The following is a 60948-nucleotide window of genomic DNA, read 5'->3' on the forward strand; positions in this document are numbered from 1 at the left end:
TATTCTCTGGAATCAATGTGTTTTTTTACATTTTTCTTTCTGAGAAACATAAACCTAACATAATCAATATCTTAGAAAATAGATGATACCTTCTATCGATGCTGAAAAAGTATTTATATATAAACCATGTTTAATTATCTAGTCCAGGGGTGTCAAACTCACGTCGTCATGGCGTTATCACGTGACTTATCAGGACTTTCCCTCACTTTGCTAAACTGGGTGTGGGCATGGCCAGCGCATAACGCATCCGGCCTGCAGGCTGGAAGTTTGACAGCTCTGATCTAGTCTAATAAAAAATAAACTTCCAAGTACCGCAGGAAGAGAAAAACACCCATATGATTTTAATCAGCGGGAAGAGGCCATTCCTACTTACTTTCCCACATAAGGAAATCACTAAGTGCCATCTGCTGGTGAGAGATCCAACTGTTTCAAAGTGCATAGAGGCATACAAAAACAAACCAGCTTTATGTGAGCAAACGTTCTAAAATCTAAGATACATTCAAATAGTAATCACAATCAATTTAGTAAAAATTGCTAAATACAATTGATCTGACAGGCTATGAAATAGCATAAAATGCTGTTTACCTTATTATAATAAATCTGCACTCCATCCAACAAAAATGGTGTAAGGCAGTCATGAATATATAGGTAACCAGACTTTTCTTCTCACTTTTTTGTGCAATAAGAAATGATCTTCCAGCGAATGCATTTAAGATTGGCATTTCCATGTTCGTCTAAAGAGAACTTCTTCAACTGAGGAGAATTGCATTCTTGATTCGAAACATTTATACTGGCTGGATTAATAACTATACCAATAATCTCTTTGTAGTGTATCAGAACAGAAGGAAGCTACAAACTATTAAATACAATGGAAATTAATGGAACACTGAGGGACTAGGGTTCATTCTTCTGTTTACTTCTATTTTTCAACGTAGATATACTACTTAATGTATAATAATTGCTCTTAGGACATATAACCAAAAATTCAGCTTCCTAAAATTGCATATTTCTCCTCAAACCAAAATCTCTTACCCAATTCCAGTTTATAATATGCATTGCAAGAATGGGTACTTTTTCTTGGTTATTTTAATACGGAACACTTTACTATTAGAATGGCGAAACATAAAAGTCGTATATCCAACCTCAATGGCCTTTACAACCTCTTCACCCATATGCAATTACTAGAGAGTTTTTCATTCACCTTATAGCTCTGAGCATTTCAGTCGTTCTTAAGACCATTGACAATGGGTCTATACCAGTGGTTACCAATGTGGGGCCCAAGCCCCACAGGGCAGCAATTTTATTTTTAATGGGGGCAATTTCAAAATAGGCTATTAACTGAATTTTTGAAAGCCTGCTAATTGTTTTTATATATTTGTGATGAAACAGCTGTGTTTCATTTACCTTTTGTTGTCTTTATTAAAGTGCATTTCCTAGGATCTGGTCTGGAAAGGATATCCCAGCTGGAGAGGGGGGGGGAATGATGGAGCAACTGCCAGCCAATCAGATGTGTTCTCACTAAGGATCATGGGACTGGCAGAGTCTCTCTCTCTTTCCTATGGGCTTTGCTGATGGGTGCTTGCAGGGAGAGCTGCTCAGTGGGGGGAGAGAGTTGATAATTGCTGGGGGAAGTCCAGCAGTGAAGATACAGAATCAGGACCCAAGTTTAAATAAGAAATTATTAGATTTACAATTATTTTTAGTCTGTGTTTTCCCAGGCCATGTTTTACAAGATGTTTTCTCAGAGAAATCTGGGGCTGAGCCATGCATGCGTAGGCCTTGACGAACCTGTGTGTTTCACCTTTACCTATTGAACTACTAAAGCATTTCCCCACTAAGCTACAGGTTCAAACTGAGTGGGCGAGTAGGGAGGTCCCTTTCGTTCACGACAATCTTATTATTCATAAATTAAACCAGGAATGTTTTTAAAATTTCCTTTGTGATGAGACAGAAACTAAATACCAAATTCAACCTACTTTGCAAGAAAAGTGCTGCTACCATTCCCATCTTTATATTTAGCTGAATGTGGCTTTAGTAAATGATTTGCTACTGAAGAAAAGAAATTGACTGAACGAGGAAACGTGAGAATGAAGCTGACTAAATTGGAGCCTAATATAAAATCTCCCTGCAGCAGGCATCAACCACAAGGATCTCACTACACAAATAGACTAAAGCTGCAATCCTACAACATTTTCCCAGGAGTAAGTCCCATTGAAGACAATAGTACAGTGTTTCCCCGAAAATAAGACAGGGTCTTATTTTCTTTTGACTCCCAAAATAAGTACTTGGCCGTATTTTCGGGGAGGTCTTATTATTTTTGAGGTGCAGGAGGCAGCGAGCATGGCCACCTCATGGCTGCTGCTGGGTTGCAATATTGTCAGGGAGGGCTTATTTTCAGGGGAGGGCTTATTTTAATGCATGCACTCAAAAGCCCAATTGTGCTTATTATTCAAGGTGGTCTTATTTTCAGGGAACCAGGGTACTTACTTCTGAGTAGACATGCATAGGATTGCATTGTAAATACAATCTTGGCGTGAGCTCAAACTGTATTTTGAATTTGTTAGGTATCTTTCTTTTAATATGTATAGTAATTTATATGATCAGAAAAAGTTTTCATTAAAATTATTTCATGTTTATCCCTTTCAGTTCACTGTTGTATGTTTTAAAACTTTATTTGGTGTTTTTTCATGTCCCTTCATGCTATTATTATTTTTTAAGTTCCTCAGTACTACTGCTGTCTTTCATTCTTTTATTTTTCTCTTTCATGGATGCCCTGTTTTTTGGAACCTTGTTTAAACCAAGTTAATGGCCTTTTAGGCTTCATCTGCATGAATAGAAGTTCACTTTTTGAATAGTAAAAATTATATGTCACGGGATTTGAGAGATGCTTAGGTGGGACATGACCCCCCCAAAAATGGGAATCACTGGTCTAACTTATATTTTAAATTTTTCAATGTACTTCTAAATGTTTAACTGTTTGATACTACTGTTTCCCAGAAAATATGACAGGGTCTTATATTTTTTTAACCGACGAAATATGGCCTTGGGCTTATTAAAAGGGAGGGCTTATTGTTTTTGGGTTGCCGGGCGGCTACTCCCTTGTGACCGGGCTCCCAAAGAGCCGGGCACAGCCTCAGGATCAAATGACTGTGTTGCACTGTCGCAGCAGCAACACAGCAGCCATAAGGTGACCACACTCTCAAGCAGTCACCCGGCAACCCCCCTTTCCAGCCGGGCACAGCGCTGCTGACTGATCTAGTGGTACCTGGAAGGCACCAAGCAAGGCGAGCGCCTGTTCACCGCCCTCCGCCTCCCATGGCTCGGCACCTTCGGAATGCCCCTAGGTGAGTAAATGAGGCTCTGAATGGCTGGAGAGGGGGGTTGAGCGAGCGGCTTTTCCGCTCCCTGCTCACGTGACTCACAGGCTCATGATACCCTTGGCTAACTCTACAGTAACTGCAGAGCCAGGGCATCTCCACTGATGGCACCGCCTGCCGCTTGTTTTTTTTTTTTTTTTGCGGCTTTCAAAGCACGGAGGACAGATGCTGCTCTGGAAGTACGCTCTATGGTAGCGTACAACCATAGAGCATACTCCCAGAGCGGCATCCGTCCTCCGTGCTTTGAAACAGCTTTCAAAAACAACTACCAAGCAGCAGGCAGCACCAGCAGCAGAGATGCCCTGGCTCTGCAGGTACTATAGATTAGCCAAGGGCATTGTGAGCCTGCGAGTAGCACGAGCGGGGAGCGGAAAAGCCGCTCATGCAACCCCCCTCTCCTGCCCCATTCACTCACTTAGGGACATTCCAAAGGCGCCGAGCCACAGAAGGTGGAGAACAGGCGCTCATGTTGTTTGGTGCCTTCTGGGTACCGGTGCCCAGCTGGAAAGGGGGGTTGCCAGGCGGTTGCGAGTGTGGTCACCTTATGGCTGCTGTGTTGCTGCTGCGACAGCGCAATACAAACATTTGATCCTGAGGCTGTGCCCGGCAACACCCCTCTTTTCAGCTAGGCACAGCGCCGCTGACCGACCTAGCGGTACCCTGAAAGCACCAAGCAATGCAAGCACCTTTGCCCCCCACCTCATTCCCGCAGCTTGGTGCTTTTGGGATACCACTAGGTTGGCAAGCGGTGCTCTGCCTGGCCGGAGGGGGGGATTGTCCAGGGGGCTTATTTTCAGGGTGGACTTATATTTTTGCCCACATGAAAAATGTGGCAAGGCTTTAGTTTCAGGATAGGTTGTATTTTTGGGGAAACACGGTAGGATATTGTGGACCGAATGATGCTTGGTTGCTTACCTGTTTTATACTATGTGTAACAAACCACACCATGAAGATTCTGGAACTCAATTGGACCCCCGTCACAAGCACAGATGTGTGCACTACTCCTTAAAAAGAGAAATAGGTCACCGTTGTCCAATAAAGAGTGGGCTTAGTTAACTGAGGAACTGAAAAGAGACTCACCAACCGCACAGTGGATTATCTGTAAAATTGAAAGGAGGGGTAGACAAAAGGAATTGGGACGTGAGTATTCAGAATTCATCTATGACTGGAAAATCTCTGCTTAGCTGTATTCTTTTCAGAGATATTTTTCTTACACATGGAAATAACAAATTTAATTTGGACGTGGTTTTTGTATCAAGAATGAGTTTTAATATGGATAATACAAGCTATACAGTAACCATGGAGAAATTACTGGAGAAGCATGCTCACTTGCCAATTTGGGAGTAGAGAAAGAGAGACTGGTGACCTAATTCAATATTAATTTAAAAACAGCAGCAATAATGAAAGGTGATATAATAGCAAGCTGTCCTTTTTTCTTACCTCAGCCAAAATGTATCCAATTTAGATTATACAAATTGCTGGTTATGGCATTTTGACCAGCCTGGCATCTTCCTTATGATTTGAAATTAATTATTCATTATAATTAGGTAATTATAATGCAATACAAATGAATTGAAAGAGGTGAGTTATGATGTCTCCCAGTTACAAGTGAATAAAATGACATAGTCTTACTTGTTGGCACAGTGCTTACTACTGGTGCTACTTAGTGTAAAATGACGTCATTTGTCTATAATTTAGTTCATTGTTTCTCTCTCCTTCTCACTTTTCATAGTTATGACTAACATGCATCCCCAACTCAACCATGACATTTACTATTGTGTATCCATTTTCACTGTTTTTGATAATGACTGGGGGGGGGGAGGGGGAAGACATGATTACAAGTTGAAAAAAATAAGCAAATAATGATATGGCACTAGAGTTCAATATATAATTAACCAATCCTATAACCTGTAAAATTGTGAAGTCTAACATCTTGAAAAAAAACACATTAAATAAATCTTAATTAAAAATAGCAAAATTGGAGAAATAATATAGTCACAAAATAGGGAGTGAATGAATAGAATGAATGATGCTTCCAGCATATCCCACTAATTCTCAGCAATGATCATGCTAGTTGTAACTGATGAGACGAATTCCAAAGAATTTGGATGGCCATGTTTCTTATTCATGTCTTTATATAAAATCCACCCTGGACAACTAGGAAATTGTGGAAAATAAGCTTTAAATGCAGGCTACAGGAGGTTGCTATATATGATTTCTCTGGCACTTATATTCAAAGAGACTTTACAGCAGGGATGTCAAACTCAATTTCATTGAGGGCTGCATCATGGCTATGATTGACCTTAGAGGGCTGAGTTGGCATGTCTGACTGGGTGGGTGTGGACAACTGGATGGCCGTGGCTAGCTTGCCACCACTCCCTAAACTGCTGGCACTGGATAGACCGGGCTGAAGCCACACTGGCCTGATGTTTCCTCTTCGTATTGGGTAGACTGGGCCAAAGCAACGCGAGCCAGCCCCTTACATTTTCCAGGATGGCCCCGCAGGCCGGATCTGACCACATCGCAGGCTGGATCTTGCCCACAGGCCTTGTGTTTGACACCCCTGCTTTAGATGATTACAGTTAGGATTAAGATTCTCTATTGTGGTGAACTCTATTTATTTATAATGTTTTTATTCTGCTTTGTCTCACAAGACAACTCAAGACAACCACTGCAATGGGGATAAAACTCCCCTACGTTTATCCCCATTGCAGCAACCCAATGAAAGAATCTGAGCTGAAAGTAATTGTCCCCAAAGCCACCTAATGAGTTCCAGGGGTGAGTTGGGACATAAGCATGGGTTTCTATATTTCTTGACCACTGCCTTATGAGCATTAATGTGCTTTACTCTCTTCCAATCAGTGCATATCATTTGGCATTTATGATTACAAATACAAATTTTCAGGATATTCAGGAAGATTTTTCCTACATTACTGCAAGTAAGCATGAATGAACTGTAGGGATATTCAATAGATAAGAACATATTTAAGGAACCTTTAAAAGAACGGCAACAGACATCAAACTGCTCAAAGACTGATTGACAGGGAATGACATCATACTGGATAACAGCCAGCACAAAGAGAGAGGGCTGGGTATCTGGAAATACAGAAGCCCACCAATGCAGATCTTCCTGATCCTTCAGGAATTTCTGAACAAGTTTCAGATGCATAACATTCAGATGCAGCATTATAAAATACTGATAGTCTTTGATTAATGACCAGTCGCTTAGCAATTGTTCAAAGTTAAGACAGATCTCGCAGAGTTATTTATGACTTGTTTTCAAATGTCAGCTGACAGCTGCACCCATCGCTCAGTCACTTGACCACATTTTTTTTTTTGCTGGTTTCTAGCATTTGTTTCAGTGTCCAGGAAAAAAAAATACTGGGGAAAACAGACTTATTTAATGACCCTGATGTTCACTTAGAGTTCATGGTGTTTACTTTATGACCACCACAAAAAAGATTGTAAAACTGAACATAGTCACAGCTTACAACCATAATTCCAGTCATTAGTTGAGAACTACCCATATACTAACTGAATTAATTTAGATTACATTGCAGTCACCTGGAGAAGTTCTAAATGAGCACCCAGAGTTGCTATCAAATTTGCAGCATTAAAGTCTGTAAGCTGAAATGTTCTCATAGCACTTTAATATGGGATGTCTATGAATTATAATAATTTGATCTTGACATCTCACAAAATAATTATTATAGTTGCATATATTTTATGAGTGACAGCTAAGTACAGCTCTTATCTGAAGCCACTAATTCATCTAATGCAGCTGCAGTGACTTCTAGCAACTTCTAGGGCTTTTCATTTTAAAAAAGGTCTTGGTTTGGAAACCAGAATCTCAAAGAGACATTCTGGAAAATTAACTATCAATTCTGGCTCCAACTCCTTTTTTTCATAATTGAATACTTAATAAGGTGTCACAGAACAAAGGACATTCTGAAAGCTACAGTTGATACCTCAGAATATATCTGTAACAGTAGTGGGTTTCAATTCCCGTTGCAACCGGTATGCTGCAACAGGAGCCGGGCGTGCACCACAGGCATGCACGTTGCACACATGCTCACCCACCTGTGATCCTCCAGCTGTTTGGCAGTGTCGCGCATGCGCCGTACGTTGCATGCGCAGATGACCCATTTCCTTCAAATATAGGTAAGGAACGAGGGCGGGTGAGCGGGAGGGCCCTCCAAAGCACTGTTCTGGTACAGTGATTGCTGCTTCCGGCAGGCATCGATGCACGCATACCGGGGCATACCACCTGCAACCTATTACTGATCTGTAAGTACCTTCTGATCTCACTAATGGCCCAAGAGTGTCTGACAACAATTAGCTTAGGCTGCTAACTATTTTTTGTCCAGATTCACATTCTCCTTTCAAATAAGATATATTTACTAAAAACTTACCTCAAGCAAAGCAAAAGTCTGAAAAAATTTAAGTGTCTTTTGAATGCTTTTATATAAGCCTTTGTATGTTCCTTTGTCCATATAGAATCGGGCCATGGCAATAGCCAGTACAAGCCACCTAAATAGAAAAAACAATATCCTTAATGGAATAATGAACAGTTAAAAGTATTTTCATGTTGTCCCATATCAGTTATATATAAGTCGTCATCTCTTAGGCACTGTCATTCATCTGTGTTTTGTATTTATAACTAAGTGAAAGTGTTTTTACACAGCTAGAAATTCTAAAGTACTGGAAAGAATGGAGATCAAGTTTGCTCTGCAGCAGGACAACAACATTTCAGATGATTCCTTTCTCTAATCTCATCTATTATTCATGGCCCAACTGAATTTATTTTATTTCTTTTATTTACACATTTTGTACCACTAATTTCTGGTAATTTACAGCTATGCAAAGTTCATAACAAGAGTATATTTTAATAATCCTGGTAACAAGAGTGATTTCTATGTTTTTCAACAGTCAGCAGTTGTATAAAACAGCTGAATTTTAAATGCCCATTACAAAAATGTAATGGAAGCCGCCATGCAAATTTCTGGAGCAAATCATTCTATTAAGAAAAAATGGGCCCTTACTAGATAGGTACATTAATATGCAGCAAATTAGGAAGTTTTTATTTTTTATTTTCTGCATGTTCAATTATGATTCCAAATTCTGGAATGTATCTATTATGCAACAAAATGAAGGAAGATACACAAGCAAAAACTGATAAGCACAAGTCTCTTTAAAGCATTTTTACAAGTCAAAGGGATTATGGTAGGAATAGTTCAAGAGACGGCACGAGGAGGAAAGAAGCTAAATTCTGCTTTTGACAGTGAAATATTCTTTGGGATTATTATTATACAGTATAAGGAAGAAAAGTTTTCAGTTATCTCATTCCAAACTTTTGCAAGTTCTCTCTTTTAAAAAAGCTTTCATAAACCTTGGTAAAAGTTTAATAAATAATAAAGGTTTGGATTGGTTATGATTGATTATGTGCTATCAAGTAACAATTATATAGACTTCACAGCTAGACCTTCTCCAGGATGAATGTAATTGAGTAAATAAATAAAACAAATCTTAAGCTCTTCTCTAGGTAGTGAGGTCTGAATATCTTTTAAAACATATTTTATTAACCAGGAATAAAAGCTCCTCATAAAATGTCCAACCTAGTAAGTTTCTACAAGGCACCAAGTTATGGATTGCTTTAACAACTGTTTGCTGAATAAGAATATCTGACTGCTTATAAATAGTAAATATAAACAATTTATACATAGTAGAAAGATACATCTTCTGTGAATCAGTTTGGTTTAATAACTTCATGTCCTGCTTAGTCATGAAAGCTAATCATAGACCAGATACTTTCTCTCAGTTCAAACCACCTACAGGATTGCTGTTTTGGAGAAAATATGGGGAAGAAGCTGTGTTGTATATGTTTGCTGCCTTGAGTTATTTCTAAAAATGATAAGGCAGATATATATATAAATAAAATAAATGAATCAAGCCAGACTCCTAGTGATCTTTTACATAGATGTAATTTAGGAGTTAAAATATAGAAGTAGCTACATAGGAACAGAATCATAAGTCACAAAGGTTGGGTTTACTAATGTTTGTAATGGACTGTAGTAAGGGATGGATTCCCAGGAAGAAGAGGGTGCATTCCAGAAGAGTGAGAGGCAACTCAGTCCAGATACTACAGAAAGAGAAGACATCCCTCTCTCTAATAAAGGGATATAGAATATCCTGCAGGTGGGTCCTCAGGAGGCCTCAGTCTGGCAAGAATTTTTCTATATATGTGAAACAAAGACCTTGGAAGACTTATGACCATTGCCATTCTTGGTTTTTGGCTTGGCGTGTTTGAAGAACACAAAGCATGCAAAAAGAAAAAAATGGGGGGGGAGGGGGGATGAGGTTCTTTTCCAATCTTTTAATGATTTGAAATAGTGAAAATTGACCCGAGGTGGTGCAGTGGTTAGAGTGCAGTACTGCAGGCTACTTCAGCTGACTGCTAGATGCAGTTTGGCAGTTCAAATCTCACTGGCTCAAGGTTGACTCAGCCTTCCATCCTCCCCAGATGGGTAAAATGAAGACGCAGATTGTTGGCAAGATGCTGACTCTGTAAACCACTTAGAGAAGGCTATAAAAGCACTATGAAGCAGTGTATAAGTCTAAGTGCTATTGCTATGCTCAGGCAAAAGCAGAGTTGATAACCGCAGCATACCTTCTTTTTGGGAAAACCTTCAATTGTCATTTATATCTATTATGGAAGAAGGAGCATCTCTTAATTGAATATTCAGAAGAGTTTCAAAGTACAAATCAGATCTGTAATGTATGTCATTATCTAATTATGGTTTTATTCAATATGCGATGATCAAACAAAGCATGGTGGTTAATAGAACCACTGTGTAAAGACCTATTTCCTTTTAAACCCAGCTAAATCAATACAACAGGCTAAGCTGAAAGCAAACAAAGTTATAACTTTGTACCAAAGTTAGAAAGTCCTTCTTTAAGGAGATTCCCACAGGCCCACTAACCTTCTTGTCACCCTGGAGGTTTGGGGTTAAATGCTCCCTGATCCACCTAAGGCTCGGGTTACCGCGGCCATCTGGCCGGGGCAGGTGCTATCGTAGGAAGCTGGCTCAAGTGAGTGGGAGGGGACCGAGCGCCGACTGAACATGCTCTTGTCTTCGGCGGCCACCGCAATAAATTATGCCGAGGGAAGCAGTCTGCCCCATTCCACACACCCCCGGCCGGCATTCCGGGCTCGGGCTATACTTAACCTCTCCGGCGGGCTCGAGGGATGACGTGCTCGTCTTGCTGGAAGTCTGCACCGTATTAGGCAATGCAAGCAAGCCAGGGCTTATTCCCCAGTCGCCGTGCGCTTCCCCGCCAATGCCGCCCCCTTTCTCCCTTCGCCACAAGTGCCCAGCAGGTACAGCCCCGCCGGTAGTTCAAAGAGGAAGCCTTAGGTCCTGGGACGGGGAGAAGGAAAAGTTCCGTTTTCGACCCACCACTGGCTCCACAGCAACACCCCGCTCACCCGGCCGTCATGGTGATGTTGTAGAAGATCAGCCAGGCTGTGGTCACCGAGCTGCGAGGCCGAAGCATCTTCTTGACATTCTCCTTCTCTTCCACGGACCCGTTACCGGCGCCGCTCTCCTCTTCGTTGGGCGCCATGGTTTCTCTTCCCCCGAGGCCAGGCGCAGACAGATCGAGGCACGCACGGCCGCGAAAGGGATCGAGGGGAGGAGCAGAGCAGGCGGGGCGGCCAGCAGGAGGGAACTTGGGACTCAAGCGACTGCGACTATCTCCGCCTCCCTTTCCTTTCCTGTACAAGGTGCCTCCCACTCACAACTTTGTGTTGGGTTCATGTCGGCAAAGGAGTTAATTAGAGTTGTAAGGGACCTTGGAGGTCATGCAGTCCAACCCCCTGCTCATGCAGGAGACCTGTATTAGGGATTCGATCCGCCAAACTGCCGACCTCTTTCTGATCCACAAGCCCAGTGTCTTAGCCACTGAAGCATCTAGTCAGTTGTCATCTGGGGGATGGGTGGGGTAGGGTTGGGGGGAATGGGCTTTTGCTTGTCCTATGAAAGGCAATTTTCAAGAATAGGCAAATGAACATATTCCATCCCAGATACATTCTGACCTCCTTCATTATTGCTTACACAATAATAATGGGAACTGCAAAATCTTCTAGTAGGAACGAGACTTACCCAAACTGCTGCTCTCTAGGTGGGTTGCATTACATCTACTCTTGGGCTTTTCCACATCCAAAAGAATGCGGGGTTTGCAAGTAGTGATTCAGCACACTTGGAAGGCTTCAGACAGGCTTCTTCTGCAAGGCAGTTTGCACATTTCAAGAAATCACAAATTCTCCTTATTGAGAGAAAGAAAAATGGGTTCAGTAATTATTTGCATACTTTGAGATTTTTGCTAGGTTGAAAAGAAGGGTAGTTTATGTGTGATTCTGGTTCCTTTCTGATTACTCTTAATGACATGACTATAGACAGTTTCATGTTTTTTTTTTGGAGAGCAAAGGGGAAATTCCAAATCAACCATAGCAGACCTCTGTGGGTAAACAATATATTACAGTAAACATACAGGCTATGGAAAAATTCCAGGGAAGATTGCTTCTTCCTTAAGGCATCACGAAACTGATGGGAGGTTTGATAATTTGACATGATTCAGCAGAATTTCTCTTTGTACCACTGTGCTTTCTTTTGAATATGAGAATGAATGCATTGGCATGCATGTCTGAGATAATTACTCTCATTTTTAAAGATATTGTCATAATGCAGACCGCCTCATTCTCAATCCATCGTGGGAACACTTTATGTTCCTTTTAAGATGTCAGTTTTCAGGTAATGTATTTCTTCTTTTAGAAAATGGGTAGCCTGTGTTCAGAGCTAAGGAGTAACAGGTTAATGGTTGAATATCTTCATGTTAGGGAACCTGTCTGTCCAACATTTTGAAAGTTGGCCAAACCCAAAACCCTTGGTATTGGACCTGGGTACTTGAGAGACCGCCTGCTGCCAATTACCTCCACTAGACCGATTAGATCCCACAGATTAGGCCTCCTCCGAATTCCATCCACCGGCCAATGTAGACTGGCGACTACCCGGAGGAGAGCCTTCTCTGTGGCTGCTCCGACCCTCTGGAACGAACTCCCTGTGGAGATTCGAACCCTCACCACTCTCCAGGCCTTCCGCAAAGCCCTTAAAACCTGGCTGTTCCGACAGGCCTGGAGCTAAAGAACTGCTGCCCCCGTCTCGAATTGGTATGACTGTTGTGTTTTAATTTTGCATTGTTTTTATGTCGTTTTAAATTCTGTTTGTATCCCCTTCCCTGTTGAGTTGTGAGCCACCCTGAGTCCCCTTCGGGGGAAAAGGGCGGCATATAAATAAAATCAACATTAACATTAACATTAACAAACCAGGCATTTACCCACAATTCCCCAAGCCTTCCCACCATATATTAAGGAGAACAACTGATAACTACTTTTCCAACTGGGTGAATATGTAAGATGGGAAAGGAAGTGAAGACTGAAAAAAACTACCAATTACGCTTCTTAAATTGTTCCACAGGAAATCTATGCAGACAGGTTCACAGAGGATGGTGAAAATTTGGCTGTGGCAGCAATGCAAATTATGCTGGTATAGGTAGTTTTCACTTTGACTATTTGTTTAATAACTGTTCAGAGTTACACTGGTATTAAAAAAAAGTGACCCAAGATTGTCCCAAAGGGGCTTTTTTCAGGAGGCAATTGGACATTCTTGTTTTTCTTTGAAGAGGTTTTGCATCTAATCCAAGAAGCTTCTTCAGCTCTGACAAGATAGTGGGGAATGGAAGGATTTATATTCCTTACACCAGTGGTGGTTTCAAAATTTTGTAGAACCTCTTCTGTAGGTGTGGCCTGCTTTGCGGGAGTGACTTGCCAGTCATGTGACTGAGTGGGAGTGGCTTGGCAATCATTTGACTGGGTGGGCATGGCCAACTTGTAAAATGTGGTGAAGCTCACTTAACAACGTTCTTGCTTAGCAACCAAAATGTTGGCTCAGAAACTCTGGCATTTGAAGCATGTAAGTCTTAAAGCTGTCAAGTTACAAGACCCTTGCACCCCTAATCCTTTAGAGGAAAAAAGCCCAGAGTTGTTCAAAGCTGATAGCTTTAAGACTTGTGGACTTCAACTCCCAGAACTCCTCCTCCAGTCATGTTGGCTCAAGAACTCTGGCATTGAAATGTGCAAGTTTTAAAGCTGTCAAGTTACAAGACCCTTGCATCGCTAACCCTTAGAACTGGCAAGAACCCAACCCTGCCTTGCAGACAGCTATCATTTGCATCCTGTTAGAGATGAAGAAGCTTCTTAGATGAGAAGCGAAACAACTGCAAAGAAAAAACAAGAAAGTCCAGTTGCCTCCTGAAAAAAGCACACTGGGACAACCATGACCTGGATGACTGAGAACCTCTACAGACTTTTAACCCATGATTGGCTTTTGCACTTATGACCATCACAGCATCTTTATGGTCACATGATCAAAATTCAGGTACTTGGCAATCAGCAAATGGTTACAACAGTTATAGCATCCTGTGTAGGAGCACGTGATTGCCATTTGTGACCTTTTGACAAGCAAAATCAATGGGGTAAGCCAATTTGCTTAACAACTGTATGAGTTCCTTAACAATCAAAAGGAAAAAGGTCATAAAATCAGACACAAGTTACTTAACAACCACATCACTTTGCAAAGGAAGTTCAGGTCCCAAAGACTACCTGTATACTTTTCTGCTAGTTTAAGGATGGGAGGAGGAGTGTACGTTAACATCACCATGAAGAAGAACATTTAAGCAAACAAACAAACTAAAAAAAAAGATTCGGCAGAGAATTCCAAACCACTGTTCTGCTCTGCAAAATAAAGTTCATAAATATGCAGAGAGCCCAATTGAGGTTATGAAATACCTTGGTTGGTTTCAAGTCAGTCACTTCTAGGCTGAATAATCACATGTTACCTAGATGTTAAAGAAATTTCATAGAACCTGATAGCTCTCATATTGATTAATATATGAAAATATTTGGATATAACACTTGTTTTTGGGATGGGATGGAATTTGTAAATAAGCTGGTGTTCATAAAGAACAAAGCATAACCATTTTCATTAGAACTACCATGGGGGGGGGGGGTAAGGAGTGACACATCTTGAAAAACTGGTTTTTAATTAAACCAGTAATTAGGTGTCCTAGAACGGAGTATAGTTTCAGTCTATGATGAATGAAAATAAACTAGGATGCAGAATCCCTATTATATAATTACTTGTCTTTGGGTGAGAAGTTACATGTAGCTTAATGGATGTGGGGTGCTGAGACTGGAGTTAAGGAAATGATCATTTCAAAATGAGATGAAAAATAGAACATCACTTTGGAATTTTAAAAACATTGAAATAATATTTATTCATGTATTTATGTAATGATAAATCTAGTCCTCTAAGCTTTTTCAGAATGCACATTGGTTTCTAAATTTTCTATTTTCATTCTTGATATTTATATTCTGGTATAATGAAAAATATGTCAAGAGAGGAAAATTTGATTTAGGACAATATATCTAACCTGGATTTATTAATCTGGACTTCTTAAGTATACTAACCCAACTCAAATAGTTCTTTAGCCTTTTCTTTAAAAAGACTGAAAGATATGATAGGAAAATGTCTATGGAGATTCTCAATCATCCCAGCTTACTCAAGAGGCACACCTGCAGAATATTCAGCAACAAGCTTGCACTCAATCCGGATAAGACCGAGTGGCTGGTGTGTTTCCCTCCCACTAATTGCCAAGTTTTCCATCTCTCAGGCTGGGGGGTCAAACAGTACGCCCCTCAGACAGGGTTCGCAATTTGGGAGTCCTCCTGGACCCACAACTGACTTTTGAACACCACTTGCCGGCTGTGACCAGGGGGGCATTTGCTCAGGTTCGCCTGGTGCACCAGTTGCGTCCCTACCTGAACCAGGAGGCCCTCACAACAGTCACTCGTGCCCTTGTGACCTCAAGACTGGACTACTGCAACTTGCTCTACATGGGGCAGCCCTTGAAGAGCGTTCGGAGACTTCAGCTTGTCCAGAATGCAGCCGCGCGAGCGATTGTGGGTGTACCTCGGTACACCCACGTTACACCTATCCTCCGCGAGCTGCACTGGCTGCCTATTGGTCTTCGGATACACTTCAAGGCGCTAGTCGTTACTTATAAAGCCCTTCATGGTATTGGACTGGGTACTTGAGAGACCGCCTGCTGCCAATTACCTCCAATAGACTGATTAGATCCCACAGATTAGGCCTCCTCTGAATTCTATCCACTGGCCAATGCCGACTGGCGACCACTCGGAGGGCCTTCTCTGTGGCTGCTCCGGCCCTCTGGAACGAGCTCCCCGTGGAGATTCGAACCCTCAACATCCTCCAGGCCTTTCGCAAAGCCCTTAAAACTTGGCTGTTCTGACAGGCCTGGGGCTAATGAGCTTTTGTCCCACCTCGAATGGTATGGTTGTTGTGTGTTTTTAAATTGTGGTATTGTTTTGTCCGTCTTTTTTTTCTTTTCCTTATTTGTACTCCACCCCCCTTGACTTGGGTTGTGAGCCGCCCTGAGTCCCCTTCGGGGAAAAGGGCGGCATAGAAATATAATAAATTCAATTCAATTCAATTGTTCTATTATTTTTAAATTTAGCAAATTGTAGTGAGTCACCATCACTTGTACCCAGATGAACAAAATCTCCAATGTTATGTAGATCTTATGTAGATTTTATGTACATATTTATGTACAGATTTTATGTTCCTCAGCATCAAGACAAACTGGGCCTTTTAGGCTTCAATATTCCTTTGTGTAACTGGATTCTTGGTTTTCTTATTGAAAGATCCCAGTGTGTGTGAATTGGGACTAATATTTTAACCATTTTCTTGAGCACAGATTCTCCTCCAGGTTGTGCCCTAAGTCTGCTGTTATTCACCCTGTTGACCATGATTGTTGTGCAACGTTTGTCACCAATCATATTGTGAAGTATGTGGATGATATAACAGTAGTGGGCCTTATTCAAGACGACAATGGGGTGCTTATCACAAGGAGGTAAAGGGTTTGGTGAACTGGCGTAATAAAAACAGACTTATTTTAAGTATTGGAAGAACTAAAGTGATCATTGTTGATTTCAGAAAAGTCAGGCACAGCCATACATCTGAGTATTAATAATTCACCTATGGAGGTGGTTAGCAGCATCAAGTTTCTAGGTGCTCAGCTAATAAGTAGGCTGCCTTGGTTGCTCAACCAAGTGAAGTGGACACAGCACCCCTGCATTTTCTGCATCACATAAGAAAAGTATATGTTCTTTCCCCTGTCCTTACCACTTTCTATAGAGAGACGGTTGAGAGCATCATGTCATACTGCATTAGGTCTGGTTTGGAAGCATTATTGCTTCAGACAAGAAGAGTGGTGAGGATGGCAGAGAAGATTGTTGGTAGTTCACTTCCTTCTATCCAGGACACAGCATATAAGCGTTGCTTGAGCAGGGTCTGCAGGAGTGTCTGGGATGCTATACATCCTCTTCATGACCAGTTTTCCTTGTTACCTTTTGGGAGGAAGCTTTGTGGGATCCAAAACAGAACATCTAGATTCAATCACAGTTTTGTTCCATATAGCATCAACCTTGTGAACGCTCAAGTTTTCTCTCCACTATATAATCAAAATGGGCAGTGATTTATTTGTCTGCTTGCCTGTGTATAGCATGTGTATGTGTGTGTTATGTAATGTACACTTTTGAGAGCAGGGAACAGAATTTCATTTTTAATGTGCGCCAGCATGCCCTTGGTAAAAAAAAGACAATAAAGGTTGTCTGTCTGTCTGTCTGTCTGTCTGTCTGTCTGTCTGTCTGTCTGTCTGTCTGTCTGTCTGTCTATCTATCTATCTATCTATCTATCTATCTATCTATCTATCTATCTATCTATTTATCTATCTATCATCTATCTACAATATTGATGAAACAGATTTCCATCTTAGGCATATTTTATAGAGGTGCAAAATGGAATTGTTTAAGGATGCATGACAACCAGAACAGTGTTAACCAAATATCATTTAAAGTGAAAAGGCACTTCAGCAACATTCCCTGAAATTCATAAATGGCCAAGCATTTTAATTGTTATTACAATAAATAAATCATAAAGATAACTATGGAAAGAAGATAAATAAGAACACAAGCCACTATACTTTCTTAAATTTGTTGTATTTCACTAAATATTTGAATTCAATAGATATTTGAAATCATTGGTAAAATACTGGCACACCTATAAAGAATCAAACAAATATATTTTGATAACATATTGCAGAGTTAATAACTAAAAAAAACATTGCTAAGGTTTTATTTTAAGAGTCCTATTCCCATGCGGATCAAATGTAGCATTTGATGTTTCCACATTTTGTTATTTACCTTTAGCTTCATCAGTTACTTTTTATAAAATATAAAAGTTGCAGCAGCAATTGCGAGGACAGAGATGTGGGGTTGTTGTTGTTAATTATATACTCAGATTAGTAGCACTGGTATCAGAAATGAGTATTTTTGCCTATCTGCTGAAGGATAACTATCATGTTGAGTATCTTAATGAACCAGGCCCCACAAGAAAGCTTTGTTAGGGCTAAAAAAGCCAATAAAGAAAATTATTTGCGGCTATCAATTGATTGTGTGGATTTTGCATCCTAAAGTTGATAGATTAGCTCTGTGCTGTTTCAAAGCCAGTTTTTAATCTGTAGCTGGCTTTAAAAGATCAGTTAGAAGAGAACTGATGATGCTGTAGGAAAACAGCAGACAGAGCTGGGGAGGAAGTTAAATGCACCATCAGTTTAGATACCTTGTGTTGCCACAAGAGATCCAAATCCAGGCTCCACCCCATGAATTCCATTGATCCTTATCTAGCACCAATCTAGTACTGTCTATTAGTTAATTACATATTTGTCTATAAGTTTTTGTAATATTTCTGAATTACAACTTAGCCTATGGTCCTGATCCACTGTGCCTGACAGATGCCCTGTTAAAAGTAACAAGCAATGAAATGAAATATTCTATTTATTTATTAAATGTATATGCTGTCCATGTTACAGTAGAATTGGAAAGGCTTTTAGGGTATGTTCCACCCTTGGGCCGTACTACGTTGGATGACACAGGTATCAATGTTTTCTCCTTTTATCTTTAAGATCCACATTTTAAAGATTTCAGCTGAATCCTTGCAAGAATGGATAACTCTGATTGGCCCCACTGATTCCAGGACTATGGTTTGGTGCCCACTGATTCCAGGTCTATGGTTTGGTGCTAGATGATGTTGCAGTGCCCTAGACGGTCCCAATGTATAATTTGGGGGTCTCTTAGATTCAGAATTCCTGCTCAGGGAGCAAGTGATAGCTAGGAGATATTTTGCACAACTTTAATCTGAATAGAGCAGGAAGGGACCTTGGAGGTCTTCTAGTCCATCCCCCACTCGAACAAGAGACCCTATACCATTTCAGACAAATGGCTGTTCAATCTCTTCTTAAAAACCTCTGGTGATGAAGCACCTACAACTTCTGATGGCAAGCTATTCCATTGGTTAATTGTTCTCACTGTTAGGAAGTCATCCTTAGTTCCAGGTTGTTTCCACTCCTTGATTAGTTTCCATCCATTGTTTCTTGTACTGCCTATAGGTGCTTGAGTAAATAGGTTGATTCACTCCTCTTTGTGGCAACCTTTCAAATACTGGAATAATGCTGTCATGTCACTCCTAGTCCTTCTTTTCCCTACATTAGCCAAGCCAATGTCAAGGTTCTGATTGACTAACCCAACACTACGCTATTGTCACCAACCTCAAAGGGGAAGCTGCAGATTGGGTGATGAAGCTTTACAGGGAAGAGGTGCTGGAATTAGGGAATGCTGATGCCTTCCTGGCAGAGCTCAGAGTCAGATTTTAGGATGACATCTAAATCCAGTGGACAGAGTTGGAGATGCGCACCATCAGACTGGGGTTGCACAATCCTGCAGCCATTCTTCTTATGTTTTATTCTCCAGGCCTTTAATCATCAGTTGCTCTTTTTTGCACTTTTTCCAAAGTCTCAACATCTTTTTTGTAATGTGTTGACCAAACTGGAGTCATTTGTGAAGATATTGAAGCGTACTGAGCCTAAGAGGGACTCCTGTGGCACCCCATTGCTTACTTCCCTCCATGTAGATGTAGTACGATTAAAGATGACTTGCTGAGTACCATTTGTCAGCTACTTACAAATCCATCTGGTGGTGATACTGCCTATCCCACATTTTTCTAGCTTACTAAGAAATAGGTTGTGGTCTACTTTGTCAAATGCCTCAGTGTACTATGTTCACAGCATTTTGCTGGTCTACTAATAACTTTGTCAAATAATGTAATAAGATTGGTTTGGCATGATCTGTTTTTAACAAACCCATGCTGGCTTTTAGTTATAACTTTATTTCTAGATGTTCATCTTATGCAATAGTTGCACCCTTTCCTGAATCAGCAGGTCCTATTTACATCATACCCTAATGACCTTCAAACTGGACTCCTGAAAACAGACTCTATATTTCCTTGAAAAAGATGGTTAAATTGGTACAGAATGCAGAAGCATAGGTAGTTTATTCACACTCCTAGAACAGTGTATGTTGCACTCTGCTCCTAAGCAACATTAGTTGCTATTTTGCTTCGGATTCCAAACTGCTAATTTTAACCTGAAAAGCCCTTCATGCCATTGGATTGGTTATGGAACTAAGGAGATCTGAAGGACCAACTCTCCTTGACTATTACAACCAGCCACATTAAATCTGGCAAATAAGTCATGCTGCATCAGCTAAGGACCTACATTTGATGGGTCCTAGAAAAATGTTTTCACTATTGCAGAACCTGTTTATGGAAGTTTCTTGCCCCCAGCCCTGCGATTAAATTAGCTCCATATCTTTTCACATTCCAGAAGTCTCTTAAGACAAGTTTGTGTTATTTGGCTTAAGGCTCCAGAGATATGCCTAGATTGCACTCTTGCTTAGGTGGCCATTTTTATCTTCTTTGCCTAGGGTTTGTATATTTGTTCTTATATAATATTTATCTTTCAATATGGATTTTATATACATTATTTTTATATTTGTTGTTTGCTTCAGTTGTTGTACCTATTCCGAGCTATTTTATCTGAGACGGGAAGCTATTAAATTTGATTAGTAAATAAATAAACATTCCTGTATTTCATGCAAGAATCCAGAGTAAAGCATCCCAGACAGAAGACTGTGTAGTCTTTGTTGAACAATCAAAGTCTTTCCATGGCCATTGAGGGAGAGCCCACCATTTCTCTGTTTATTTGGTGAATAATTGTTCCATTGTTGAATTTGTAAGGCTAATGAGATATGGCAGAACTGAATTGCCATAAGTGAGTATCAAATTTTAAGTCTACAGTCAGCTGCAGAAGCTTATTGTGTGACCAAACCAGTCATTTTTTCAGTCCAGCTGTCAAGATTACTATTGTAGGAAAGAGAGGAGGATGGAGCTGTTTGCTTATTGCCCTGAGTTCATATATGAAAGGCAGGATAAAAATTCTAAAAAATTAACTGTTGTTACTGCTATTGTATATTATTAATTTTAGAATTATTAGTAATTATTAATTTATTATTAAATACTAATTACTAATGTATTAGTAATTACAGGTTCATATATTGTTACTGTAGTGCTCTCTGAGCTAATGGCTGAAAAAAAGGTTTTGATTTCATTCAAAATTTCTCTTAATAGGCAATTGGAATTTGTCTTCTCATAATTGAAATCTATCATAGTACAGTATTCCGTCTAATTTACTTTATAATAATGGCCTTTATAAACTACTCTCCCCCCCCCGTCCCAAGAACTTGAAGGAGTATAGCATGTAGTAAGGCCCTCTTAACACACAGTAAAAAGATTTGATTCAATTTTTTATGTATTTGAACAATTCGTCCCTAGGTCTACCAGGTATTCCATTCTCAGCTTCATCTACAGCTGACGCTTTAAAAACAAAAACCTGGACTCTACTGCCCAAATGGGCCTTCCATCTCTATGGTTTTGTGCCCGGGGGGTCCTCACTGGAAGGCCCACCGGCTCTTGCCCTGACCGAGCCTGAAATTATTACATGTTTTACTTCACCCGCGTGTTCCTATTCACTCAATGCAACTCATTTTGAAATTTGGAGGAACCTACTCAATAGCGTAAAACTTCCCCCACCCTCCCCTCAGCCTCTCGGCCGCTGAAACCCCGGACTTCAGGCAATGCGGAAGACACCTCTTTCTCTCTCCCGACACGCACTGCGTGGCCGGTTCCCACGGAGGCGGCGTCAGGACCGCCAAGGGGCGAAAGAAAGGGGGGGAGCTCCGGGAGGAGAGCGTGGAGCGGGTTCGGGGAGGAGCTTGGTCCGCTTCGGGTGGCCGGTGCCTTCGGTCGAGTCCAGTCGTCTTCTATCCTACTCCAGGAGATCGCGGGGGAAGCGGGCGTTACTCGCCTTGCTGAGCCGCTCGCCCACCCGGGAAAGATGCCTCTCTTCACCAGCAACCCCTTCGATCAGGATGTGGGTGAGTGGGTGAAGGAGGGCCACCTGTCGTCACGGCAGCCTGGGCCCTGTCCAGAGCGCTTTTCTTCCTGGACTCTTCCCTCCCCCCGCCGCCCTTCGGTCCTTACGATGTCGTAATCCGGGTCTTTGTGAGACTTTGCTTCATCCTTCTGCCCCCCCCCCCCGCTTCTTCTCCTCTTCCTCGGAAGAATGCCCTGCCTTGGATTTTGCCCCCGGGACTGGAGCAAAGCGGGGTTGAGTCCCCCTGAATTAGGCCAGCGGTCTTTACATCCAACCTTTCCCTGACGCGGTGCCCTTCAGAATCATGAACTTCAGCCCCCTTCTTCCCTGCTTCGGGGGTCTCGGGAGTGGGGAAAGCTAAAAACGTGAAGGAACATCGAGAAAGTTCCCTTTTATCTTTTATTTTCTACCTTAAACCGTTTATAACGTGAACCCGCTTAATGTGGATAACGTTGTTTGGGGTCTTGCTGTAATCCCACCCCCCGCAAGTTGAGGATGATCCAAAATTAACCACGTTTGCAAAATAAACCATTCTCCCCAAAATAATAGCCCCAGTAATTAATTTTAGTGGCATATACCACATCTGATTTTGATCTGTGTGGTCTTCTGTTTAGAAACATTAAATGGATATGTACTTTGGACAATTTTAAAATAATATTATTTTAGTTATTCCCTTGAGCCTTTTAACTACATTTTCAGGAACATTTAAAGCTGATGCAACCTCAGCATCATGCTTGAGTATTATACAATATTAATGGTTTTCCGTTTTATTGGCTTACTGGTGTTTTCTTTTGTAAACAAATATGAGGAAAGCCTTATAATAATAAAATAGCTGTTGCATTAGGAAGACTTTCATCTCTGATTGGAAGTAGATTTTAACCTGAAATTTATGAGGAGCACTCCTATACTAACATTAAATCATTTCATATTAAAACAAAAGGATATTTATTATTTCATATTTTATTAGTGCTTTTGTTGTAAGAATTTATACAGTGCAATTGTATTGTTATACTGCAAAATTGATTTGCTTTTTTGTAATTAATTATTAAATAACTCTTCTTTTTCCAAGAGAAAGAGGTGAACTGAGAATCCAGAGGTTAAGACAGAGTAGTCTTTTGGGTCAACATATCCTTGGTCAACATTGGCAAAATATCTCAAAAGATTGATTTTGAAAATTATTTTCCATATAAAGCTTAATATTAAGAATCTTGAAATGTAAAGTTATATGATAGGTAGAAAAATGAAAATGCAGACTACTGTAATTTGTTGCCAACAAAACATGAAGGGTATTTAACAAATATGAAATGAAGTTAATTTGGTTTATAACTTCATTAGTTACACACAGTCATCAGTGATTCATATGAACTTGTGACATGTTTGTCACAAGGCTGCATTAGTTAATATGCAGTAAACTGAAACAATATATGAATAGAAAATGCTTCATTTGTATTAAAGTCTTCACTGAGAAATTCAAGGATGACTTCTCGGAGTGACACAATGAATGTTTTGACAAGCCCTGCCTTGTTTTATCAAGCTGTTAGGGAAGCAATTTGTTGATAGATCATAGTTTTCTATCTACATTTTATTTTTCTATCAGGATTTTCCAACAGAATTTAGGAATAGGCTTTTGTTTGTAAACTTTTCAAATCACCCCCCTATACCTTCCTCCTATAATGAGCTGTTTAAATATTTGAAATTTCAAGATTTAAAATTAAGGCATAGAATAAGAAAAAGAGAAGGAGATATAGCTAAATCTATACTTTTTATTAGATCTTTTGACATCTCTATTTCTGCAAAAGATAATTAACATATCTATATACTTACCACATCTATATAGTGCTTCATAAACTATATTTTGTTCTTTAAACATCTCACCTTGAGAAGCTAATTAATTCCATCCAACCACGAGTTTTTTCTGTTTTTCCCCTTCCTCTCAAGCCTTTCACTTTTCCTGAATATATTGTTCGCTATTCAATCCTCATTCATTCTGTCAATGTGAATAGATCACTTAGGTCTTTCTTATTGGTCATTCAGTTTGTGGTTTATTCACATTTATTCAGCATCCATTCATTTTTTAAAATTGTATCTACCACACATCTTTCTCAAGTCACCCATTCCCACCTCATACAACTTTTATGTTTCTTCTGGCATAACCAGTTCTTATTTTCATATAACATAATGTGCAGAAACACACAGCTATATATGAACTTAATTCAATAAACTATTCCTAATAACAAACCACATACTGCTTTTCTTCCGGAATTTCCACATCTTTAAATTTTTCCATCAACTTTCCCATCTTTTATGAAATCAAATAAAAGCCCCAACCACCAGCCCATAAACCAGACCATGACCTCTTTTTGGTTTTGGGTCACACATGGGCCGGACAAACCAGCAAAGTATCCTCTGTGCATGTGCAGGATCGAGGTAGCGTGCAATCCTCCCCTCTCCCCCAATCTGTGAAAGATAGTTTTTCTTCTGAAATTGGTCCTTGGTGCCAGAAAGGTTGGGAGTGCTGAAGTAAGGTACACATAAAAAAAAATTGGCTCAAGACAATCGAATTGTTTGTGCCTAAGACAAGATTAAAACTCACAGTCTCCTGGTTTTCACCCTGATACCTTTAATCACTACACCAAAGTGACGATAACAAATCTATTTTACAAATAAAATCTTAGTTAATATAATGTTTTATTGTGAAAATTTTCTCAATATATATCAGTAATTTGAATTACATTTTGCACATGCAATTTCCTGGTGCAGATAAGTTCTAAATTCTCCCTAGTGATAGAGGCAGCATCCAGACTGGGTTAACCTTCATCCACTCATCGCAAGAACTGGATCTGATAATATTGTTTAACCACGCCCCTGCGTTGCGTCATCGCTTTCTCTGGTCTTAAAAGAGCGTTGGATGTGGATTGAAATTAAGGCGTTTGTGAGTAAATAACAGGGAGTGCCAGAAAGTGACCCCAATATCAAAGCCCCTCGTGGGACATTGATTTTGGAAGGGTCTGAACCTCTAAACCCAGTCAGGGTACGTAGGCTGTCACTAGGGCTAGAGCGACTCAAAAGGCAATAAATGGCTTCCTGCAGTTTGAAACAGCGCACTGCTGTCAGCTTCAGCTTCCCTCTCTAAACTACTATCTTCTCAGTGAGAAAAGACTATTTGGCTCCCTGCTGGGAGCGCCCTGGTGGGGCTCAGGCCTCCTTACAGGAAATATGCAGGGCGGCTACTTGGGCCTCTCCATCGGCCTTTATTAAAAATTACAAAATGAACTCGTTTGCAGCAACAGATGTGGCATTTGGTCGCAGGGTGCTACAGTCAGTAGTTAGGACTGAAACCTCAACGGAACAGTCTTAGACCCTCCCTGGGACAGCTGCAGTTTTGGTACATCCCAGTCTGGATGCTGCCTCCACCACTAGGGAGAAAGGGCGTTGGTCCTTACCTGAGATGCCTCTTCTCCTAGGGTGGAGGCAGCATCCAGCCCCTCCCTGAAATCATAGTGTGTGTGTGTGCGTGCTACCTTGATGTCCAGACAAAATTAATATTCCAATTTTGAGGGATGACGCATTGGGTCTGGAGTTTTTGTCTAAAGCTGGGTCTACCTAGCAGGGGTGTGGTTAAACAACGTTATCAGACCCAGTCCTTGGTATGAGTGGATGAAAGTTAACCCAGTCTGGATGCTGCCTCCACCCTAGGAGAAGAGGCATCTCAGGTAAGGACCAACACCCTTTTTAAGTTTTAATGTAGGACATATATGAATTGCTGATACTAATGACATCACTTTATTAGTTGCAGCACTATCAGAGTAAATGCTGAATAAGATTCATTTTTGAGATTCTAAGTCAAATATGGAACAAAAAATAAAGTTGCTGATCTTTCTATCTTTGATAGAAAGCATCTTTACTTACCGTATTTTCGGAGTATAAGACGCACCAAGGTTTTGAAGAGGCAAATTTAAAAAACAAAGTAGGTAGGTAGGTAGAGGGATAGAGAGGGAGAGAAAGAAAGAGAAATACAGTAGGTAGATAGAGAGAGAAAGTAGTTAGGTAGGTAGATAAAGGGATAGAAAGAGAAATAGAGAGAGATATAGAAATACAGTAGGTAGGTAGAGAGAGGGAGAGAGAGAAATAGAAAGAGAGAGAGCGAAATACAGTAGATAGGTAGGGAGAGAGAGAGTAGATAGGTAGAGAGAGAGAGAGAGAAATACAGTAGATAGAGGGAGAGTAGGTAGGTAGAGAGAGAGAGAGAAATACAGTAGATAGAGGGAGAGTAGGTAGGTAGAGAGAGAGAGAGAAATACAGTAGATAGAGGGAGAGTAGGTAGGTAGAGAGAGAGAGAGAAATACAGTAGATAGAGGGAGAGTAGGTAGGTAGAGAGAGAGAGAGAAATACAGTAAGTAGGTAGGTAAGGAGAGAGAGAGAGGGTAGGTAGGTAGGTAGATGTTTCCAGGTGTATTTATCCATGTGCTGGACAAGGAAATCAGTGACTATCTGCAGCACCTAAGACTTGTTTCTGCTGGCACAGCACTTGATCAATCTAATTCTCATCAATCACTCTAACCAAAGAGTCTTCTGAAAGGAAAAAAAAAGTTTTTGCACTCTGCAAACCTCCCAAAATCGGCCTGTTTTTCACAAAAATGGGCTCGTTTTTTTTTTTTCAAAAAAGAGAGGCATGAATAGCCTCGGGGGTGGCCCTTGTAGAGTGCTCCTGGAGAAGTGGGGGTGGGGTAAAAACAAGTGAAAAACAGCCCATTTTTCATCAAAAAATTGCATGCATAGCCTTATGGAGGCTTATAGAGTGCTGCTGGAGGTTGGGGGGGGGGGCAAAACGGTGTGTTGTATTATGGGGGTGATTGGCAAGTTCAGCATGACATGTAAGCTTAAATTGTCAGGCTTTGGATTTAGACCGTATAATTAAGCATGATTACAACAGATGGCAAAGATAGCAGTGGCAAGAACTACAGAGCACTCATAACTATTGCCACATATTTTCCATTATTTCTGTGAGCTAAAGACTTTAACTGACCCACTTTTTTTGTTATTCCTAGCTTAAGTATAGAAATCATAAATTATGAATAGTTCTAAATTATGTTTAAAAGCAAATATAGAGCATGCACTGAGAAACAAATTATTACTGGCTTGTAAGATATACAGTAATAGCTGTAGCATAAATGTGTTAACTTGATGAAGCAATGTGTTAATGTTTTCAGTAATGAAATTCTGCTATTAAATATGTTCACATTACAAATATATCTTAAAATAGTAAAAAATTGGTATGCTTGCTTAAAAGAAAACTTTATCATCTTTTAACAATATACTGGTTTATATCCACTTAAAACTTATGATACATAATTCAGCACAAATTTTGGTACTAATTTTTTATTCACACTTCACTTCTCTGTTTGTTAAGAGAAAGCAACCAGTGAAATGAATACTGCTGAAGACTGGGGACTCATCTTAGATATCTGTGATAAAGTTGGACAATCACGGACTGGGTAAGTACTATCTTGTTTGAATTAATTTGGCAATATTTGAAATGAAGAGCCTAGACATCTAAAATGTGTAAGACACCCCTTAGGGTAAACATAAAATTATATGTGGTAATGCCCAGGCTTGAAAATTATTTATGGCTTTAGCTTTTTTTGTAGGAGGATAATAAATTTAAGATGCATTTAGCAGAATTGTGTGTGCTAATAATATAATATTCCAAAGTACTGACTGATCTCTTAAGAGTTGAATTCTAAGAGTTGCCATCTAATTATCATAATCAAGGTACAGTTTGGTATTGTTTTTTCTGGTGGGCTGCTAAAATATTTTTACTTGATGTATAAAATTGTATCAAATAAAATAAAATTACTTTTAATTCTGTTTTTATAAAAGTACCCAATCTTCTTAATAACATCTTGCAAATCAGATTAAAAATAAACAGTTTATTTTAATAGAATTGTTTGGTATGTAAGTGTTATAATTTGTTCTTTTAGTTCATTGTCCTGTATAATGTAGGTTTAAAAACTTTTATTGTAATTATTAAATATTGCTTATCTAGTAGCACTATATTTACCTCGGTTTTTTATTTTGATTAATTTCATGAACAAACACTTTGGACACAAACATAAACCAATATCATTTATTTAGTTTGCGTTAATGAATTGTATGTTTGTGTCAAAAATGTAACACATGTTAATTTCCTTGTTCTTGAATTTGTTTGAAACAAGAAGTTAACTATTTGAAAAAAAAATATGAGTAAGGAAACTTTTAGAAGCACTCTGTAATATGAAGTGTCATATTTAAGGCTTAGAAATTTAAAAGTTTTATTTAGCAGGGTAAAGACACAGATCTGAAGTTACTACTTGAATTTTATTTTCTCACTGCAGGCTATCAATCTTTATAATAATAGAATTATTGTTGCAATTATTTTAATTTAGCCTGAAATTATATCTTCTTGATTTCTATGACTTGATATAAACTTTTAAATTATTGAAATGTACATACGGTATTTGTTCCAGTATGATAGCCATAGTTAGTGTTATTTTTGAAATATTAAATACAAAAAAGGAATACAATAGCTTTTAACGTGTGTTGTTTTTAAAATAGGTTAAAGGGCCAGAAGAATATGGAAAGCATTTTAAAATTATGAACAATGAATGAATGAATGAAAATTATGAACAAATAGTTCTAGATGAAAAAAAATGAACTTTCTGGAAGCATTTCATTTATATAAATATAACTTTCTAAGTCTTGTACTAAGTAAACCAACACTTTAAAAACCAAGGTTGCCATATAATTTGATTTATATATCTTGGTACATTTATATTTTATGACTGCTTGATGGATTATTTACAATGCTTTTCTGTAACATTGTAGTTACTATTACTAGGTTGTAATACTGAGGCATTTGTTGAAATGCTGTTTATTACTTCTGCTTAAAGATTCTTTTGTGTTAGATCAGTGTGATTCAATGTTGTTATGATTCAATGTTGCTATGCACTTTCGATACATTCAGACTTACCGAGTCAAGCAAAATTAAATTAAGCAAAATTAAAATTCAGCTTTTCAAATAAGATTTTTAAATTAAGTTCAATTGAATTATTTGTTTACTTAAATAAATAAGTTTCAATTAAGTAGTAGAAAAGCAGAATGAAATGATTGTCAACAAATAACAATATAAATCTGAACTAACATATTGTATTATATGCCTTATTCTCTAATACCATCTTAAAATATACGGTTGTAATGATAAATATTCATTTTATTAAATGCCTTCCTTCATTTTTTCATATAAAATGGAACATAATTTTTACTCAAATTGTTTTTTCTTCTAATTACTTTTGTAGAAAGTATAATGGAGACTACTGCCTGGAATATGACAAGATTGCCATTCCATAGAGTGTGAAATGATCATATTATTTGGCTTACGTTTTATAATTAGGAGTGTCAGAATGATGCAGCAATTTACAAACATAGAGACCACCAAATAAAGATAATTCATATGCAGTATAATTAAACTATAGTTCCCCTAAATATTGATACGATGAAAAATACTGCATTTTTATATCATTATTACATTTTGATTATACCTGTGTGTGTTTATATGTATATGAACATAGCTAATATTTCTGTCTCCTATTTTCTCCACAACAACAGTCCTGTGAAGTGGGTAAGGCTGAGACAGAGTTATTGGTCCAAACTCCTCCAGCCAACTTTCATGCTTAAAGAACGAGAACTCACAAACTAGGTTTCAGCATCTATACCAAAATGATACTACATGTTAACATAATCTCAGTTCTTTATTTGCTTACGCTTAACAGACAGAATCTAAAGTTAATAATTGTCTAACCTAATATACCTGGGACATTCCAGGATGTGGTACCCTGAATCTTTTCCTCTTCCCCCATTTTGTTCAGGATGGAATAGTCTCTTACCTTGCCCCTTCTCTGGAATGTGTTGTTTCTTTTTGGAAAGCTGCAGTTTTATGGCAGACAACCCCTCTCCCTTTTAGCTGTATATTCCATCAGACTACCATGAATATACAGAGTAGAAGTCTGTACAGGGAGTACTTGGCTTATGACTGTTTGATGTTACAGGGCTGCTGAAAAAATCAACGTATAACCCATGCCCAAAGTTATGACTGTTGCAGCATCCTTAAGATCATGTGATCAAAATCCAGGCACTTGCCCTTACAGCTGCAGTGGTGCTTCAATTCTCCCGCCTTCCTATCTCCCACCCCACCTTCCTGCCCTTTTGGCTGCCTTGCACAGAAACACTTGGCAGCAAAGTGGCTGGGACTAAAGAGGAAGCTCAAGACCTTCAGCAGCTTCCTCTGCTCCAGGCCTCTTAATTCATCCTTATTGTTGCCACTGTATCTGAGATCTGCTGCCTCAAGCCTCAGATTACAATTAGCCACCATAATACAATAGTGCAAAGCCCCAGTTGCCCTGACATCTTGCATTCCACAAACCTGCTGTATCCACTGACTTTTGTGGTCTTTCTTCCACTGCTGAGAAAGCATATCCAGTCTTATCCTATAGTATGCAAAGCAGTTGCTGATCACTCCAGGCCTTTTTTCCAAGGCTCTTTCACTATTCATTATGATATATCTGTTAGTGCTCTCCCCCCCCCCCCCCATAGGTTTTCTCATATTCATTCAAGTTAAATACCTCTTGAACAGAATTTTGAGATGTTACTTGGGATTCGTTTGTATTTCAGGTGAAGCAGATTATTTGGATTCCTTCAAATCTGGATTCGGAACCAAAACAACATTGCTTTCTGGTAGATGGGCTGCATTGGGCTTTAGATGGTGGGAATAATAACCCCATTCATCCAGACATCTCTCAGCAGCCTTTGATATCGACAGCACTGCTATCGTATTGGACCACCTCTGGGAGTTGGGAGTTGGAGGAACTTTTCTGCAGTGGTTCACTTCTACCTTAATAATGGCAATTGCAGTCAACAGTGGCAGAAAAGAAGCAGTTCTATTACTGGGTGTTCCTGTTGTGTTGCAACAGGACTCTGTTTCTCCTCACTACAAATCAGCATCCATAAGACATTTGAAAGATGTCATATGCTGTTTTAGGGTGAGGTATTAACTGTGCATTGATGGTATTCAATTGAACAGCTACTACTTCAGGTTATGCTGCAGATGCTGTTGAAGTGCTAATCCGATGATAGATAGATAGATAGATAGATAGATAGATAGATAGATAGATAGATGAGAGAGAGAGAGAGAGAGAGAGAGAGTTATAGATATAGGATTAGCACTTCAACAACATCTGCAGCATAACCTGAAGTAGTAGATATTCAATATTATATATATAGCGACACGCGAATCATATATCTATAAACCAAAAAATAGCAATAATACATTCTGGGTTAGTGCGCTTGAGGCTGTGATTTTATTTTATTTCAAAATGATCGGCTTAGTTCAATGTAAGAGTTGTTTTGCACCTGTCTTTCGCAGTACTCTTTTCAAATTTGGATACTGTCCCCTTTGTAAACAAATTATAGACTACATAGACACATTACTTATCTTGAATCTCTAATATGGTTCTCCAAGCTGAAATTAGGTGCTGAATTTGGCTATTGCACTCTATGGACATGCCACGCTACCAGCAAAGATCCCACAAGAAAAGAGCAGTCTGGACAACTGTGGGATCTGGCAGGGTGAGAGCTGTGAACCATAAACACAAATCTTTTGCTGTGTCCCAGCATAACAGATATAGCGCCCTTGCAGATCTTAATGGGGACACTAAAGTGACAGGTCAAGGTAGTTGTGATAATAATGACTCAATTAAGCAGGGGATTGTGGTCCAAAACGAAGAATTTACTTTGGAAAGGCAAAAGTGTGAATCAGGTATCACACATCAGTTGCACAAGAAGAGCAAAGTATCCAAAAAGAGAAGTCACCTTCTGGATGGTGATTCAATCGTAAGGGATGTAAATTTAGGAAAGGATATGGAGGTTTTGAAAGAGGTCAGGTGTCTGCCAGGTGCTACTGCCAGCAGAGACAAGAGGCATATTCTTAAGCTAGTCAAAAATGCAAGTAAGGACTATGATTTTGATGCTATTATACATCTTGGCACAAATGATCTGTCCCAAAAAGATGTACTTTCTGTGCAGAATGATTTCTAGACCTTGGGGTATGAACTTAGTAGTATAGGTTGTAGGATTATCTTCTCAGAGGTTATACCAGTATATAAGGAACAAAAATGGAAGGGCCAGTGTGTAGCAGAGTTTAATGTGTGGCTAAAGGAGTGGTGCAAAAGGGAAGGCTTTGCTTTTATTAGTCGTGATGCCTGCAGCTGGTCCAATGAAAAACTACAAAAGAGATTGCACTCATCCAAGAAAGGGACTGAGTTACTTGGCATTAAATTCACAGATTTTCTGGATAAACATTTAAACTGAACAGTGGGGACAGAGAATTAATTGATACAGAACATTTCTGCCCCCAGAATCTAAAACTCATAGGGTTATTAGTGCATGTAACATAGATGTTTGTGCGGGTAATATTATTACTCCTGCTGTCAAGCAAAACCAAGCATTTAATAGTGAGTGCCATATCATGTGCACGAATCATACAAGTAGCAAGAAAATAGGGGCAGTCAGGCATAACACAGATTATGTAGACAGTAAACACAGGGTCAATCAAAATTGACTCAAATGTCTATGCACCAATACACAGAGTATGAGGAATAAACAGGGTGAATTAGAAGTTCAAGTAAATGAGGTATGATATTGTTACCATTACAGAAACTTGGTTGGATGAAACCCACAATTGGAACATGTAGCTAGAAGGATTTAAATTATTTAAAAGAAATAGACCCAATAAAAGAGGAGGTGGAGTTGCACTATATATAAGAAATAACTACATCTCTACAGAAATAGAGCACAACAATGATGAGAACTATCTTGAATGCAGTGGTGGGTTCTGGATTCTGTTCCAACCGGTATGGTTGGAACGGCCCTGCCGTCACCCACATAGATGTGCGCATTGCCCTGGCGTCGCCCACATATTGCAGTGCCAATACTTGCCTGTGACGCTTCCGCAAGCCTCCGCAACACTCCAGCTGCTCGGCGAAGTGTTCCGCAGGTGTCATGCATATGTGCGGAAGCGCCCAAGGCTTAAAGCACAGATAAGGAGCTCGGGCAGGCAGGTGGGCCCTCTGGAGCACTATACCAGAACGGTACCTGGTGCTCCGGGTAGGATTCGGTACGCCTGTATCGGGCATACCGCCTGCAACCCACCACTGCTTGAATATATTGGACTTAATTCTCACTAACAGGGAGGAAATGATAGAAGAAATTGAAGCTACAGGAATCTTTGGGGCAAGCGATCATGCAATACTGGAATTCAACATTATGCAAACACAAGTAGTAGAACAAAGTCAATACAATACAATAGCAGAGTTGGAAGGGACCTTGGAGGTCTTCTAGTCCAACCCCCTGCCTAGGCAGGAAACCTATACTGTTTCAGACAAATGGCTATCCAACATCTTCTTAAAGACTTCCAGTGTAGGGGCATTCACAAGGCAAGCTGTTCCACTGATTAATTGTTCTGTCAGGAAATTTTTCCTCAGTTCTAAGTAGTTTCTCTCCTTGATTAGTTTCCACACATTGCTTCTTCTTCTACCCTCAGGTGCCTTGGAAAATAGTTTGACTCCCTCTTCTTTGTGGCAACCTCTGAGATATTGGAACATTGCTATCATGTCTCCCCTAGTCCTTCTTTCTATTAAACTAGACATAACCAGTTCCTGCAACCGTTCTTCATATGTTTTAGTCTCCAGTCCCCTAATCATCTTTGTTGCTCTTCTCTGCACTCTTTCTAGAGTCCCCACATCTTTTCTACATCGTGGTGACCAAAACTGAATGCAGTGTTCCAAGTGTGGCCTCAAACTAGAGTATTGGGCTTTAAGAGAGCTAATTTCAATAAACTTAGAGAAGGATTCCATGGATGAGAATCCTCAAGGGGAAAACAACTCAAGAAGCTTGGGAAATTTTGAAAAATGAGATTATAAAAGCCCAGTCTAACACAATACCAATGAAGAAGAAAAATAATAGCTCCCAAAAGAAACCAGCATGGCTGCATAAAGAACTCTCTGACAAATTGAAAGACAAAAAGGATAAATATAAAAAGTGGAAAGAACGGGACATAACTAAGGCAGAATATCAGCAAATAGCCCGAGCCTGTAAAGATGAAGTGAGGAAAGCTAAGACTCACAATAAAGAAAGACTTGCCATAAAAGTAAAAAATAACAAAAAAAAGCTTCTTCCAACATATTAAAAACAAGAAAAAGATTAAGGAAACAATTGGTCCATTGCTGGGAGAAAATGGCAAGAAAGTGACAAGCAACAGGGAGAAAGCAGAACTATTTAACTCATTTTTTTGCATCTGTCTTTACACAAAGGGAAAAAACAATCCAACATACCAAAAACAGAACCACAAAAATTTAGATTAGGAACACAAGTTGAAATAGGGAAGAAAATTATAAGCGAGCACCTGTCTACCCTAGACGAGTTCAAATCACCAGGACCGGATGGATTGCACCCCAGGGTTCAGAAGGAACTGGCAGATGAGATCTCAGAACCACTGAACTATATCTTTCACAGATCCTGGAGCACCGGAGAACTGCCAGAGGAATGGAAAAGAACTGATGTGGCTCCCATCTTCAAAAAAGGGAAAAAAAATAGATCCAGGAAACTATAGACCTATCAGCCTGACCTCAATACTGTAAAAGATTCTGGAAAAGATAATCGAGCAACGAATTAGCGAATACCTAGAAGTAAACAAAGTAATAGCCAAAAGTCAACATGGGTTTGTCAAAAACAAAATCATTCAAGACTAATCTTATTGCATTCTTCGACAAAGTGACAAAATTAGTGGACCAGTGGAATGCCGTCGATATAATTTACTTGGACTTCAGCAAGACTTCAGCAAAGTAGACCATAACCTACTATTAGATAAAGTAGAAAAATGTGTGTTAGACAGCATCACCACCAGATGGATTCGTAACTGGCTGACCAACCGCACTCAATGTGTAGTCCTCAATGGAACTGCATCTATATGGAGGTAGGTATGCAGTGGAGTACCCCAAGGCTCTGTTTTAGGCCCAGTATTGTTCAACATCTTCATCAATGATTTGGATGAGGGAATAAATGGGGAACTCATCAAATTTGCAGATGACACCAAGCTGGCAGGAATAGCCAACACTCCAGAAGATAGGCTTAAGATACAGAAGGATCTTGACAAACTTGAACATTGGGCACTATCTAACAAAATGAAATTCAATGGTGAAAAAAGTAAGGTTCTACATTTAGGCAAGAAAAAAATGCACAAGTATAGTATAAGTGGTACCTTGCTCAGTAGTAGTAACTGTGAGAGGGATCTTGGAATCCTAGTGGACAACCATTTAAATATGAGCCAACAGTGTGCAGCAGCTGCCAAAAAAGCCAACACAGTTCTAGGCTGAATAAACAGAGGGATAGAATCAAGATCACGTGCAGTGTTAATACTATTTTATAATGCCTTGGTAAGGCCACACTTGGAATACTGCATTCAGTTTTGGTTGCCACTATGTAGAAAAGATGTGGAGACTTTAGAAAGTGCAGAGAAGAGCAACAAAGATGATTAGGGGACTGGAGGCTAAAACATATAAGGAACGGTTGCAGGAACTGGGTATGTCTAGTTTAATGAAAAGAAGGACTAGGGGAGACAGCAGTGTTCCAATATCTCAGAGGTTGCCACAAAGAAGAGGGAGTCAAACTATTCTCCAAAGCATCTAAGGGTAGAACAAGAAGCAGTGGGTGGAAGCTAATCAAGGAGAGAAGCAACTTAGAACTGAGGAGAAATTTCATGACAGTTAGAACAATTAATCAGTGGAACAGCTTGCCTCCAGAACTTGTGAATGCCCCAACACTGGAAGTCTTTAAGAAGATGTTGGATAGCCATTTGTCTGAAATGGTGTAGGGTTTCCTGCTAGGCAGGGGTTTGGACTAGAAAGAAAACCTCCAAGGTTCCTTCCAACTCTGCTATTGTATTGTATTGTATTGTGTGTGTATATGTATGTATATGTGTGTGTGTATGTATATGTGTTTGTGTATGTGTGAATGTATATGTATGTATGTGTGTATGTACGTACGTACATACATACATACATACATACAAATGGTATGTAAAAATGACCTTGGGAGATGGGAGAAAGGTCCATAAACCTGTCAATGTTCAGGGGAATGGCAGCTGAATCAGCAGAACAAATGTGGATATGGAAAATCTCTCAGAAGGGATTCTGCCTAGATTCTTGGATTGTGAGGTGAGGGAAGGGAAGGAGAGATATATTTTCAGACTTGGGAAGATTCTGTTAATGTAACCTTACAATAAAGTTGTAATTAGTACTTCTGGGTGTGCTTTTTGTCTGGATTACCTTGCAAATTTTACAGTGAAAGTTGAGAGATCTGGAAGAATAGAAACAAACTCCCAGCAAGAGATAATTGATGTTTGTCCTAAAATACCAGGCTTCAAGTCTGTTGGCTTTGGATGACATCACTTTTCTCCTCTAGGGGATGGTCCATTCAGGACTTTTGACTCTTGCTGGAATGTCAGGTGGAAACCATGGCTAGGATGTCATTTGATCAGCTAAGACTAGTTGGGCCAAGTGGTTCTTTACTTAGGCTGGGATGTTTTTGGCAACAATAAATTACAAATTGCCATCCATTTAGATGACTGTACATGTGATTAGTTTGAAAATAACACAGTTGATGCAGAATACAGCAGGGATGCTGATGGTTAAGGACTATTATGCAAGCATAACATCTTTTCCCCCTGTTTGTTATGTTGGCTGCCAATTATCTCCTGAGTCCAATCCAGAGAGCTATTTTTAATCTATAAAATCCTCCAATGCCTTTGCTTCAGGGTATCTTAGGAATTGTCTCCTTCAGGCTGTAGCAGCCTTGGTCAATATATTTTAAAAATACTTATTTTATTTTTTCAGGCCTAAGGACTGTCTTCGTTCTATTATGAAGAGGGTGAACCACAAGGATCCTCATGTTGCTATGCAGGCATTGACAGTATGTGGCTTTTTATTTTTTAAAGAAAACTTTAAAATAAATTTATTTTAAATTTATAAATGTTTATCTTGATTTTTCCCTCTTCTCTTTAGCTTCTTGGAGCATGTGTCTCAAATTGTGGTAAAATATTTCATTTGGAAGTTTGTTCAAGAGATTTTGCAAGCGAAGTAAGCAATGTGCTAAATAAGGTAATATAGTTTAAAGCTGGTTATACACTGTCAGTTTAAAAGAATCATAGTATAAAAGATATATATGCTTTAACATAAATAATATACATAAGGATAAATGATTATCAAAGGAATGCTGTCTTTAACGAATATAAAAAAATAGGCACATTCAAAAAAGTTAACCATTCTTAAAATGGTTATATGTTTTTGTTAAATTATCATAATAAAGACCAAGGTTGGGAAGGGAAGATAGAAAAAAGTCCTCCAATGTTTTCGTTGTAGCTATCAGAAGTTTCTGTATATATATAACTATTGATCTGCATACACTTTCAAGGAAGAGATGTTCATGTTGTCTCTACTCTTATTAATTGAATGTAGTACTTAAACAGAATTTTGTGATAATAAAAATAAGTTGTTAAAGTTTATAAAACTCCTAAATGAACTGTTCTTTTTTTTTTTTGCGTCCCCTATGGAAGCCTGAAAAAAACTGGCTGTTTTTAAGAATAGCCAAGAAGTTTCTATGTTTGTATGAGATTCACAGCACATTTTTTAAAAAATGGTTTTGTATCCTCTGAATGTAACTAGAAATTAGTCCATTTGTCCAGTGATATCAATCTGAAAAAGTAATTAAGGCTGAGTTTGATGATCTTACAGAAAATATTTCATCTTTTTCACAGGGACATCCAAAGGTCTGTGAAAAGTTAAAAGCACTCATGGTAGAATGGACAGATGAATTCAAGAATGATCCTCAACTTAGTCTAATATCTGCTATGATAAAAAACCTTAAGGAACAGGGTGTCATGTTTCCAGTTATTGGTTCACAGGTAAAGTGGTAATAAATAACTATTACCTTTGTATCCTTACAAATCTTTCTTCCTTCCTTTATTTTTACTCCTTCTATACTTCTAGTACATTTCTATATACTACTTCATACATAACCTTTTGTTCTTTAAACTACATCTTTCTCTTTTTTTGGCCTTCATTAGTTCCATCAATTTTTATTTATTCTATTTTTATTCCACCTTTATTCTTTTTATAAATAACTCGAAGATACTTTTTCTTCCTCCTATTTTCCCCATATTAACCCTGTGAAGTGGGTTTGGCTGAGAGAGAGCAACTGGTCCAAAACCCAGATGTTTTTTCATACCAAAATCTAATTATGATTTCCTTGGCCTTCCTCTACCTCTTGCACTATTCACTCTTCCTTTATATGGAAGGAATGAAATTTAATTCTCTCTGTAGAACTGGTTCATTTCAACAAACCTCTTTCATATTATTCACTCAATTGGTATTCAGTCCATATTTGTTCAGCATTTATTTATTCTTCACCCTATCTTTTCTCATTTATACACATTTTTCAAGTAAACAATTCATGCTGAATTGATTTTCTGTCTCAGGCAAGCAACTTGGTTTCTAATACATTGATTTTCAGATCTGCCAGTTCATAATACAAATTGCCTGATGTTCAGATGCTAATCATTTGAATTCCCAATCACTGAAGAAGAAATTGACAAGACTTAACTTGACATCTTCTAATCCGCTAAGAAAATTAACCACTGCTTTGGCTTTTGCAAGCAGTAAAACTTGCCATTGTTACTATATTCAGGATCATTGATTTTAAAACTGATGTGTCAGAAGCTGTCAGTTATGTAGCCTGAATGGTGAAAAAGCACATCTAGTGAAGCCTAAATATCAACAGCACTCATGAACTCTCCCCTAACCTTGAAAGATTGCATGCCTGACCTGTTGTAGGAACTCTAAACTACTTTTTTCCTGACCTCAACAAAGAAATCAGTGGAGTGAACATAATGATTTTATTTATTTATTGGTTTGTTTGTTTGTTAGATTTCTAGGCCGCCCAATCCCGGAGGACTCCGGGCGGCTTACAAAGAAAGAAAAAAAGAAAAGCAAAATAAAAGAATAATTTAAAAATTCCCAACACACATACATTTCTAATTGGGGCTGGACCTTTACAATAAGGTCAACAGCCCCAGGCCTGCCGGAACAGCCAGGTTTTAACAGCTTTTCTGAAGGCCATGAGAGTGGGTAAGGTCCAGGTAATGATGAATCATACCATGTTTCCCCGAAAATATGACAGGGTCTTATTTTCTTTTGCCCCACAAAATATGGCCTTGGGCTTATCAGGGAGAGCTTATTGTTTTGGGGTTGCTGGGTGGCTGCTCCCTTGCAAACTGGCTCCCAAAGAGCCGGGCACAGCCTCGGGCGAAAGAGTTATGAGGTTACCACGCTCACAAGCAGCTGCCCGGCAAATCCCCTCTCCAGCTGGGCAGAGCACCATTCACTGACCTAGGGGGTATCACTAAGGTGCCAAGCCAAGTGGCGCTCTGCCTGCCCCCCAGCTCCCGCGTTTTGGCACATTTGGGATACCCCCTAGGTAGGAGAGGGCCGAGTATTCCAGCATCAGCTGCTCTAGGAGTGCTCTCTATGGTGGACCAGCTGCCGGACAGAGAGTCTTCCAGCAGCCACCAAAGAGAGCACTTCTAAAGCGGCCGATGCTGGGAGACTCGGCCCCGAGTTTTGGAGTTTGGAAGTTATGCCTGGAGCATGGCAGCGGCGGGCAGCAGCGGTGCCCTGGTAGAACTGTGCAAGGGCTCGGTGAGGCTGGGGGCAGAACATGTGCTCCCGAAACCCTCTCTCCAGCCCGGCAGAGCTCCATGCACTGACCTAGGGGGTATCCCGAATATGCCAAGCTGCAGGAGCCGGGGGCAGGCAGAGCGCCACGTGGCTTGGTGCCTTAGTGATACCCCCTAAGTCAGTGAATGGCGCTCTGCCTGGCTGGAGAGCAGATTTATCCGGCGGCTGCTCATGAGTGTGGTTACCTCATGGCTGCTTCGCCCCTGAGTCTGTGCCCGGCTCTTTGGGAGCCTACTTGCAAGGGAGCAGCCGCCCGGCAACTCCCCCCTCCGGCCAGGCAGAACGCCACTCCCCAACCTAGCGGTATCCCGAAGGCGGCAAGCAACGTTAGCACCTCCCCTCCGCTCCTGTGGTTTGGCGCCTTCGGAATACCGCTAGGTCGGTGAGCGGTGTTCTCCCTGGCTGGAGGGAGAGTTGTCCAAGGGGTTTATTTTTGGGGGTGGGCTTATATTTTTGCCCATGCAAAAAATGTGGCAAGCCGTTAGTTTCGGGACAGATCGTATTTTCGGGGAAACATGGTATTCATATCCCTAGGTGCTATTTTTATAATGACAAAGGCACTTGCAAAAAGATTTAGCTTTTTAATTAATGAACAAGTTACTGTTACGTAGTTCATATAGATTATATTGTTATATTTTAGGTGTTACTGAGTGGGTACTTGCAGAATTGTGTTTTTTAGAACAGTATGCTCCCTTCATAAACCATTTATCTATTTGACTTTTCAAAGTCAATTTGAAATATGTTAAAGAAAATAATGGTACCAATTTAATGGATGGAATATATTGCAATGATTCTTTTAAATATTGCAGTGATTCTTTTAAATTTATATAAGTGTTGTTCCTCTATGTTTTTATCAGGCTGCAGAACAAGCAAAAGCAAGCCCAGCTCTAGTAGCCAAAGATCCTGGAACAGTAGCAAATAAGAAAGAAGAGGAGGATTTAGCTAAAGGTTGGTTTAATTTAAAGACAATATAAGCATTCAACATTTTCAGTTGGTGTTTTAAAAATCTAAAAAAACCCCAATGATTGTACAGTTAATATGCTATATTGGATTATATATTTATATTCTTTGTATAAAAATGTAGTTTTGAAAATGTAACATATATCCAATTGTTTTTTGTTGTGAAATGAAAAAGTTGAGGTGGGGGACTGACTTAAACAATGATGCCAAAAGACACAGCTATATAACTAATGTGTGAACAAATGTACTTGGACTAAAGTCTAATTATTGCTGAGCACCAATTATGAAAGAAACTATTTTCCAAAGAAGTGGCAACCAGAGTATTTAGTTTAAAAAAAATATATTATAAAAGCAGCATTGTAAATAGGAAGTCAAAAGAAAATATTAAGAGGTTCTATAATCCTTACATGTTATTTTAAACCTTAGTGAACATTGTTCAGAATGTATTTTATAGAGCCTTGAAAGTAATGTAAGATTAAGACAACACCTTAATCTGGGTTGTTTAAATCTTATTTTACTTTCAAGACTCTGTAGAATACATTCTGGCCAAATTCCACTAAGATTTCAAATAATCTGCAAAGAAGAAGGAAATTGTTAGAAAAAGACTTAATGTTAAATTCAATCCAAATAACAGCACCAGAAAGAAATGCAAATGTGAGAAGTCATGAACACTAGGGCCGAAATCTTAATTTCTGCCCTGCATTTAATTACAGGCAGATTGTAATTTATTAGTACTACTGCTACTCCTTTATGTATGTGATAATAAAGATTAAACTGACCAGAAATAGATTAGGGAGATATGATAAACAGAATAATACTTGAATTGGATTTATATCTTACTTTTCCATCAGAGGAAAAAGGTATTCAAGCTGGCTAATAATACCATGCAACATAAATTAAAAACAGAATTAACTCTACACCAAAAAAAGATTAAAAGCTAATAAAATCTGTTGACCATTATTAATTTATTAATCCATTAGTTAATATGTTAAGTTAAATAGAAAATATATATTTTAAAACTGTTTTTGATGACAGAATGGATCTATCACTTCTACAAAGGGGCATTCCATTGCTTAGAAATGACACAGGAAATAGTCTTTTATGTTTTAAACAAACAGGTCTTACTTATATATCTAATATATCTTTTAAATTAGTATCTGGTAAGTCATCTCATTTATATTGATATGTAATTATATGTAATTTATGAAGCATTTCCCCTTTCTTTTATTCTGCATAATCTCCTTATCACCAAATAACAGGCTCCTTAAACTTTAGTAATTTTTAAAAGTTGGAATATGTTATTCAATAATATTAAATGTAGACACGAGGATCAGTTCATGAACTTTATCTGTTTTAGTAGGCATAATCGTGTATCTTCAGTCTAAGTTGTGTTGGGCTATTTAAATGAATATTTCTACTTTTTTATTTTTAAGGATATATTATGCAAATAATCACACAACTGAAATGGCATAAATTTAATGAGAATTTATTTTCTTTTTACTTCACAGCTATTGAATTATCACTGAAAGAACAAAGACAACAGCAAACTCCACTTTCCACTCTTTATCCAAACACTACAACTACAACTCTATCAACAAATCACAAACACGAGGGGCGAAATGTTCGAGCGATTTATGATTTTGAAGCTGCTGAAGATAATGAATTAACATTTAAAGCTGGAGAACTTATCACTGTCCTTGATGACAGGTAAAAGGAGTGTCTCTTGAAAATGCAAAATTGAAATACTTTGATACATACTTGTTATTTTCAGTTATCATGTCATTTTGATGCTGTCCAGTTCACTAGGACTGTGGCCTATGTTTTAAAGTCTTTGTACTTTTTAACATTTTATATTCTTTTGATTGACATGAATTAGATTTTGATTACCTGTTAGGCCTAGTAGCCTAGTATTACTAATTTGTTTTTTTTTAAATCTTTGTGCTTTTTTTAATGAAAGGATCTACTGAAATGAAAAGTCTTTAAATGTAATGGGCTGAATACAGATAATGCCACTTCCAGAAAAGAAAGAAAACCATTAGTATTATATGTAAATACAATTGTTTATTTAATGTTGAATAAGCCTTTCAAAAGGCTGATCATGGTCCTTGCATTTAAGTGAATGCAAGTACAATTTTCTCTTTAGACCTCCTGCCTGAATATATTGAAGTTGGGAAGTGGTGGGGCAGAGCTGCATTTGTGATCTGTTTTTATTACATTTTGAGCTCTCCACACAAGTGTCTGAATGGGGCTAGTCATTCAGAGCTTCAAAAATATGATTTTGTAAGATGTTTATGCCATGGCCTCTGGTTCACACATAGATCTTAGCATATTTGACATGTTAATGATATACAAACACAGTCTTCAATTTACATTCAAATCAGGTAACTGTGGCTTATTCAGTTAGTACCTTCTAGTAGTGCATCTGTTCTGGAGCAGTAGCATTATTGAACAGATTCTTTTACGTGGCCTAATTTTGGAATTAAGAAAATAATTGGGGTGGGGGAGGTGTTTCTAAAAGTATAGACAGAATGAATTCATTTATTGTTATCTGAGAAATCTAAGGCAATAGCATACAACCATTTCCTTTTGCAAAGCACCTTGTAGTTGTTTGTAGGTACTTACTGATGAGCTGCATGCCCATTTTCCAACTGTTTGGTTACTAAGTAAAGCATGGCCTCTCATGATATTCTTGTGCAGCATTCTTTTGCTGTATCAGAAAAACAGTATTTCCATGAAGATTCTTTGGAGAGAAATCAATATGTTGTCTTGGATACAGTAATCATATTCAGCAGGTTTGTATATCCCTAAGCCTTTCAAAAGGTGATGGATATTGTTTAGAGAAGACAGTGAAAATGTCTAAAGTCCAAACTTTTTCTAAACATCAATAAGAATTCATAAAATACTTAGTTCGGGATACTAAAAATAAAACTTGAGTTATAGAAACAGAAAAGAGTAATTTTAATTAATAAAAATAAAGTGGATAGAAAATACAAGTTCTACCTATTAAATGTTATTAAGTAAAAATATAAAAATATAATTTGTAGAGCTATAAATAAATATACACAGAACAGAAATATAGTCCTTCACTTAGAACCATTCATTTAATGATGGGTTTGAATTAACAGTGGTGCTGAAAAAAAATCACTTACAACCCTTCCTTGAAATTATGACCTTCATACCTCTGTGGTCATGTGATCACAATTTGGATATTTGGCAACTGACTCCCATCAATGGCATTGCAATACTCTGTAGTCAATTGATTGTGATTTATGACCCAATTGTCTTCCAAAAAAACAAAATTAATGGGGAAACCCTTCACTTAGAGCTTTTTCACCAATAAGCCACCATGCTGCTCATATATACATACAAAAATAAATAAATAAATAAATAAATAAATAATAAATAAATAAATAAATAAATAAATAAAATGTATATAATAGATAAGATATAATAGGAGCTAAAATCTGAACATAGTATTACGTGATATATAAAGAAAGTACAGTAGTTTCCTATGTAGGATAATAAAATAAAATGAAAATGCTGTCTTTGGTCTCATGGCAAGGCACAAATTAAATTTTCCACAGGCCTACAGAAAAACTGAATTCAGTATTTTTTTAATCCTTTTAAAGTGAAGAATAGAATTTTGTAGCAGTAGTATATTTGAAATGGTAAAATTTATTTATTTATTTATTTATTTATTTATTTATTTATTTATTTATTTATTTATTTATTTATTAGACATATATACTGCTTCATAGGGCTTTCAGCCCTCTCTAAGCGGTTTACAAATTTTTTTAGCAAATTGAGTCAGCAACTTGTCCCCACAGTCCGGGTCCTCATTTCACCCACCTCAGAAGGATAGAAGACTGAGTCAACCTTGAGCCGGTGAGATTTGAACCGCTGAACTGCAGATCACAGTCAGCTAAAGTGGCCTGCAGTACTGCACCCTAACCACTGCGCCACCTCGGCTCTATATATATTTACTAGTGATGTATTTTTACCTATTTATTATTTGTATTTTAGCAAATTCAGATTAATACTTGCATTGCCTGAATAGGAATTCCATTACTAAATAAAACAGTTGTAAAGAATGACGTTATGTGACTGCACTTCTTAGTGCTGGCAATTCTGGTTTGCCATCATTAAGCAAATTACCTACCATTGTTAAGTGCAATGTCCCATGGTCACCATTTGTGATCTCCTGCCTTCTTTCCAGTAATTTTGCTTGTGAGCAGGCAGTGAAAGTTTCAAATGGGAATCATGATCTCAAGATGCTACAGTTTTGTAATTGAGAGGTGGTCACTGAGCATCTTGGTCACAATCATGTAACTGTGGAGACACAGCAGTGGCTGAAACTTTGGGAACCAATCCTAAGTACTAGTTTTTAATGACATCATAAATTTTAACGGTCTCTGAATGAGTGGTTATTAAACAAGGATTACCAATATAGTAATGTCCAAATGCATTATTTTAAGCAAGAGCACAAGCACTAACATTTTAGCTCTAATAATTCTAAATAAAGTTTGCCACTTCATTGATAATTGTGTTGGATTATGAATCTGTCTGAATTATTTGGAAAAAAATATTAGCTCAATATTATCTAATACAAATGTAAACAGAAATGAAGTCTACTCAAGTTCCAATTTATTTAAATATTTAAATCAAGGTATTCCAGTACCCAAGTTCTGGATAATTTATCATTCTTAAAACTGTTTGAAACTCAGTTTGGGTTTTTTAAAAGTCACTTCCTTATATATCAGCATAAAACTGTTTTCATCCTAGTGCTCTCCAATTATATTTTGGGCAGAAACTAAGAAAGCTAATGCAATTTGGTATTATAAAGAGTGCTAATCTAGAACATTAATTTATTTTTTTTAAGTTTGAATCATAATCCAAAGAAGTTTTAATTTTTATGACAGCAATTAATTTGTAATGTAGTAAATTCCCTGTCAACAAAAATATCAGGCAATGACCAAATACTTAAATTTAGATGTTTTACACTGTTATTTACATTATATGTAAATTATGTAAAATTTATACACACCATAAATCACGGTCTTAACTTTAACTTTCTTCCTTTGTAAAATCAAGGTTTTACTGAACTAATGTCTTACTAGGAGAAAGCTGCTTTTTAAAGATTCTTTCATGTTTAATATTCTTAGAATTCTCTGAATAGTTGCTCTTTAACCTACTAGTTTCATATGAATATTCATTTCTTAATAAGCCTACAGATAAGTAGATAAGAGGGTGTATTTAATTTAGTGGCTTCAAGAATTAATCAAGGATGCTGTCCAAAGTATTTTGGTGGGTAGAAAGGGAGTACAACTTGTCACTGCACGACCTTTTGTTTTGCCATCTAAGTAATTATTTTCTTTATCATTCATAGTGATACAAACTGGTGGAAAGGTGAAAATCATCAAGGGATAGGATTATTCCTTCCAATTTTGTAACTGCTGATCTTACTGCTGAACCAGAAATGAGTAAGTAGCACAGTGAGAGAAAAGCCATGGATAAATGGTGGAAGAATAAGAAAAATCATTCCCTTCAAAAAGGATTTTACTATAACAGAAAATATTTTTCTTTATAATAAAACTCTTAGTTTTAGATTTATTTCTTTATTTTACTCTGTGTTACTCTATTCCAGTCTCTGTTTAATTCTAATTCATTGGTCCTATATTTTAATTATATCTTCTAATCTATTTTCCATTTTAACTTAATCTGGGATACTTTTTTTAGCTTTCAACATCCCTAAATCCTTCCCCACCTCTGTCTGAAATTACTTATGTTGCCTAATAGCTCGCTGCTGGGGGGAGGAGAGGAAGGGCTGGCATCCTGCCTGCTTTTTCAATGCTTTGTCAAAGCTGCAGTGCTATCAGAGATTTAGTGTTGGTGTGATTAAAGTCAGGACTCTCTTTTTCTGATTAGTTGCCTAGGTGGAATATACCATAGCTTTCTGGAGTTTCATATTTCTGACTCTTCCTACTTTTCACTTTCCATTACCATGTGCATGATTGCCAAAGCTAGTTACAACACTACTGGCATTATGATTTTGTTGTTGTTGATACTGTACATACTGGTTACTTGTTTGGGCTTGCTGACCAGTTGTTCCTATGGGGAAAGGCTGAGATCTTCCCTTGGCTGAGCTCAGTTCTTTCTTTCTTTCTTTCTTTCTTTCTTTCTTTCTTTCTTTCTTTCTTTCTTTCTTTCTTTCTCAATAATTCCTTCTTTTTTGCCATTAGTGCCACACTTTCAGACACCTTTAAAAATAGATTCAAACTATTAAATAAAGGAAGGGCAGGCAACTTTGAAGATAAAGGGAGAATAGGGGCACAAACAACTTTTTTTGCTATGTATCTTTCCTCTCACACTATTAAAACATAATAAGCTTAATTGTGACATTTCTGATTTTGCCCAGCTTTGCTGTGACGAAGCTAGATTGTTTGCAGGCAGCCTTGACTGTTATTAACTGAGTCATTCACTTTGCTATTGTAAAATCCTTTCACAGTTTCCATAAACCATCTGATAAAGTCTTATTTCCTAGCATATTTATTCCTTTTAGAAAATAGCAGTCAGAGAAGAATGAAGCTATGATGTCAGTACGGAACTAAACTAACCCACATAATGGAACTACAGAATGGTCTGACATCAGTTCTTGGAACTTTTATAGGACTAATCAGAAACGCATTAGTGTGTGCTATATAGGTGCTTACCTTATAAGCAATGAATAATTACAGACGTCAGTATGTGTTTGTCAAAAACAAGTATTTGCCAGGTTTATATGTATTTTATGATCAAGTAGCTTTCATAGAAGATTATGGAAATGCTGAAGATATATCTTATTTCAGCAAATCATTTCACATTTTACCTCATTATATTCTGATTATGCAAGTAATAAGTGGAGCTGGATAGGATGACAATTATGTGGACATAACTCACTTGAAATTATATTCAATTCACAAATCAAATTGGAGTGGAAGCTGAGATGCTGTATACTGATTTCTTTTTGCCCTTCTGATTTCCTCTTCTGTGAAAAGTCTTTTCAGCCTCTGAAATTGCTATTCTTCCTAACTGGCAGCCAACTGCCAGCAGGATCTAAAAGTCACGGTAATATTTTGGCTGGTGGTTGGAAGATACTGGACGTTTGGAATGCGGTAGGACTCTGAATCTAGATAACCTCTGATGTAAAGTTATTTTCCATTGTAAACATTTTGTCACTTTGTTCAATATTCTTTCATTTTTTGTTTCTGCAGTGAAGTCTGAAAAGAAAACGGTACAGTTTAGTGATGAAATTCAAGTTGAAACAATTGAACCAGAACCTGAAACAATGTATATTGATGAAGTATGTACAAAATCAGCCATCAGTAAAGAATACATGAAGTATTGTCTTTTGATTTCAGAATTGGCCTGAGCGCTGTCAGTAGATGAAAATACAAAAAAAAAAAACCCTCAGACAAATTTCTTCTATTTTAAGCATATTAAGTAATCCCAATAGCTTTTATTTTTCCTTTATGTTTCCCCTTAGTAGCATCTTCAGTGCTCTTTAACTGAAACATTAATAAACATACGTGCTAGGAAAGAAATAAATGCATGCTTCACAAATTATTTGAATAAATGGTTCAGAATTCGCACCAGCACAGCACTTCTCAACTTCTCGCTCATTCAGCTCTTTTTAGGTTTTCTCAGCTCAGTGTGACTCTTAAACAACTCACATAGAAGCTGAAAAGAGACTTGCCTGAATAATGGGAAGTACACAAATTCTTCCCTGAATCTTAAGTGCAAAAATTTAATATTGTACTCCATCCATTGGCTCATACTCAATTATTACTTCTATAGTCTACTGCCTCTTCCTATATATAGATTATTTTTGGAGTGGCAAACAAGTCAAATATTATCAAAAGTCAATTGTTGTTCTTTTATTTATGTTTTTATTGTATTATAAATTACCCAGAGTTGTTTTGGTCATGACATGGGTAGCATATAAACAAATACATATCTGTTTTCATAAATATTTGATTGAAACATTTTAAAGTCTAGTTTCTTGTTTCATTACAGTATTTATTTTTTTATTCCAGAAGATTTGGAAAATGCCACGTTATGTTTGTGTATTTCACTACTCCCTTGCTTCATTTTCATTTTATTCCTATTTAATCACTAGGTGGTAGTGTTGCTATAGTTAATGACTACCAGTAGCAATCATGTTTCTATTCTATTGCTTCTTAGAGATTTCTAAAATAGCTTATATATGTTGAATATTCTATTTGTATTAATGATAGTGTAATTGGAAATTATTCATAGTATTGTGAATTCTTTATAGTTCTGTAAGTTGCTCAGAGTCACTGAGTGAGTAAGTGAATGGCATTCATATTTTCATACATAGTACATACATACATACATACATACATACATGCATATTTTCAAACATATGAAATGTTACTTTTATTTGAGGTTATCAATTAATATATTTTAAATTATATTTATAGTTGCAGAACAATTTTATAAAATTTAATTTGACAGTATTTCTTTAACTCAGTGATACTTACTATTATTTTTTTCAGAAATCTATTAAAAAGTATGATATCAATTCACAAAATTTATTTTCTACAAAGGATATTGTAGAACTTCCTTGTTTACATAAAGATATGAAATCTAGTGTGAAAATACAACTGCATTATTAAACCTACTTGTGAGTGCTTGATAATACTGGCACTGCTCTCTCTAAAAGTGAATATTTGACTATTTGGCATATAATTTATTTTATTGAAGAAAATTATACTATATAATTCATGCCAAAGCAGTTGGTGTAGTGGCTAAGATGCCTGCGTAAAACTTAGAAGACTGGGACTTCTAGTTCCACCTTGGCATAAAGCCAGCGACTTGAGGAGCTATAGGACTCCAGGAATGAAACTAACTTGAAAGCATACCTTCTCCCCCCCCCCCCAATCCCTGATAACTCATATAGAAACAATGTATTTATTTTGGCATGTTGCAATGTGGTTTGATCTTCTGTTTTTTTAAGTCAACAAACATTTCCATGCCACATGATAAACCTTTTTGCATTTAAATGGACTTTTTAAAATTAAATTCTAATATCTCAGGGCAATTGAGGGTAGAAGAAAAGGATTCCATTTTGAAGGAAAGAAAAAAAAATCAAATATAGTCAAGTTGTTGCACACACCTTGTGCAGTTACAAATAAAGAACTCTATGTCATGTTCTAGGATAAAATGGACCAGCTGTTGCAAATGTTGCAAAGTGCAGATCCAGCAGATGAGGAGCCAGACCTTCCAGAGCTGGTCCATCTTGAAAGTAAGCTTCCTAATGCTACGTAACAATGTCACACAACGGACCTCCTATCTAAAACTAAGCTAAGCTATCCCTACCATTTCTGCAAAACTAGCTTTCTTTAACAGTCTTAAATCTTTTTATTTGTTTATTAATTCAGTGAAAGAAACAGTGCTTAGTTCTGTGGTTTAATAACATCATTATCTACAGCACTTGTTTATTGTTTGAGATGTTATAGAATAAGGAATCTGGAAGTAATACAATGTTAACGTTTATAACAGCTGGAGCAAATAAAGCATATTAATATCTCTATTTCTAGCAATGTGCCATCAAATGGGACCTCTCATTGATGAAAAGCTAGAAGATATGACCGGTAAGAATAGCAGTAAGCTTAGTATCTTACAGTAGGGATTGGCAGCCTCTTTATGCCAAAGACATCACATAACATTGGAGGGGGACAGGGCAAAAACTACAAAGTTTTGAGGCTATATCAAAGCTATGGCTTTCAGAATTTTTTTTTGGCAGATTTATAACTAGTTGGTCTATTTTAAAGGTTATACACAGCTTACATTTCTACACATTTTTTTAAAAATGATATGTGTTAATGTTATTTAGCTTTTTTAATAGTAGCCATTATTGTTTCCATTTTCCCATTTGAGAAGGCATATTTGAGAATCAGTCCACATATTCACTACTTTTGATGGTCAACTTTTTTTTAAAGCTATTTTCATCCTGTGACTATTTCTTTGAAATTCTTTACTACTTTAAGAAGGTTTGTAGGGTTTTGTTTGCTATTAGGAAGCAAAGAATTGTATCTGCTGGGGACTATGTGTGGCTTCAGGAAGTGCATCCAGCTAGTAAACACTCAGTTACATCCAGTTGCCCCAACTCTAACCCGAATTAAGGGATTATAGGGCAGTGATGGTGAACCTTTTGGCACCAAGTACCAAAGCCAGAATGCACATACATGTGTACGTGCCGGAGCACTGGAAACCCAAAGACCAGCTGGCCAGTGCGTGCTTGCCTGTTCTTTGGCTGTTTTTGGCCCATTTTCAGACCAGTTTTTTTGCCCGTTTTTGGCCCAAAAAATGGCCGAAAAACAGCCTGAAAATGGCCTGGTTTGGGGCATTTTTTCGGGCCATTTTCAGGCGCTCTGGAAGAAGAGCATCTGGTGACAGCATGCATGCCCACAGAGAGGGCTCTGTGTGCTATCTCTCACGTGTGCCATCGATTCGCCATCATGGTTATAGGGTCTTAAAAAGGGAGTTAGGAGGCAAGAGGGTTGTCCTTCTGTAAAACTCTTATTACTAGTATCTTTGTGCTTCTACTTTGGACGTGCAATGGAATGATTTTTATTTATTAACTGACAAGCTGTTAACAAATAATTCATGATACAATCTTGTATTTAAAAATATTACTTATTTTTATTTGTTTCATCCAGGAAGCATTCAGAACTTTCGGAACTCAATATAAAAGTGATGGAAGCCCTCTCATTATATACTAAGTTGATGAATGAAGACCCCAATGTATTCCATGTATTCAAAATTACCAAAACCCTCAATACTACATGACTCAGTCTAATGTTTTCTAATTCTCAGGTATGCACCTGAATGTTTTAAAAACTGGAGATATTGTTCCATTTTAAGCCAAGTCATTATAAAGTTGTTAATATATATTGGTCATAAATATTCAGTTTGTGTTGTAAATTTGTTGAAAATTATGGGAAGAATATTAATGAGAAATTATATCTTACAAAATATAGTGGTGAGACTACCGTATATACTCGAGTATAAGCCGAGTTTTTCAGCCCACTTTTTTGGGCTGAAAAAAGCCACCTCGGCTTATACTCGAGTCTACAACGGATCCGGCAGTGCTGTTGCCTGTTGGAGGAGGAGGAGGCGAACAGCCTGCCACGCCAGCCCCGCCGCTCTTCCCGCCCCCTCCAAGCCCCACAGTCCAGCGGACGCAGCAGAAGCAGCCCCGGGGCTCCGCTGCATTTTCTGGACGGGGTCTCGCAGGAAGGAATCCCCTCTCCAAGGGATCCCCGTCCAGAAACTGCGGGGAGCGGCAGCGGAGCCCTGGGCTGCTTCTGCTCCGTCCGCTCCTCTCTGCCTATCCTGTCGCCAGCTGGTGGGGCTGACCCTGATCCATAAACACTGCCGATTCAGCCTCGGATCTTTGTCGGGACCTCTTTCTGGTCCGCCTCTGAAGTCCATATTCTCCATAGTCTCTCGAAACTGCTCCCCCCCACCTCCAGTTTCTTCCTAGTTGATCCCACGCGCCGCTGACCTAGGAACCGCATACCTCCCAGCAGTTTTTTCAGGCTGCTCCCAGATGGGAAGGGAGGGGGGATTGTAAACCCCTTCCACACCCTGGCTCCTCCTCTTCCAGAGTTCGGGCTCTCTTTCTTTCTTTCTTTGAAAGAGAAGCCCAAATTAGCCAAAGGGGGGAAAGCGAAGCGAGCGAGCGAGCGAAGCAGTGGGAGGGGGAAAGGTCCCTGTGAAGCCCTGCGGCCAAGGAGCGCTGCCTGCTTTTTTAAGAAAACCTGGAAGGGGAAGAGGGCGGGTTTTTTCCCCCTCCCTTTTTCTTTTCGTTCCCGTGGCTCAGCCTCTCCTTTCCTTGGGGCCGCTGACCTAGGAACCGCATACCTCCCAGCAGTTTTTTCAGCCTGCTCCCAGATGGGAAGGGAGGGGGATTGTAAACCCCTTCCACACCCTGGCTCCTCCTCTTCCAGAGTTCGGGCTCTCTTTCTTTCTTTCTTGAAAGAGAAGCCCAAATTAGCCAAAGGGGGGAAAGCGATGCGAGCGAGGATCGAAGCAGTGGGAGGGGGAAAGGTCCCTGTGAAGCCCTGCGGCCAAGGAGCGCTGCCTGCTTTTTAAGAAAACCTGGAAGGGGAAGAGGGCGGGTTTTTCCCCCCTCCCTTTTTCTTTTCGTTCCCGTGGCTCAGCTCTCCTTTCCTTGGGGCCGTCACGTTTACTGTTTGCAGTTCCTTTCTTCGTATAAAAACCCCTCTGGCTCTAAAGGGACCTCTTCCAGAATTAAGGACTGCGCTCAGTTTCTGAAAGGTGGCCACGATCCCCAGTGGAAAGGCGTTATTTCCCCTCAGTTGTGAGGGCAATGCTGCTCGCGACTTTCCCCTAAATGTTGGAGAAAACTTTTCATTTGGAAGGACGATTGTACAGGTTGAGATTTCCTTTCAAAACAAACAAAACCAACCCCCTCCCCGGTCCCAATGTTTCAAACAACCCCCTTTCCCTGCTGGGAAGAGCCCAGCCAACCCCCGTCCCTTCCCATTCGAAAGGGAAGCTTCGTATCACCTTCTAGAGAAAGTGGCAATGCCCTCAGTGGACTTCCTTGGTTTTCTCTCCGGGCTCTGCTCTTCGGCATTGCCCTTGGGGAAAACTGCTGCGGTTTGTTTCCGTGAATATATTAACAGGCGCGCGGAAAGCAACTAAGCCAAGGAGCGTACGTAGTCCAGCCAAGCGAGTCTAGTTTCCTGGGGTCCCCTTGCTCGCTCGCTTTCCCCCCTTTGGCTAATTTGGGCTTCTCTTTCAAAGAAAGAAAAAAAGAAAGAAAAGAAAGAGAGCCTGAACTCTGGGAAGAGGAGGAGCCAGGGTGGTTAGAAGGGGTTTACAATCCCCTCCTTCCCATCTGGGAGCAGCCTGAAAAACTGCTGCCGCGCCACGCCTGCGCCCCAAACAGAGCTGGGTCCAATCAGCCTTTTTTCCCCTTTTTATGCCCTGTCTCAGACGTGCTGGGCGCGCATGCTGTGAACTTGCCCACTTAGACGTCGAGGTTGCCGTGTGCACTCTTGTATTTTCCCCTTCCTCTTACATGCCCCCCTTGGTGCAAGCGGGCTAACGCTGGTGAAAGGAGTGGGGTGGACACAACTGGTAAATTATAAACCACAGATTTTAATCCTATTTAATTTTTAATGGTATCAAATTTAGCTATAAAGAAGAGAGAAAGAAAGAGGGAGTGTGTGCACAGGAGTGTGGGATTTTCTAAAACCCCATTGAATCCAGTGGAGGGAAGAAAGAAAGAAAGAAAGAAGAAATTGTGTGCACAGGATGTTGATTTTCTAAAAATCCCATTGAATCCAGAGGAGGGAAGAAAGAAAGAAAGAAAGAAAGAAAGAAAGGAAAGAAAGAAGGAGTGTGTGCACAGGAGTGGGGATTTTCTAAAAATCCCATTGAATCCAGAGGAGGGAAGAAAGAAGAAAGAAAGAAGAAGTGTGTGCACAGGAGTGTGGATTTTCTAAAAAACCCATTGAATCCAGAGGAGGAAGAGAGAAAGAAGAAGGAGGAAGTGTGTGCACAGGAGTGGGGATTTTCTAAAAATCCCATTGAATCCAGAGGAGGGAAGAAAGAAAGAAAGAAGAAGTGTTGTGCACAGGAGTGTGGATTTTCTAAAAAACCCATTGAATCCAGAGGAGGGAAGAGAGAAAGAAAGAAGGAGGAAGTGTGTGCACAGGAGTGTGGATTTTCTAAAAATCCCATTGAATCCAGAGGAGGGAAGAAAGAAAGAAAGAAAGGAGTGTATGCACAGGAGTGGGGATTTTCTAAAAATCCCATTGAATCCAGAGGAGGGAAGAGAGAAAGAAAGAAGGAGTGTATGCACAGGAGTGGGGATTTTCTAAAACCCCATTGAATCCAGAGGAGGGAAGGAGAAAGAAGAAGGAGGAAGTGTGTGCACAGGAGTGTGGATTTTCTAAAATCCCATTGAATCCAGAGGAGGGAGAAGAAAGAAAGAAAAGAAAGAAAGAAGAAGTGTGTGCACAGGAGTGGGATTTTCTAAAAATCCCATTGAATCCAGAGGAGGGAAGAGAGAAAGAAAGAAGGAGTGTATGCACAGGAGTGGGGATTTTTCTAAAAATCCCATTGAATCCAGAGGAGGAAAGAAAGAAAGGGAGTGTGTGCACAGGAGTGTGGATTTTCTAAAAACCCCATTGAATCCAGAGGAGGGAAGAGAGAAAGAAGAAGGAGTGTATGCACAGGAGTGGGGATTTTCTAAAAATCCCATTGAATCCAGAGGAGGGAAGAGAGAAAGAAAGAAGGAGTGTATGCACAGGAGTGGGGATTTTCTAAAAACCCCATTGAATCCAGAGGAGGGAAGAGAGAAGAAAGAAGGAGTTGTATGAGGGTGGGAGATTTCCTAAACCCCATTGAATCCAGAGGAGGGAAGAGAGAAAGAAAGAAGGAGTGTATGCACAGGAGTGGGGATTTTCTAAAACCCCATTGAATCCAGAGGAGGGAAGAAAGAAAGAAGGAGTGTGTGCACAGGAGTGGGGATTTCTAAAACCCCATTGAATCCAGAGGAGGGAAGAAAGAAAGAAAGAAGAAAGAAAGAAAGAAAGAAAGAAAGAAGAAGTGTGTGCACAGGAGTGGGGATTTTCTAAAAATCCCATTGAATCCAGAGGAGGGAAGGAGAGAAAGAAAGAAGGAGTGTATGAGGGGGTGGAGATTCCTAAACCCCATTGAATCCAGAGGAGGAGTGTGTGTGTATTTGTGTGTGTGTGTGTGTGTGTGTGTGTGTGTGTGTGTGTGTGAAAGAGAGAGAGAGAGAGAGAGACTATCACTGTGTTGTAGCTTATGATTCTTGATGAATGTATTTTATTTTATTTTATTTATGTACACCCTAAGACAAATTCCTTGGAGGTTCCAATCAGGCTGCTCTATGCAAACAGTCATGTCATCACTTTCTATAATATCAGCCTGCATTAGGTACCCAAAACAAGTCTTTTTTTTTTTTATCCTGTAGAAATGGATCCCAGTACTTCTACGGTAATCCTCGACCAAAACAAAACGCAGGTCATTCGAAGCTGGTTTTCAAACTTAAGGTGTGTCAAGAGCAGAAGAAAGCAATAACAGTATTGCAAGTAGGGAATTTTGTGGTTGATGAAAAACAAGTGAGGGAATGGCGGAAAAAGAAAGCTGACTTGGAAAAGATTCCAAAGTCAAAAAAAGCTCACGTGGTTTAACAACTTCATACTGGGGCTCTAGAGACTGAATTGTATGAATGGGTTATGGAGTGTCGTCAAAATGGTTACTGTGTAACACGCATGGGAATTCGCTTACGTGCCCTTCAAATGGCACAAGATGACAAATTTAAAGCACCAGGCATTGAAAATTTGTTGCGTCAGCAGGATGGTGTACCCGCTTCATGAATAGGTTTTCCCTATGTTTGCGGCCAAAGAACAAAGATTTCACAGAAGTTGCCCAAAAGACCTTGATGAAAAAGTGAGTCATTCCATTCATTCATCATAAAACAAAGAAGGATCCATAACTATGACCTGGGAGATATTGGAAATATGGATGAAACACCTATGACCTTTGATCTTCCAAGCAACAGAACTGTGGCAAGTTTGGGAGACAAAACTATTTTTCTCAGAACCACAGGAAATGAAAAAAACCATTTCACAGTTGTTCTGTCATGTTTGGCTAATGGAACTAAGCTGCGGCCTGTCATTATTTTTAAAAGAAAGACCTTGCCTAAAAAGGTCAAATTCCCACCACGAATTACAGTGCGCGCACATATTAAAGGCTGGATGGATGAAGACGGAACAAAAAAATGGCTGGAAGAAATTTGGAAAGAACGACCAGGAGCAGCCTTAAAGAAAAAACCATCATTGCTAGTTTGGGATATGTTCAGAGCCCACACATCTGATGACATAAAAAAATGGCAAAATCTTCTCAAGTTACTTTGGCCGTTATTCCAGGTGGGCTTACATCTGTATTGCAACCGCTAGATGTGTGTTTAAATAAACCTTTTAAAGACCGTGTGAGAAAGATGTGGCATGAATGGATGTCATCTGGTCAAGCCCGACTGACAAAAGGTGGAAATCTGATGAAGCCCGACATAGAATTGATAGCAAAGTGGGTTCGTGATGCATGGGAAGAGATTCCGGAGGACATGGTGCGACACGCCTTCAAGAAATGTGGCATTAGTAATGCTATGGATGGCAGTGAAGACAGCGCTTTGTATGAGAACGACAGCTCTGATGGTGATGACTGCGAACTCAGTGATGATGACAATGTCTATGCTGATAACCTCACACTAGCTAATGCTGAAGCTCTGTTTGGACATACAGATGATGAGGAGGAATCCAGTTTTGAAGGATTTTAACTCTTATGTTTTAGCTTGGTTGCTGAATGAGCTAAGGTTTTTGTACATTTAAAGTTATTGTTGATACCATATGTTTTTATTGACCCTCTTTTCCACTTACAGAGCTAGTTATTTATTTATAAATAAATAATATTTATTTATTCAAAAACATTATTGGTATCTATTTTTATTTTTGAAATTTACCGGTAGCTGCTGCATTTCCCACCCTAGGCTTATACTCGAGTCAATAACTTTTCCAGCTTTTTGGGGTAAAATTGGGTGCCTCGGCTTATATTTCGGGTCGGCTTATACTCGAGTATATACGGTGCATCATCTGCCCAGAGTTATGAAGTCAAATTTATTACACTCCAATTCTACTATATACAACCAAATACTGATACATAGTAAATTACAATAATCCTGGAAAGAAATGATTGCTTGATGGATGGATTATGTACCATCCAGTTGGTATTGATTCGCAATGACTACCTATAGATTTTTTTCATGATATTTCTTTCCCTAACTTAGTCCTTCAGGTGTGCACTCACCAACACTGTAATTGAGTCCACATGGAGAGAAATGACTTCAAGTTTAATGATTTGTGCGAGATGGTTGCATTCATATTCTTGGATGTGAGAAATACTCTGTACTGTTATATAATAGAAATTATGAAAAGATTTTAGTGAGCCTGGATTCTTTTTGTTAAGCTGCAAGTGAATATTGCTACAGTCTTTTGTTTGGGAGGAGGGTTTAAATTAATAAGCATAAGTTGAAATGAATTGGCTTACAGTTGTGTTTTGTTTCTTCTTATTTGAGGTTTTTTAGGTTTATCAAGGACAGCCTCAAAGCAATGCTTATTTGGTGGGAGGAAATACACAGATGAGTCACGTGCAAGGCTACAGCCTTCCGTCAGATCAACTTCCATCTCTTAATCAAGGCACAGTTCCTCCAGTAGCAAGTCCCGGGTTAGCTAGCCAGCCAGTTCAGGCATCTTACACAAAGTAATTGAAAATATATATATTTAAGTTTTAACTTAACTAAACTAGCCAATCTTAAAGTGGAAATTCAGCATCAATGTTCAATATTCATTTCAAAAATCTTTTTTTAAATATTTGATTTGTTCTTCATTTGAAAAGAACATGTATAAAATCAGAATAATTGTAATGGATTTCCAAAATTTAGTTTTATTGCTTAGGATTACTCAGGAATGAATCTCATTTTGAATGTTAATTTTGCAAGGAAAAGCTATAACATTCCTGTTATTTCTAAGATGCCTGCAGTTGAAGTCAAAAGACTGCAGGCATCTTAGAAATAATATGTACCTTCTTAGATCTCTGGCTGACTTTTCCTTTTCTTACCTGAAATTCTTTGATAAAAGTGCAGGTTACCATAACTTGAGAAGCTCTTTCAGGACAAAGCATTGAATGGATTTTATAGAGTAATATGTGAATGAGATCCATGAAAACTTGATATGTCCTCCAATGGTACTTAGTAATAATTGTTATTGAATATTATAAATCATGTCACGTAACTAGCTTTCTGAAATTTTGGTTTGTATTTTCTTTTAAATTGTATTCTGTTTCAGAATAAAAACGGTGAAAGAGTTAAGGCAAGATGACAGTTTAGAAAATAGAAGAATATCAAAATGTGCTAGTTTATCCCAGCCTAAATAGGTACAGTTAAGAGATTATTCATGTAGAGCAGAACTGTTAAAACAGTTTTGTGTTCCCTGAAGAAACTGGTTTAAAAGACTGGACTGGGCTGGAAAGATTTGACTAAATGCTTTCATGTTTCTATTTCAAGTACTTTTTCTTAACTATTTATTTATTGAAGTTGGAAAAGACGCTCAAATTTATTGTGTATATATATGTTTATAGAAGAATTGATTACTTTTGTCAACTTTGCTTTGTATCCTTTTGTTTATCTTCTTTCCTTTCCTATCTCTATTTCTAGCACGATGGTGGGTTCTGTTCCAGGAAACACTTACTCTAGCCAAGCTGCAGTCTACAGCCCAACCCCTGCAGCTACTGAGGCTACTTCTTACCAAAATTCTGGAACTCTGTCTCAGGTGCCAGGTTATAATTTAGTCACCTCAACTCTTCCCCAGCCTCCAGGAAACCAACCACCACAACAGCCTCCATCATCACAGAAGGCATTACTATAGGATACAGGACTTTGGATTCCTAATCTACTCTAACCTCTGTGGAAGGCAGTTTACAAAGTTATGAGTTTATTTCTTTAATATCTTAAACATGGGTTATCCTTGGTTTAATAAGAATCTCTCTTGGTGAAGAAGTATGATGATTCTATTTGCACTGACTTAAGATTTTTGTTTTACCTTTGGAAAGGGAATTAAAATATTTAGAATATTTAATTCCTTTAAAATGCCTAAACATTGGTACAAAGTTATTTATGTCTGCTGAAACTGTTGAGTTTGTGAAGATCCAACTCGGCAAATTATTGTGGCATATATGTAATGTATATACAATATGTTTGTGTTAGTGATCGTTCTGAATTACTATAGTGATCATGTGAATATAAAATGTGTTAAAATTTACATTACTGTTTATTAATCGTGAACCATGGTCATAGATGGACCATGTTCATGGATTTTATAAGAATGTTTGCTTTAAACCCATATACTGTATGTCAAATATTTGCAGGTGTGGTTATGTTATTGAATCTGAATTGCTTGGTTTTCATTAATAATACACTGAATGCAATTGTGTTGTTTTCTGCCTCCCTGTAGCCTGTGGATGCTATAAAATGACTATCTACCAAAGTAGGCTAGAACTTCAGACACTCTTCATTCAGAAAATGTTTTATGCTTACCACTAATGGTTTCAAAACAATAAGTGGCAGGCTGCTAAATTTATGGAACCATGAAACAGAACTGTTTTTATCTTTACTGTTTAAATGATATGACTTACATTTCCATGCTAGTTTTAACTCAGTAGCCTGCTGAGTGGGACACTTTGGATGTGAATGAATGACATTTCTAAACTGGAATAATGAAACACTACATTTATTAAAGTCTTGTTAAAGGCTGCCATCATTGCCACTTTCTTTGATTGTGTGTGTTTTCTTAAAAAAAACTCTTCATGGTCTTTGTTGGATTATTATTCTTGTAGTCATGGGGTAGAGAGCAATTTCAACTGACAATTTCATGGCCAGAGAAATGCCTCAAAGATCAAGTTTTATTAATTTTGAAATGTTTTATTCATTTTCATTTTCAATTTTGTACATTCACTTATATACTGAATATTTGCAATAATAATAATATAAAAAAATAAAACAAACCTAAACACAACTCATCATCCAACATATAAACCAACCTGTCGCTTTCATCCTCCATACACCCCTTCTCCCCCTCCAACTTTCCTTTCTCCCTCCAACAATCACCCCTCCTACTTCCCTTTCCCCTCCTATCTTCCTTTCTCGCCTTCCTCACCCTCCTTCCCCTCTCATCCTCCTTACATTCCCCTCTTCCTCCCTCCTTACTTCTCCCTCTTCTTTTCCTCTACTTCTCACTTTGGTGCATTTCTCTATTCATTAATCTATTCAGTTACTAAAAATTGTGCTAAAAAGAAAAAAGAAGAAAAAAAGAAAAAAAAAGAAAAATAAAAAGAAAAGATAAGGAACAACAGTATACAAGTGTATTCTTATTCTATATATTGAGACTATATCTCCACCCACCCACCCACCCCCAATGAACCCCCCTCCCTAATCCCCTCCGACTTTCCAGGTCCACACCCGGCACAGTTCACTACTATTCCCTTCTAGAATATCTTATAGTCAAATAGATTAAAAATAATAATGAAAATAA

At 38.6% G+C, this 60948-nt stretch overlaps 2 protein-coding genes across 4 annotated transcripts in view; one reads left to right on the forward strand and one right to left on the reverse strand.

Annotated features, from left to right (window-relative positions):
* Positions 1–11061, reverse strand: part of HACD1 (3-hydroxyacyl-CoA dehydratase 1) — a 22986-nt gene extending 11925 nt beyond the window's left edge. Inside the window, exons 1-5 of one of the 3 annotated variants that reach the window (XM_032237368.1) lie at positions 10864–11061; positions 7790–7907; positions 4458–4476; positions 4293–4375; positions 586–734 (exon numbers count right to left, since the gene is read on the reverse strand). In XM_032237368.1, the coding sequence (XP_032093259.1) occupies positions 586–734; positions 4293–4375; positions 4458–4476; positions 7790–7907; positions 10864–11000 (506 nt within the window). In that variant the 5' untranslated portion in view covers positions 11001–11061. Of the gene's footprint in view, positions 1–585; positions 735–4292; positions 4382–4457; positions 4477–7789; positions 7908–10863 lie in introns of all 3 variants that reach the window. The other 2 variants (XM_032237367.1, XM_032237369.1) reach the window with 2 other exon arrangements.
* Positions 11062–21643: 10582 nt separating this feature from the next.
* On the forward strand, positions 21644–60179 carry STAM (signal transducing adaptor molecule). Its single transcript, XM_032237251.1, is given in 18 exon segments — positions 21644–21900; positions 27310–27394; positions 36881–36956; positions 37049–37144; positions 37801–37947; positions 40636–40726; positions 42247–42445; positions 46125–46168; positions 46171–46218; positions 47989–48077; positions 49955–50042; positions 50338–50386; positions 51454–51538; positions 51540–51566; positions 51568–51603; positions 51605–51616; positions 57948–58123; positions 59076–60179. Coding segments are annotated over 18 exon segments (1599 nt in total). The 5' UTR covers positions 21644–21860; the 3' UTR covers positions 59287–60179.
* The last annotated feature ends 769 nt before the right edge of the window (positions 60180–60948 follow it).

Source organism: Thamnophis elegans, chromosome Z (assembly GCF_009769535.1).
Source record: "Thamnophis elegans isolate rThaEle1 chromosome Z, rThaEle1.pri, whole genome shotgun sequence".
NCBI classification, from domain to species: domain Eukaryota; kingdom Metazoa; phylum Chordata; class Lepidosauria; order Squamata; family Colubridae; genus Thamnophis; species Thamnophis elegans.